Here is a 72,089-nt window from a genome sequence, read left to right on the forward strand (position 1 = left end):
CTCCGTATGGGCCCGTACGTCAGAACCACACAACCACTAAAAATCAGAGGGAAATCAACAGAGAACAAAGGTCGAACAGAGATCGATACCAACCGTACGACACAGATCGGATGAACAACGGTTCAGCACGTGATGCGGTTCGGAACAACCGAAGGACTGATCGGGGACAAAATTCTTGGGAACTTATGAGCAAGAGCGGCTTTGATAAATATGTCGATCCTATAGAAGTCCCTCGATTATCGGAGTATAACTTTAACATTGGTACATCCGCCATCGTATCGGCCATCGGACTCATCAAAGACACCAGATGGCCTCGACCCATGCAGACTGATCCTGCCCAAAGGAATCCTAATCAAATGTGCGAATATCACGGCACCCATGGCCACAGAACGGAAGATTGCAGGCAACTAAGAGAGGAAGTGGCCCGCTTATTTAACAAAGGACACCTTTGGGAATTTCTGAGTGATAGGGCGAAAATCCATTTTAGGAACAAGGAATTCGGCAAGCAAAACGAGCCAGAAGAACCGCAACACGTCATTCACATGATCATCGGAGGCGTCGATGCCCCTCAGGGACCGATGCTTAAACGCACTAAAACATCGATTGTGAGGGAAAAACGATCTCGAACTCAAGATTATACACCCATAGGGACTTTGTCCTTCAGTGATGAAGATACAGAGGGAATCATCCAACCCCATAATGATGCACTGGTAATATCCGTATTCATGAATAAAACTAAGATTAAGCGTGTGTTAATTGATCCAGGTAGCTCGGCCATCATCAAATCGAGGGTCGTAGAACAGCTCGGCCTGCAAGATCAGGTCGTACCCGCAACTCTGGTTCTGAACGGATTCAATATTGGCATGTGAAACCACCAAAGGCGAGATTACCCTACCAATAAATGTGGCCGGAACCATCCAGGAAACAAATTTTCACGTGATCGAAGGTGATATGAGATATAACGCCCTTTTTGGAAGGCCGTGGATCCACAGCATGAGAGCCGTACCCTCGACCCTACACCAGGTCCTCAAATTCCCAACATCGGGAGGTATCAAAATAGTGTACGGAGAACAACCGGCCGCAAAGGAAATGTTCACCGTCGAAGAAGCAAAATCAATATCATCGTCTTCGCCGATAAAAGGATCGGGTTCATAAGGAGACACAATCGGAGAGCAGAGCGCCAAATAGCAATCACAGACATCGGCTTCGACCCAGCCAGGTAAGCAGAACATTAAAGAAGATGATGACGACCGATGGATCCCTCGATCCTTCGTAACCCCCGATGATTTCGATGCCACCAAATCAACAATTGAGGAACTGGAGCAAATCATACTGATCGAACACTGGCCCGAACGAAAGGTATACCTGGGAACAGGTTTGAGTCCCGAACTCAGGAAGAAACTCATTCAATTTCTTATCAATAACATCGACTGTTTTGCCTGGTCCCATTTAGATATAACAGGGATCCCGCCGGACATAACAGCGCACCAGCTAAGCTTGAACCCTAGGTTCAGACCGGTGAAGCAAAAAAGAAGGCCCCAGTCCGAGGAAAAGCACGCATTCATAAAGGACGAGGTAACCAAACTTCTCAAGATAGGGTCCATTCGGGAGGTAAAATACCCCGAATGGTTAGCCAATGTAGTTGTAGTACCTAAAAAAGGAAACAAACTTAGAATGTGTGTGGACTATAAGGATTTGAACAAAACATGCCCCAAAGATTCCTTTCCACTGCCCAACATCGATCGCATGATCGATGCCACGGCCGGCCACGAGATCCTCACCTTTCTCGACGCCTATTCCGGGTATAATCAAATTCAGATGAACCCGGACGACCGGGAAAAGACTTCATTTGTGACCCGACATGGAACATATTGTTATAACGTAATGCCCTTCGGGCTAAAAAATGCAGGAGCTACTTATCAACGCCTAGTAAACAGAATGTTCGAAGAACAAATAGGTAAAACAATGGAAGTCTATATTGATGACATGCTAGTTAAGTCCCTGTGCGCAGAGGGCCATTTGGCCCATTTGCAGGAAACGTTCGAGATTCTGCGGAAATACAACATGAAGCTCAACCCCGAAAAATGTGCTTTCGGGGTCAGTTCGGGCAAGTTCCTTGGCTTCATAGTGTCAAATCGGGGAATTGAGATCAACCCCGACAAAATCAAAGCCATCACCATCGTGGACAGCGTGAAAGCTGTACAAAGGTTAACGGGAAGAATTGCAGCCTTAGGCCGGTTCATTTCAAGATCATCAGATCGAAGTCACAAATTTTTCTCCCTGCTCAAAAAGAAGACCGACTTCGCCTGGACACCGAAATGCCAACAAGCGTTATAGGATTTGAAACGATATCTATCGAGCCCACCACTGCTTCACACTCCAAAAATCGACGAAAAACTATACTTGTACTTGGCGGTATCGGAAGTCATCGTAAGCAGTGTCCTAGTTCGAGAAGATCAAGCTACACAATTTCCCGTTTATTACGTAAGTCGGACCTTAGGAGAAGCGAAAACTAGGTATCCGTACTTAGAAAAATTGGCACTTGCGCTGGTAAGCGCATCTAGAAAGTTAAGGTCGTACTTTCAATGTCACCCCATAAGTGTATTAACCACCTGTCCACTCCATAATATTTTACATAGGCCCGAACTATCGGGCCGATTGGCCAAATGGGCCATCGAACTCAGTGGGTACGATATCGAATATCAACCCCGTACGGCCATCAAGTCTCAAATTTTGGCAGACTTCGTGGCCGACTTCACGCCAACCCTCATACCCGAAGTCGAAAAGGAACTCCTTTTGAAATCAGGTATATCGTCCGGGGTATGGATCCTTTTTTACGGACGGTGCTTCGAATATAAAGGGGTTCGGGTTAGGAATAGTTTTGAAACCCCCAACGGGTAACACTATTAGGAAAGCTATTAAAACTATCAGATTGACTAACAACAAGGTCGAGTATGAAGCCATGATTGCAGGTCTCGAACTAGCTAGAAACTTGGGAGCAGAAATCATTGAGGCGCATTGTTACTCTTTGCTGGTGGTGAGTCAAGTAAACAAAACCTTCGAAGTCCGAGAAGGTAGGATGCAAAGGTATTTGGACAAACTGCTTATCACTTTACAGCATTTCAAACAATGGACCCTACGGCATGTTCTACGAGAACGGAATAATGAGGCCGATGCTCTTGAAAATTTGGGATCGTCAGTCGAGGTAGATGATTTGAGCTCGGGGACTGTCGTTCAACTTTCAAGATAGGTAATTGAAGATGGGCACGCCGAAATAAATTCTACTAGCTTAACCTGGGATTGGAGAAACAAGTATATTGAATACTTAAGAAACAAATAGCTCCCTTCAGACCCTAAAGATTCCAGGGCCCTACGGACTAAAGCTGCTCGATTCACGTTGGCTGCGGACGGAACACTATATCGAAGAACATTCGATGGACCGATGGAGGTATGCGTGGGTCCGGGAGATACCAATTACATCCTTCGGGAAGTACACGAGGGCACTTGTGGCAATCACTCCGGTACCGACACATTAGTTCGAAAAGTGATCAGAGCGGGGGTATTATTGGATCGATATGGGCAAGGATGCGAAAGAATTTGTTCGTAAATGTGACAAATGTCAAAGGTTTGCGCCAATGATCCATCAACCCGGAGAGCAACTTCACTTGGTCCTATCCCCATGGCCATTCATGAAATGGGGAATGGACATCGTCGGCCCTCTGCCATCGACCCCAAGTAAAGCCAAATTTATTTTATTTATGACTGACTATTTTTCTAAATGGGTTGAAGCGCAAATGTTTGAGAAAATAAGAGAGAAAGACGTTATAGACTTTATTTGGGATCATATCATATGCCGATTCGGGATACCCACCGAAATAGTGTGCGACAATGGGAAGCAATTCGTTGGCAGCAAAATCACAAAATTCTTCGAAGATCACAAAATAAGGAGGATATTATCAACACCATACCACCCCAATGGGAACGGTCAGGCCGAATCAACGAATAAGACTATTCTTCAAAACCTGAAGAAGAGATTGAACGACGCAAAGGGAAAATGGAAAGAAATCCTGCCCAAAGTCCTTTGGGCGTACCGAACAATGTCAAAATCCAGTACGGGGGCGACCCCATTCTCCTTAGTATATGGTTCTGAAGCATTAATACCAGTCGAAGTCGGTGAACCTAGTCCCAGATTTTGATTCATGATGGAAGAATCAAATAACGAGGCTATGAACACCAGCCTTGAATTATCGGACAAAGGACGAGAAGCTGCCCTCATCTGATTGGCCGCCCAAAAGAAACGAATTGAAGGTATTATAATCGAAGAACTAAACTTCGCCATTTCAAGCCCGGGGACCTAGTATTAAGAAAAGTCACTGTCAATACTCGTAATCCAAACGAAGGAAAATTAGGACCAAATTGGGAAGGACCATACCAGGTGCTCGAGAGCGTGGGAAAAGGATCATACAGGCTCGGCATCATAAACGGCAAATAACTATCAAGCAGTTGGAATGTATCACATCTAAAACGGTACTACTGCTAAGGTACGACCTTTCCATATTTATCTAACTGACCCATGCAGAAGTCCGAACAAGAGCTGAAGAAGATCTTTCGCTTAAAAGCACGCGTTGCACTCTTTTTCCCTTAGACCGGTTTTCTCCCAAATGGGTTTTTCGTCAAGGTTTTTAATGAGGCAACCATCGATCGTGCTGCACTTTTGACAATATCCGAGGCCTCTTTCCAACCGACCTCGAATACCGGGGGGGGCATCAGGGCCCTCAAATACATCGAGTTCAGATGCAAGAAAGTCATCTCACAACAATAGGGTTCCAACAGGAAAAATTGTAAGAGCCAAATGGTCAAAATGAACCATGCTCATATAGATTGGCCCAAACATAAATAGATGTGCAATGACTTGAGATTTATTGTGCAACCAGAATTGAGCCTACGGGCTACTTTCATTCCGAGTTCTAAATAATCACTCGAATATTAAGCCTACGGGCTACTTACATTACTTCGAGTTCGAATCATTCACTCGACTATTAAGCCTATGGGCTATCTTTATTTCGAATTCGAGCAAACACTCACTTGACCATTGCGCCTACGGGCCACATTATCTCGAGTTCGAAACATTCACTCGACCATTACGCCTACGGGCTACTTACATTATCTCGAGTTCGAAACATTCACTCGACCATTACGCCTACGGGCTACTTACATTACTTCGAGTTTGAATCATTCACTCGACTATTAAGCCTACGGGATACTGTTATTTCTAGTTCGAGCAAACACTCACTCGACCGTTGCGCCTACGGGCCACATTACTTCGAGTTCGAATCATTCACTCGACTAAGCCTACAGGCTATCTTTATTTCGAGTTCGAGCAAACACTCACTCGACCATTGCGCCTACGGGCCACACTATCTCGAGTTCGAAATATTCACTCGACTATTAAGCCTATGGGCTACTGTCATTCTGAGTTCGAACAAGCACCCACCCGACCATTACGCCTACGGGCTACAATATTTCAAGTTCAAAACATTCACTCAACGGCTAATAAGCTACTCTTACTCAGAGTTTACATTAACTCAACCTGTGCATTACACCTACAGATTATGTTCCTTCAAAGTTTGAATCATCGACTCAACAAGAAAACCCCGGGGATACAAATCTGATCGATCAGAGAGATTACAAGGTCAACATTCGATCAAAAGTCTTCACAAAACAAAAACAAGTCGACCTCGTTATACATATATATACAAAAATTGCCTACGTGATTAAATTGCAAACATGAAGAATTAGAAATTAAGCTTCCTGGTCGAGCTCTTCCCCGTCCTCAGATCCGCTTTTGCTACCATCATCATCATCATCATTAGAGGCCAAGGATTCGACTTCCGCTTCGAGCTCTTTTGCCTTTTTTACATCTTCGGTAAGGTCGAAACCTCGAGCGTGTATCTCTTCGAGGGTCTCCCTCCGAGACCTACACTTCTCAAGTTCGGCAACCCAATGAGCTCGAGTATCGGCGGTCTTCGCCGCTTCCCGGGCCTCCATCTGAGTAGCCTCAGCATCAGCCCGATATACAGCAATGGATTTATCCGCCAAGACTTTCGATGACTCAACCTCCGCCTTAGCCTCAGCAAGTCGTGTTTCAAGCTCCTCGATCTTCTTAGCTTGAACCGACCCCTTTTGCTTGGCACTTCGAAGTTGAACGTCGGCCGATAATAATTTTGTTAAGATGGTTTCTTTTTCCGCTGCCAGGCGGTCGAGGGTCTCCTTCCACCGATTGCATTTAGCTCAGATTTGATCGACTTCTTCTCGAAGTAACCCGATCTTTTCGATCTTTTGCTGCAACTGAGACAACGAAGGGCTAACTCCCACGGTTGAGTCAGACCCATACTTTAACAGAACGAGGCTCACCTGCTTATCGAGCTCGACCCCTTCTTCACGGACCTTAGCCAAATCCACTTGGAGGTCCTTTATGGCCTCGTCCTTTTGGCTACAAAGAAGCCGCAGGGCATCTCTCTCACCTGAGACCTTCCGTAGCTCGGCCTCACACTGGCTAAGATCGGCTCGAAACCTACTAATGGCCTGCACAGTAAGAAACCTGAGTCAAGTATGGAAAAGAACAAAGAAACCAAGTATGGAAGAATCATTACCCGAGTAATGAAACGATGAGCCTCCTCTAATAAAAGAGAAGCGTCACCAATATCGGAACCACCGTCGACTCCAGTAAAACAATCCCTAAAAGGATCCCCTGCACCAGAGCCTTCGCCGATATCAGGAGCCTTCAACTCTCGAGCTTCCTTCAACGCCTCCTCAGAAAAAGATGGAAGAGAAGGCGAATGACCCATTGTCATAGCCCCGAGAAAATCACTCGGAGTACTCCGGTCGAGACTCAGGTTTTCGGAAACAACCCCGGCAGCCACAGCCGCCATCGGCTCGGGAGCTCTGGCAACCTCGATGGCCTCCGTAGATCGGACTACCAAAGCCGCGGAGCTATTTTCTTCTTCTTCTTCTTATCTCAGTCGATGGACCGAGTCAATCGAAAGGGCAATTACTTTTCTCCTCACCCTTCGAGTTTTGGGCTTGGGGTCCTCTGACCAGGAGGAAGCTCTTCGCTTCTTATCTTCCCCCTGTTTAGGGACTTGGGACTTGTTTCCTTCTTCACCGCTCGAAGGCCTCAAGGCGGCATCCCTGTTACGCCTGCACAAAAGGAAATCAGTAACGCAAAGAATACTTCGAAGGAAACAAAAAGCAAACCTCACCATGGTTCTTGGCCTCCCATCTGCCTTTTGCCAAATCGCGCCAAGCGCGCTCAGCGTAAGAGGAGGTCGAGGCTAACTTTCGAACCCAGTCCTCGAGGTCAGGCACCGCTTGTGGAATCCAAGGGGTAGATGAACATCAGGGAAGGACATCAGAAAAAATCAGAAAGGGACATGAAAAGTGAACAAAAATCACTTACGGTCAAAATTCCATTCTTCAGGGAACGACATCTGCTCCTCCGGAATGATATCACGGGACCTCACTCGAATATAATGACCCATCCAACCCCGATCCTTGTCTTCATCGATGCTCGACATCAAAGCCTTCGATACCCGACGATGGAGTCTGATTAGTCCTCGAAAGATCTGAGGCCGATACAGTCGTATGAGGTGGTTCAGAAAAAAATCCAACCCCCCGGCTTTGATAGAGAAGAAACGCAACAAGATCACTATACGCCATAGAGGGGGATGAATTTGGCCAAGGGTGACTTGATACCTTTTGCAAAAATCAATAATCACCGGGTCAACGGGTCCCAATGTGAATGGATAAGTATAAACACTTAAAAACCCCTCCACGTAAGTGGTAACACTCTCTTCGGAAGATGGAATTTGCAGCACGACCTCAGAACCCCAGTTGCAGTCTTTTCGGACGGCCTCGAGGTGATCCTCCGTTATGGAGCACGTATACATCGATACGTGTTCACATCGACCCGGAACGGAGGAAGGATTCTCCACCTTAAAATCAGTCTTCAAAGTGCACGGGCCAGGAACATAGTCATGAACTAACGGCTCCACCGGCGCTTTATCATCAGACGGCCGTGAGGAAGAAGCTTTCTCCTTCTGAGGTACGGTTTTGGAAGTTTTCGCCATTGATATGAAAGGAAAGAGTGCAAAGGAAGGTGAAGAAATAGACAGCACCAAAATTCTGGTATGGACGGCCCCGTAATAGCGAAATAGAGAGGATAGATAAGAACGTTTGGAAGAAGAGAAGGCGCAAAAGTGGTAAAGGTTATATGGAAAGACTATTTATAGACTAAGGCATGACGGTTCTGTATCAGCGGTGGCCGACCACCATCTGGCACACATTAAATGCTTCGGTAAAATCGAGTCGATGGGACAACTATCACATACGTCAAGATCGGGTTCTATAGAAACGTCAGCATAAATTTGATCGAGCCACAGGGAACTCATATCGTTCCTCGCCACATCCTTTTCGAGAAATGAGGGGACTATCTGTATACGGTCAAAACCGATTCTCAGTCATAATGGCCGGTCGAGACAATGACGTTTCAATCGAAGGGTATCCACATGACAAGCTCGGACGAATTCCGAAGTAGGGACGTCGAGCTTCGCGCTATAAACGGCAAAACTCGATATCATTATCGAGCCCGTGTTCGAATCAAACTACGGGGCAACGCCGATCGATACGGGCCCCGAATATCGATGCCCCAAGGTAGAACCAAGCTCGAACCAAGACTGGGGGTTCGACCTAACACCGAGCTCGAGCCAGTGCCAAGCTCGCAGACAAGAGCTGTTACAACCGCACCGAGGGAGAGAATCTTGAAGAGAATCAAGGAAGAGACAAACCATCATGGGTCCTCCACTATATGTATTATTTTATTATGTTGTTATAGATAAAGCAGTTATCCTCTACTATAAAAAGGGGGATAGACTGCAATAGAGGCAAAAATACCTGTATTGTCATTTTGTATCAAAGGGATTCGCTTACCCTTAAAACCATATCTAAATTTAACATTATCTGATTTTTCGGGTAAACAAGAGCTAAACCCATGCATCTCATGTAGTGTTATTTTAGTTACCCCGAAAAGCTGGATCTTTGCGTGTTTGGTATTGAAAATCCTTGTGTGTTCAGGAAAGTTTATCTCAGAACTCGACTTACGATCAATAAGCGCTCGGAACACATCCCTTCTCTTCGATACTCTTGTCAAGGAGTTGTCCTATTTATAGATTTTAAGTGGGACTCTACTTATTATGTTTTGAACCCGCTAACACAAGAGGAAGTAACAGTACGACATACACTTCACCCAGGCTGCTTATGTGCTCTTTATTTTTGTCCATTAACAAGACAATTCAAGCTTCTTTATGCACAAGAGCGAGGCAGTTGCTTTCAATATTTAGTATACATATTCAAGACGAGGACTTGGAGAAAAATTCCTTCATCCACTTTCAACTTGTTGCCACATTACTTTCCAGTAGATGTTAATGGAGCATTGCATTGGATCACGCACCTTGATTCAGAGGAAAAAGGTAGTCCTCTTTGTGCAAATGCAATCATGGTGTTTAGAATGGATAAGGAGGAACTCTCTTCTATGCCTCATCCTGGAAGTGTGTGCAACTCAGAGCAATTAGGCCATCATAGTATGACTGTCTTAGCGAAGGAGGATCGTTTGGCTTTGTGTCACTTGCATATTTATCGGTATGCAGTGGATATATGGATCTTGGAGGACTATGAAATGAGGAGATGGAGAAAAAGATACAAGGTTAATCTCATTCATGAGACAATTTTCCCGTTTCGTTTCCCTTTCAACGAAATACGATGGCTTAGGGAGCTGTATTTGTGGATAAATCTTTTGAGCATCCAAGATGGTGAACTCCTACTTTACATATACGGCAAGGGGTAACTTTTTGTATAATTTAGATTATAATACCATAAAGAGTATCGAAGGGCCGCAAGGGGAAATGTTTTCACAGAGACTCAATTGTAGTAGGCCTTATATAAAGAGCCTCCTCACTATTGCCTGACTTTGCGCTCTTTTAATCTTATGCATTAATTTCATTTCTAATCATTGTGATGTTGTTTTCAATTATCAAATGGTGTTTTTAACATAGTTGGTACACTTGGTAGTATTGTGCATATTTTAGAGGTGGGATGCAGCTTATTCCATTTGCCTCAAACGCTGAAATACTACTCTAGAGGAGATGGCAAATCTTATGACCTAAATAAACAAGCTGGTGGGGCATGCATGCATGATTATCTTAAAGGATTTTGATTGTCAAATTGACTAGACTTTTCTCTAAACTCGCCTATACATTATACTTTGTGATAAAGTAAGGTGCTTTCAGTTTGGTTCAGTCTTGTTCCAACCCATCCAAATTTGTGTTTCGAGGCACATAAATACATGTAACACGGTTATGTCAATGTCAGTTAGAGTAGAGGTTCCATGTGTTTGTGGTTTAATTTCTTGCATATGGGAATTGAAAAGGAAGAACTCAAAGAGAGAGCATCGAACTATGACTCTCTTACTGAAAGGCATGTTTTTATGTATGCATGCAGTGGATATATGGATTTTGGAGGACTATGAAAAGCGGAAAAAGGAGCAAAAGCTGCAGGGTTAATCTCTTAATTGGATGAGAACAATTAATATTCCCTTGTTGATTGCCTTACAGCCAAATGGATAAAGGGAAATGTTTGTGGAAATAAACTGATATTTTACTTGTCTGACAGAGGGTATTCCCTTATATAAAGAGTCTCCTGCCCATAGCCTAATTACTCCTCTCGCTCTTTATCTTTCTAATTTCTTTTGTTGCTTTTAATTATCAAATGGTACTTTTAGCTGAATTGGTAGTATTGTGCATAATGTATGTTTAAGCGTCGATCCAGCTTATAATTATTCCTTTCGCCCCCAAATGCTGAAATATAATTCTAAAGGGTCGTTTGGGGTAAAAACAAGTTATACTAATACATGGATTAATAATGCAGGAATTAGTAATACGCAGATTAATAATACTTTCAAAACTGATATACTTTGCGATTTCATGACTCACTTTGCATGCTTTAATCTAGTTTTACCATCTAGACGACCATAACTCAAGCCCCATCGTTTTTTCTAGCCAATTACATAGACAACCCTTTAAAGTTGATGCTAATTTTTACTTTAACACATCAATTTACATTTGTACTTATTGAACACTTAATTTATTATTAAAGCTTGCCTATTGAACACAAAACATTGATATGGCACAAAGAATGACTAACTTATATTTGGGCGCGCGAGCACTTTCTACTATACTTTCATGGCTAAAGAAAATACCATCATCCTTTATCTCTAACACCTTCTTGTTCCTCCATCTCCCTCCTCCTTTCCTCCTATCTCAATAATGTGGAGGTGAGAAGGGAGGTAGGGAAGACAAAGGTGGCGACAGTGTGGCCAAGGGAGGTAAGAGGGGGGTGATGAGGTAGTGTGATAGGCTATATGTATATCCCTTTTATGTTTTGATGATCTAAAAAACTTACTGTTAAGAACGAGATAAGGAATCTGTTACACATTCTCAAGACCTTAAGATCAAAAGGTTCCAGCTTGGGATATGGTTCAACTCTTCAGAGTCAAAGGAACAACATAGGGAACAAATAGCTACCGTTTCCCGAGGAAACTGCACAAGTCAACTGCCACAGCTGTAAAGTTGCTGCCTACACATGCTACAGTGCAACAGTCAACTTTATGGGGAGTATTTTTTACCTACCTTGCTTACATCATCCTAGTGATGTCACAAATGCATTATTAACATCAAGGAAGGTAAAAACAAATGACTTGAACACTTAGAGAATTTATTCAAGCACACTCACTGTGATTGATCATCAAGAAAACGATTCTCAAGTGCATCAAGAACAAAGAACAACACTACTACGGACCAGTTCCCCATATCAAGTTATTGTATGTCCTTAGTTGAGTTGTAACTTTGTAATAGTTCTTCAATTGTAATTCCTACTTAGCTTGTTTAGAAGCATTGCGTAGGAAACCCTTTGTAAATCCTAAACCCTTGTGTTTGTATCTTGGCTAGAGTTAGTCGAGTTTTAAAGTCTTTGTAATAGAGTTATTACAAAGTGGCTTGTAATCGAGTGTTACAAGTTAGTGAGGGATTAAGAGGTTAATTCCTAGGTTACATAGGTTGTATCTGAAAGTTGCTTAGTAGTGAAGTTGAAATCCTACAAGGGTAGGTCGTGGTTTTTAATCCCGTTGAGTTGGGAATTTTCCACGTAAAATTCCTCCTGTCATTTACTCACTGCAGTGTGCGTGGTTTCTGTGGGAACTTATAGAGAACCTGGTTCTCTATATAGTTTGGTGGACCCTTAAATTCTACCACAGTGGGTCTAATCTAAAGAGTAAAGGAGGAGTATTCTTTTTATTGATATGGCTTTCTTTGATTGGTTATATAGCCACACAGGGGCGGAGCTAGTAGAGACCTTCCTATCTGGCCCACACTTCAAATGGCCTCTTCTCCACTAGTTCTGTCTACAAACTCATTGTCCCTAGTGACACCAATTATCAATGGATTTGGGACCTTTATACGCTAAACAAAATTAAAGTTTTCCTTTGGCAATGCTTCCGTGGGTGCCTTCTTACTAATAATTTGTACCACATGCTTTGTCTGTAATCGTAGAGATAAATCCATCCACCACATCTTCCTAGAGTGCATCATTGCAAAGCATTTTTGGGCAGATATTAAAGTCACTATTCCTCCACAATCATACCATAATCACTGGCTACTCATACTGAAGGATCTCCGGAGTCCTCTAACCAATCCCCTCTTACCGTCTTACGTTGGGACGTTTTCTTCCCCTTTGTATTATGGCACCTATAGCTTAATAGGAATATATCTTCAATAATTTAGCCAACACACTCAATCTGGGACTTGTCATCATGCGATCCTTAGAGTTCCAGACCAGTCCGATTTGAGGGGTAGGGTAAAGGGTACTCATAGTGTACCTAAAAAAGTACCCTTAGAACCGATCTGAACCGGTACCCTTAGAACTATTTAATTTTTAAGAAATAGCTGGCCGTTTTGTACCATTAGTAAACATCTATTTATTAAAAGATAGCCATTGGCAACAACAAAAAAAAGGCTATTTTTACCTTCGTGCCCTCTAACACCCCCAACCCTTAAATTTATTTTTAAACCATAAATTTATTAAATTACACATTGGTCCTATTTTAAAACTATAAATGCCTCTTTTCATTCATTCATTTTTCACACAAAACTCTCTTATATATCTCTATCTCTCTCTTGTTCTAAATGCAATTTACATTCTATCACTCTATTATTTTGCTCTAATTCTGTAATATTTTTTCCTTGACACTACACCACTATTTCTTCCATCAACATCAATTATACGTCAGCATCTGATACACTTTTTCCAATTTTAATTCGCTATCGCATTTATTTTTGTTATACCGGTATTGCTATTTGTTCTAAGAAAAATGGCTCCTAGAGATGTAAGAAAAATATTTAGTAAATTGACTAAGGGTAATGCTAGTTCTAGTAATCCTAATCCTATTGTTGACTTCACTCACGTAGATGGAACACCTTTATATTAGTATTAATTATCAATCACTTGTATACGAAGCGCTAGAAACACAATATTGCGATTTTGAGAATTTGAGTGAGGATGAAGGAGAAAGAATGATAACTTAGATGAAACACCCACTAGTCGGCCAACTTCAACTTAGAGTCAATTCCATTTTGGAGTTGGTGGTCCTTTACCTCCTACTAGACAACCAGTTGAGCATAAAAAAAATTGAAAATGGTTTATTCAGGATAAAGCTAATGAAAAGGCTATTTGTGCTTTTATAAATAACTGTTATCTTTTAAAGATAAAGTAGGTCATGGCGGGCTGGTGGTTTAAAAAAGAATATGAAAATTCATCATAAAGAGGTTTGGCTTGTTGGGAAGGGCGTCCGCGTTGCGAATCAATTCCCACCCAGTCCAGACATGGTTCTCATACTGTGCAATCGCAAATTAACCATGTGACTGTAGGTAACCAAAACACTAGAGTTGTGTAAAAATATTACCAAATATTAATTATCACTGTAGCGCCAACTACTTCTACCTATTCATCATCATCGCAACCTCTTGAAAAAAATGCAGCACAGAGATCTTTTAGTGTTATTCGACAAATGATTAGTCAATCTCAATCTTCACAAATTAACGAGCTTGATGTTTATATAATGCAAGAAATTATTGATATTTGTGATGATGAAGAAAATAAAAACTTACTAAAATATTGGAGAATCGACGAACAAACATTTTTGATTATTTCAAGAATGACAAGAGATGTGTTAACTATTCCAGCTTCATCAATAGCTTCTGAAAGCACTTTCAGTGCAACACGATTTTAAATTGGAGACCACAGATATTCGATGGCAGAAGATACCTTAGAGAATAACGCCTTATTTAAAGATCAGATTAAGGCAGAGAGAAGAAACTTTGGCCTTCCAAAAAAAAATTCAAGAAGATGATGCTGCTTATAATGAAATAGTTGTATAGGGTAAAATTGGTTAGCGATCGATAGTTGGACGAATACCGAGATGACACGTAAAACTGAAGACAGTTAAGAAGTGAATCAAATAATAGTTGGCACCGCATACAAGCATGTGACCGGTGCTGAGTGAATTCCAAAGGAATTAAAATCGAGAACAAAGATTTAAAAGGAAGATGTCTGTTGGGAAAGACAGCATTCAATGAACGTCTGTTACAAAGAATCTTATATTAATGACCAACAATTATGCAGTCTTTCAATAGCGGTTTTATTCTCATTCAAGAGGAGCTTGATTTGCGGGCCTTGTCTCCCTAAATAGAGCTATAAATAGGAGAATTATAATCCATTGTAAGACACAAAAAAATCATTTGTACTCAAAGGCTATATTTTGCTCTCATATTATAAAATTATTTGCTTTCTTTTGTTCTCAAAATTGTTCATATTATTGCTTCCGGGGAGGCTCATCATATAATCAGGCTTGTATTTCTTTTATAATCTTTACTTTATCTTTATTTATCTCATATTTTTGGATCAAAATTATTCACTTACCTATAAACCACGTTACAAATTTAACTGTATCGTTTTATGGGTAAACAGTTTGGCACCCACCATTGGGCCTAGACAATTGTAATTGCTTTGATCCATTCATCTGTTACTAATAAATTTTGATCCGTTTCTTAGCAAAAGAAAAAATTCAGATGTGACTGTGAACAATTCCTATAATGTTGGAGTACACAACGAACGTGAGTATGTGTTCCAACGTAATGATTCAGCTAGCGAAACCCGCAATGAAGGAGATGAAATAACTCCAGTTCGTGAAGGGTCAAAATCCTTGGGACGTGAGGAACCCAACTCCTGATGATGCGGATGATGAACACATTGTGAAAACGGTCAAAATCTTGAGAGATCAACAAAGGGAAATTATGAATCACCTCTCAAGGTAAGACCACATGATGACGGAGTTGAAGCATGCGCTCTCGGTTGTTTCCAATAATTCTAATGGAGGAGTTTGAATTCCTCACAGCGTCCCTGCAAATCAAAAAGTTCAAAGAACCGGTAATGACGCTCCAAGGGAGGAGTTCGATTTTAACGAGGCAGTAGGTACCGGTAGTGGATTTTGGAACGACAACAATGCTAATGGCCCTTTTAAAACCGAGCTTATGAGATTCATGAGAAAAATGAATGAACGAATGGACCAAAATGCTAAAAAAAAATCCATGCTCTGATGGATCATATCTCTTGAGCGTCGTCGGTGCTAAAGGGACCGGATTCCAAGAAGTATACACAATTGCCGTTCAAACCAAGTGCAACCTTAGAGTTGATTCCAAAAAGGTTTAAGATGCCGGATATTCCGAAGTATGATGGGACTTCGGATTCACAGGAACATAACACGACCTACTTTATGGCTATAAAGGGAAATGACTTGTCCCAGCACGAGATAAAATCTGTCTTGTTGAAGAAATTTGGCGAAACCCTGACGAAGGTTGCTTTAACTTGGTATTCCCTTTTACCTGAGCATTGTTATACCCCATTTTAACACGTGTCAAAACTAAGTATAACATATTGGCATATCCAAGGTTTAATTAATTAATAGAGTCGTCACCTAATTATTTTAACGGTGAATTAGGACACCAATTTTAGCTAAATAATGCTTAAAGTTAACTCAATTTTATGGTTTGCTTAAACTTAAAAATTCTAGATAAGGGTTCTAATTAATCCTATAGGGAAGGTTATTAAGGCACCCTATATGATCCACTAATTACGGTTAACCGGTCAAACTTTAGGTTGTTAATTAATAAGTAAAAATAGAAAGCTATCAAAATCTGATTAAAGAAAACTTATCGTTTTACGAAGCGGTGAGAACTTGTTTTCAAAGAAAAGTTTTATGAAAAAAAGGTTTTGTTTCTTTTAAATAATATTTGACTCAAATTTTGTATTAAGAAATCTGACTGTTAAGTGATAAAGGAACTTGGTTTAAGACTGATTTACAAATTGATGCCTCCTAAATCTAATGTCTTGTATAAAAAATTAGTATAGCAAATTATTTTAAATCTCTTGACTTTAAAATCTTTAAAGTAGAAGTTGTATAAAAATAAGTATTTTACTAATAATTAGTCTGGAGATACTATGTGATTTAATAAGGCATAGCTATTTAATTCTATGTTAATATAAGCTCCAACAAAAATCTCAAAATAGGGATAAACCTCAAAACACAAAAATAAAAAGTAAGATACAATGAAATGGGAAAAGAAATAAAAGAAGGACGCCATAGACGGCTAGACGCCCCGAGCGTTTCGCTTGTTTTCTTGCTATCTGGTGCACTCTATGGAAGACGATATGGGATGCGATGACTCCATGCTCGGGCACTGTTGAGTCTCGAGTGAGACTCCGGTTTTGCTCCAAGTGCATATGCAAAGAAAAGAAAATTAGAGAAGAAAACTTAATTCTTAATACATGTGACGATGAAACATACAAGTCAAGAATGACAATTATCTCCTTAAATCTGAAATATTCCACGAACTAGAACGAAACAGTAGTATACTACATACAAGCAATTCTACTTTAAAACAGCACTCTAAGTGCCTTTTTGAAGTTTTTCCTTTTAGATCAACCTAACAAACAAAGTGGGATTTACACTTCCTTAAGGCCATTAACAACAGTTAAACTTGACTCTTAAAGGTACATAGGAGATGACAGCAGCAAAAACCGTACTTTGTTCAACAAACACATGCTAACAGGTTTCACTTTTACCATTAATACTTAAGATATCATATATACATGCTATCATGATTACTAACTTATTATTTAACAATCATATGATCCTTAAGTGCAGGCAGAATTGATATCAATTCCTGAAGGGGGTGTTTAGCACATAGCCCTGCACTCACACTTAACTTTAACTAGTTATTAGGGATGTCATGTGAACCATGTTATAATGAAGAAACAATAATATTTCTTAAGGTATACTAGTAGGTTCCTATTTTGTTTATGAATTTGATTTCATTACAGTGAAGGAGCACAAATAGATTTTTTTTTTAAAGAATTCAGGTTCTTTGTCATCAACAGATTGTCTCAAACTGAAGTATTACTATGCTAATGGATAATGACCATACTTTCTATGGCAACAAATCCATAAGTCATGACTTCTGGTTAACAACTTATATTTTAGAAAAAAATAAGATTTCTACAGCATACAATGCTTCACATAGTCTAATAACTTAATCCAGAATAATATTATAAAGAAATCTTAGTCCGCGTTCACTTGTTCACAAACAACATGAAACATTGAATGGAAGCATGATAAATCTTTATTTCCTAGTTTCTAATCAAAGATCAGAAAAGAGAACTCACACTTATTTTTACTAAAGAACTCAAATATTACTTGGAGCAGATAAAGGAAGATCACTGACCTTTTTGCGGGCAGTGAACTAGGAGCGTCGTCGATCAACTATCGCACTTCGACCTCAGACTCGCTACCTCGGCTGAGCAAAAGAAAAAGCCCCTCTGTTTTGAAATTGAAAACCAAAAAGAGAAAGAGTTGGTCGAGCTAGGATTTTAGAAAATTAGTGAGTTTCAGAGAAGGAGGCGGCGGCTCCCCGGTGGATCGAAAATGAGTTCCAAAGCAGATATTTAAAGATAGAAGTTAAGGTTCTTCTAGGTTAGTTTGGGCGAGCAACTTTTGAGTGGGGTTATGGTTCAAAAATTGAACGTTGAGATCCGAACGTTACCATTTTTGAAGAGCTCAGCAGAAATCAAAAGAAAACATGAGATTCCTTGGTCAAAATCCTAAGCTTTCAGGGATTTGCTTCAGATCTTTTACCCAAATGGTAAGATATGCTCTGTTATGGAAAGAGTGAAGGTCAAGACTTAGCCAAAATTGGAGGAAAATTCCAAGAGAAAGCTCTGCCATGGCAGAGAATGAAAGAGACGATGGAGAGAAAGGGTAAACGGGAAAAAGAGGAGCGAAAATCAGAAGAAAACTTTAATTCTTTTTTAGATTTGAATAGATAGGTGCCGTTGGATTGAATAGAATTATCAAAACGATGCCGTTTGTTGTTTTGCCGCTGTTCTAGAGGGTTCCTAGAGTTGGGCTAGCGGGTCGTTTGAGGATTTTGGGCTACTGGTTGGGTGGATTTGGGCCGACCTTGGGTTTGGGGACAACTGATTTGAGAAGGTAATATTTGGACTTTTAGACTCCTTTCTTCTTGAGACAATTTCGCTTTTAGCCGTTCTGCTGAAACTTTTGACAAACTCTAGCCCAAAAATCTATTATGCAATTTGAAGCCAAAATCTTAAAGGTCGGCATCTTTACCATTCATCGCTTATATCTGGAAGTCTAGCCCTTCCCAAAATCGAGAACGACGTTGAGTACTTAACTAATAAGTTAGTGGCAGAAATTAACTAAGATAGTGTTAACATTCCCGAGTTCAACACCAAATACAGAACCTGCATGAATTATTAACTCGGTTTGCAACGAAGATGTAGAAATCAATTTTGCCATATATGTTGATAAACACAAAGCTAAATCTTTCTTTTAACCACTCAAGATCCAATTTGCAAGTGGTATCGCTTCTTGCTACTTTTGTTTGCTGAGAGATGTTAAACAGAATAAGTGTAAGGTTTTTTCCTTTGTCAATCAAAACATGTCGTTAATTACCTTCATAGCCGCCACATGATATGAACAAAAGAAATTCAAAGAAGCACCATCTGGACATGTTTTAATCATATAATGGCATAATAATTAAAAATCACTATAAGATGTATCACATCAATTATATAATGAATGGTTTTACAAATGTGTAGTCATTCAATATACAAAAAAGACTGTCACTATATACAAAAATATACAAATAAACTGCCACTATACAAAAACATATACAAAATAGACTATCACTATACAATTTATATACTAAATAGACTGTCATTATACAAAAAATATACAAAACAGATGTCACTATACAAAATATATACAAGCAATATACAAAATAGATGTCACAATATAAAATATATACAAAAAGGACTGTCACTTTACAATTTATATACAATAGACTTTTACTATATAAAAAATATATTAAATAGACTGTCAATATATAAAATATATACAAAATAGACTATCATTATACAAAACATATGCAAAATAGACTGTTACTATACAAAATAGACATTTCGGGATATTAGATGTAATATGTTTGGGCCGAAGAGCCATTTCGTGTAAGTGAGAAAAAATATGGGCTATTAAAATTTTGAGGGGCTATAGAGGGTAGTTTTCTATTTCTTCTTGGGTATTTCTTTGGGCTTCTACTTCTTATTATAATCTCTTAATTAATCACTAAAATTGTTCGACTCTTCTTATCAAAACTTATATAATTTGCTAGCATTAATTTTTTAAAATAACTATTACATTAATTGTGAAATAAAGAGTAAATATTGTAAAGTACAAAATTAAAATAAATACTACCATTTGATTAAATGAACGAAAGTAATACACTTTTTGCAAAAGATGATGATGATAATAATAATAATAATAATAATAATAATAATAATAATAATAATAATAATAATAATAATAATAATAATAATAGTAATAACAACAACAACAACAACAACAACAACAACAACAACAATAGTAGTAGTAGTATCTAATGCTAATAATAGAGATAATAACAATAATAAAAATAATGATACTTATTATGTCTATTTTGGGATAAGAATTGAAAAATAATTATTCTTAAATTATTAGTAATATTAGAAGCTTAAACAAACAGTTTAGAAGAAAAGAGGGACAAAATTGGATGTCAACAAGCATTCCATTGATTCTTTGAAATGCTTGCTGATTTTTTTTAATTAAAGCTCATGTTGGAGCAAGAAAGGTCCAACCAAGAAAGCCGGATATATTCAAAATATCCCAAGGAGAATCTAAACTATTATGAGAGTTCATAATCAGGTTTCAGAAGGAAAGAATGTTGTTGCCGGCAGTACCGGATGAGTGGGCAGCGGAAGCTTTCAAAAAGGGTCTCAGCCCATTGAGCTCTGATGCCTCCAGGAAACTGAAAGAAATCTTGTTAGAGGTTCATACAACCACTTAGGCAAATATCCATAATCGTTACGAGTCAAAGATTAGAATAGAATATGATCAACTGAGCTCCTCGGTGTCGTCCAAAGGGTGTAATTGTGATCGAAATCAGGAAAGGTTTAAAGGTGATGTTGATACAGATCGGAGATCTTCTAAAGGTCGCGTTCAGCCTTACGAAAGGGTCGATGGGCGAGGAAATAAAGGTTCAGTCATCAGATAGGTTTACTTCCGATAGAAGAATGGATCGTGGTCGGAGTAGCAGAACTTTACATGAGAAAGAAGCATCGGGGTCCAAAAATTCAATGTATTCCCGGTTATCAGACTACAACTTTAACATGAGTTTAGTGTAGTTGGTGTCGACTTTGAGAAACATTAAGGGAGTCTAGGTTTCCAAAACTAATTCAATAAGATCCTAGTCAGAGAGATCCTAATTTATGGTGTGAGTTCCATAGAACACATGCTCACAGGATTGGAGACTGCTGACACCTTCGTAAAGAGGTGGCAGCATTGTTGATGAATAGTCACCTCAGAGAATTTCTAAGTGATCAGGCCACGAATAATTATGGGAAAAATCGTAACGCTGGGGAGCCAGCCAAACCCGCTGCAGAATCACGTCGTATGACAAGAAACATGATTTTTGGTGGTGACGAGGTAAATAGGGTGACATTTTCAGCAACAAAGAAGACGAAGATATCAAAGAGGATGACATCACCTTTACAGAAGAGGATAATGATGGACTTCTTCTACCGCACAATGATGCTCTAGTAATTTCTCGTAATGTTTTAGATTTTATAATTAAACGTGTGTTGGTTGATCCAAGAAGTTCAGCCAATATCATACAATGGAAAGTTTTAGTGCAAACAAAGTTAACCGAAAACATAGTTCCAACAATAAAGCTTCTGGCCGGGTTTAACTTAACGAGTGTAACGACCCCGGGAGAGATCTTACTGCCAACACATTCCGAAGGCGTAACGAAGACCACTCTATTCGAAGTTGTAGATAGTGACATGGGATACAATGTGATCCTTGAAAGGACATGTATATATGAAATGAAGGTTGTGCCTTCAACTTATTGTCAATTACTGAAATTTCCCACACTGGAGGGAATCAAGCAAATCTGAGGAGGTCAACCGGCTGCAAGAGAGATGAACGTAGTTACCTTGTCTAGTAGCAAGAGAAAGAGATAAGCAAATAGCAACTACAAGAGCTGGTGCCCTCTTCCACCCCAGTTGAAGATAATGAAGAAGAGGAGTCATTTGATTCTTATCAGGTACCGAGGTCTTTTGAGGTACCAGAGGAAACAGATGCGACCAAATCGATCGCTGAAGAGCTTGAACAAGTGGCCTTGTTCATGGAGTTCTTAGAAAGAAAATTTCACTTAGGAACGGGGTTGAATCCCGAACTCAGATTAAAAGTTATTGATTTTCTAGAAGCTAACGTCATTGTTTTGCATGGCCGCATTCAGATATGACAGGTATTTTATTAAAAGTGGCTATCCACAAGTTGAGTTTGGATCCTAACTTCACTCTGGTAAGACAAGAAACGACCAAAAGCAGAGGTCAAAAACAAGTTTGTCAACGAATAGGTAACCTGGTTAGTAAATATAGGTTCAATTCGAGAGGTAAATTACCCCGATTGGTTAGCTAACATAGTGGTAGTACCAAAGAATAATAATAAATTTAGAATGTGTGTAAATTATAAAGATTTAAATAAGGCATGTCCTAGAATGTGTGCAATCGCAATCTTCCTTCATGACGGGAAGATTAGCAAGACGAATGGAAGAGGGGTACCTGCAAATAGGCCAGTGTCTGTCATTTTTGGGGTTAATAGGTTCTTTTTGGACTTGAAGGTCAGATTGAGTGTTAAGTTGAAGGAGTATGATAGAGTTCAAGGTAGGAGGTTCATATTTGACATCAACTTCTTTTGATTTGTTCTTTTTAGGGCCACCTACGAAGAGAAAGTCGGTATTTCCGAGGACAACAGTGTTAGAATACATGATGGTAAGAAACATGAGAAGGGAGATTTTACTAAGAAAGATAAATTTTGCAGTAGGGTTCTAAGAGAATTCGAAGAAGAAGAAGAGTTTGTAAAAGTGAAAAGTAAAATTGAAGAGAAGGAGAGAATTTTATAAGCGGCATAATTCGTGGTCATGATTACCTTGGAAACTGGCAAAACTATTAGCCAAATCTCGGGGTAACACGTGTTCGGGTCATTAAATGCGAGAAGATATACGTCCTTTCAAGTGTCAGAAATCGTTCAGAAACTTTTCCGCCAAGAAAAGGGATCTTATCTACTTTCCGGTAACACAAAGTTTTGTCATCGGAAAGTAGGGGGACTATCTGTATAGGGTAAAATTGGTTAGCAACAAGTGGACGAATGACGAGATGACACATGAAACTGAAGATAGGTAAGATGTGAATTAGTAAATAGTTGGCATTGGATACAAGCATGTGATCAGTGTTGAGTGAATTCCGAAGGCATTTAAACCGAGAACAAAGATTTGAAAGGAAGACGTCGGTTGGGAAAGACAGCATTCAATGAGCTGCCGTTACAAAGAATCTCTGTATTTATAGCCAACCGTTATACAAACTTCAATGGCAGTTTTATTCTCATTCAAGAGGAGTTTGATTTAGGGACCTTATCTCCCTAAATAGAGATATAAATAGGAGAATTAGTGTCCATAGTAGGACATAAAAAAATCATATGTACTCAAAGACTATATTTTTTTCTCATATATAAAATTACTTGCTTTCTTTTGTTCTCAAGATTGTTCATATTATTGCTTCTGGGGAGGCTCATCATACAATCTAACTTGTATTTCTTTTATAATCTTGACTTTATCTTTATTTATCTCATACTTTTGGATCAAAATAATTTACGTGTATATAAACCACGTTACAAATTCAACTGTACCGTTTTATGCATATACAATAGTATCTACTAGAGATGGCAGTGACACAGATGAACAAGTATTACCAATTCAAAGCGAAGAACCTCGAAAAGTTATTAAAAGATTACATAAATAATTAAAAAGAAATATGTAATTTTATTTTTACAAGTATCGAATATTGCATTAAATAAAATAAAAGGCACTTCATTACCTTAAATTATTTTCATCCCTTATAGTTTGTGTGTACTTAAATATAGTTTTTTTTAAAATCACATTTAAATAATAAAATACCCCAAAGTACACTTACCACACTCTTAAGTACCCCTCCCCATATGACTAGTAGTGGTACCGGTAAGGTACCATAAAAAAAATATGTTTACCCTGTATCCTTAATTACCCTTAATCTCAGTGTCCCTAAGGAACCCCCTCTTACCGGTGCTACCCTCATACTCATTCCCCTTAAGTACCACTACCCAGAACCCTCCTTTTAGACATCCCTAGGTACACATAGGCCAGCTGTTTAGAAACTCACAGGGCGATTGCATCATAGGCTTTTCCACACAACTTTATGGCTACACTCATACTTACATGGAACTCATGACTCTCAAGCATGGGCTATAGCAATGGACCACGAGCTGCTCCCAATAGAAATCGAAACTGATTCCACGGAAGTCATATACTTACGTAAAAAAAAAATTATTCTACTTACATCTCCTTATTTGAATGCAGGTACCTACCTATTAAAACGTTTGGGAATCTATTAATGCGACATTTCTTCCGTGAAAGTAATAAGGCAACACACTTTTTGGCACAACTAGAAATCCAAGGAGTTATTCCTAATTATCAGTCCATATTAAGCATCCCTCCGAACGATGCCACACATCTGATTCAGGCAGATAAAGCAGTATCTAGTACTACTAACAAAATATCTACTACTGTTTGTAATAGTTTAGCAAGTCTAGGCAATCTAAGTGTTAAGTGACACCACTAGTGAGGGTCACTCTACTACTGTTATCAATTCTAGTAACCATACTGTCACTGGTCACCTATCTAAGGTGTATTTCCCCTTAACCAAAAAAAAAAAATAAAGCTAAATAACACTTGCAATTTAGTTCCTATGGTGGGTATACTTCAAACCGAGGTGTTATCGATCTTAGTGACATTCTTAATACTATACCCAAGTAGACATTTTCTACTCAGGGACAGAGCTAGCCTTCGACATAGGGGTTTAGCATAACCCAATATCCTTGGCTCAAATTCAGTAGTTGTATTGAAAATACAGTCATACACGCAGCATGTTAAGTATTCAAGGAAAAAAACTATACTTCAAACTCCAAAAGAAAGTTTAATTGCACTGACATTATTCAGAGAATAGGAACAAATTTGTAGAATATAATTATGAAACAGTATACGGTCAAAATCGGTTTTCGACCTTCAAATGATTAGTCAAGATTGGAATGTAATAGACCGAAGGTCGTATTCATAATATCGAAATAAGATCTGAAGCCAGGTTACCAAACTCAAGTTTCACGGACCAATTAAGTACCGAGCTCGATTCCAAATCAAACTATGATGTGAGGCGGTGTTATCGAGCTTAAAATCCAGAGACCGACCAATGCCAAGCCAAAGTCAATATCGGCCCCCGAGATAATATCGAGCTCGAGCCAATATCGAGCTCTAAACCTAAAAATCGATCAATACCAAGTCCGATCAAGATCGAGCCAGGAGACAAGAGCCGTTACAGCCGCACTAAGGGAGAGAATCTCGGCGGAAATTAGGGAAAAGCTAATCTATTGTCACGACCTAAAATCCCACCACAGGAGTCATGATGGCACCTAGTCTCTAAGAATAGGTAAACTGATTTCAATTACATTTTGAAGCCATTGTTTTTTTTTTTGAATAAGAGATAAACAGGTAATCATAAACAACAGCAGAACAAATATGAATATACAACCTCTCAGAACTGGTAGTACTGAGTCGCGAACTCTAACTGAATACATGGAATGATTACGAGGACCGGATATACAATATTGTTTGATTAAAAATTAACAGTACAATGAAATAAAAAGACTCCAAGGGACTGCGACGACCAAGCAACTTGTCACGACCCAATTTCTCCCACCGTGAACCGTCATGATGGCACCTAGTCTCTACGACTAGGTAAGCCTAACACTTTGCGGAAATGAAACAAAATACGAACATTAACTACTAACAGTAATAAGTATCTAATAAGCAACTGAATGCCACTCGACATATACAATTATCACCTCTGAAAATGTACAAAACAATTCCCAAAACCTGGAATACCGTAAGTCACAAGCGAAGAAGTCTTAACCGTTCTATACATCATTTCTACAGAAAGAAAGCAAAATGAACATAGAGGATAGAGGGGGACTCCGAGGATCTGCGGGTGCGAGCAGATGTACCTTGAAGTCTCCAATAAGCAGCAGCGACTGCAACTAGTGATGAGGCTGGTAAGATGAATCTGGATCTATACACGAAAAACATATCCAGGAAAGGGCGTGAGTACACCACAATGGTACCCAGTAAGTGCCAAGCCTAACCTCGGTCGAGTAGTGACGAGATCAGGTTAGGGCCCTACAGGTATAAATATAATGAAATAGGACAGAATAAAATATAACAGTAAAAATAAATACGGAAATCTAACAGGAATAAAATCAATGAAAGACAACAGCTCAGAACACAGTGATAACAACAGGGGATCTCCCGAGATACCGTCTCGTAGTCCCAAACGTAAATGTGCAGGGGGATCCCCCAGAAATACCGTTCCGTAGTCCCAAAATAAATATGCAAAACATGGGGATCTCCCGAAATACCGTTCCGTAGTCCCAAAGTAAATATGCAATACAGGGGGATCTCCCAAAATACCGTTCTGTAGTCCCAAAGTAAATATGCAGCGCAACCAACCGAAATAACAATTACATCAAGAAATCCTACAGTTTAGACTAAGTTCAAGTCAAGGAAAGCAGGAAATTTCACTAAACATGCTGCACAGAGTTCAAATAGGCAGTTAAACAAGTAGGCATGCTATTCTAGTTTAAACATGATAGTTACATATGCTAGTGTGGTTCAAATAAGGAGAAAACAAGTTATGACTTAGTGAAAAATGGAGTTTTACAACAAATAACTCGTGTACGTACTCGTCACCTCACGTACACGACGCTCACATATCAACAGCACCAAATCCTAAGGGGAGTTCCCCCACACAAGGTTAGGCAAGCCACTTACCTCGAACCAAGCTCAAATCAATCCGTTAAAATGCTCTTTCCATGAATATCCGACTCCGAATGGCTCAAATCTAGCCAAAACCAATTACATAACATAAATATAGCTACAAGAAACTAATATATCTAACGAAATCAAAGTTAAGGCAAGAAATTAGAAAAATGCCCAAAAAACCTCCCCGGGCCCACGTCTCGGAATTGGGTAAAAGTTACAAAATATGAACACACATTCATTCACGAGTCTAACCATACCAAATTCACTCAAATCCGATACCAAAATCTCGATTAACACCCCAAAATTTGGCCTAAGAACTTTTCTCAATATTTTCCAATTTTTCACCCCAAATCCGAAATTAAATGATAAAATTAATTATAGATTAGTGGGTTATAAACATAAAGGAGTTAGAAATCATTACCCAATGACTCCCTCTGAAAATCTCTCGAAATTTCGTCTTCTACCGAGCTCCCAATTCAATTTTGTGATATGAACTCAAAACCCTCGTTTTTGAACTTTAAATTCTGCCCAGTGGTTCCTTAATCGCGATAGCGGAAAAGGCCTCGCGATCGCGAAGAACAACTTCGCTCCCTCAGAAATTTACTCTACGCGAACGCGATGCACTAGCTGCTCACACCTACACGATTGTAATAGTCCTTACGCGATCGCGAAGAGTAACACTCAAACTCCACTGCCGCCTCACTTCTTCTTCGCGAACGTAGCCCAGCCCACGCGTTCGCGGTGCACTGCCTGATAACCTTACGCGATCACGTCTTCATCTTCGCGAACGCGAAGAGAAATTTTAGCTCACCTCTTAGATGACCTACGCGATCGCGAGATCTCCCTCTCGAATGCGATGAAGAAAAATGTCTACAATAACACTAGAAAATCTGCCAACTCCCTAAGTCCAAAAATGACCCGTTGAGCATCCGAAACACGCCCGAGACCCCTGGGACCTCAACCAAGCATACCAACCAATCCTAAAACACCATACAAACTTAGTCGAGTCTTCAAATCACGTCAAACAACATTAAAAACATGGATTATGCATGTATTCAAGCCTAATGAACTTTAAAATTTCTAAATTCGACAACCGATGCCGAAACCAACCAAACCACGTCCGATTGACCCCAAATTTTGCACACAAGTCATATTCAACCTTACGGACCTGCTTTAACTTCCGGAATCAGAATCTGACCCCGATATCAAAAAGTCCACTACCGGTCAAAATCTCAAAAAATTCGACTTTCGTCATTTCAAGCCTAAATGAGCTACAGACCTCCAAAGCACAATCCGGACATGCTCCTAAGTCCAAATCACCCAACGGAGCTAACGAAATCGACGGAACTCCATTCCGAAGTCGTTTTCACATAGTTCTGACTATGGTCCAAATCCTAAGGCTTAAACCTCCATTTAGGGACTAAGTGTTCCAAAACACTCCAAAAACCAAAACGAAACCTCCCGGCAAGTCACAATAGCAGAATATAGATATGGGAGAAGCAGTAAATAGGGGATCAGGGCTATTACTCTCAAAACGACCGGCTGTGTCGTTACACAGCTCTACCTTGAATCCTTACGATCCCGCTTTAACTCTGCTCAAGTCCGATATCTCCAATACCTAGCTCTGCATAAAAATGTGCAGAAGTGTAGTATGAGTACACCAAGGTTGGTAGCCAGTAAGTATCAGGACAAACCTCAGTGGAGTAGAAACGAGGTATAGTCAAGACACTCATTAGTCTAATAGCCCGTGCAACATAATACACAAAATAATATGGAACAAATAACTATAAGGGCAACATAAAACAACCAGTGATATACACAGCAGACAATAAGAACACCATTAATATCGCTCAATAATTAATAATTACAATTACACCCAATTAAATCAAATCCTTCAAATAATTGTCTTTCACATAAAATTCTTCCAAATAACTCTCTTTCAAATATAATTTCTTCAAATCAAATAACTTCCTTTAAATAGATTTCTCTCAAATATAACTTCTTTAAATAGATATCTTTCGAATGTAATCCTTTCCAATAAACCTTTTTGCATAAAAATCCTTTCAATTAAATATTTTGAATATAATTCTTTCAATTAAAAAGTCACCATGTGACATTTCATTTCATAATTATTCGAACGGGTCTCATCCCATTTTTTTATATTTCCACGGCACTTCGTGCCCATAATTAAATCATTATATTTTCCCGGCACCTTGTTCCCTCATTTCATATCACAACTGTACGTATAATTCACGTGCCAATCTCCTCATCATCTATTCACGGCACCTCGTGCCCACATTTCATTTTATAATCCACCTGGCAATAGCCACAGGCTCCCAATTTCAACATAAATCAGATTATTATCAATTTATCAACAACAAGACAAATTGCACAAGTTATAAAAATAAACACAAGAAAAATCACAACATCACATAAAAATCACCAATGCAACCACTCTTCATCATCACATATCATCCCTGACAATATCCACCCTTATCTCTCCTATAGGCACCCTTATCCCTCCGCCCTGACAATACCAATAGCCACCCTTATCACTCCTATTGCCACCCTTATCGCTCCTATAGCCGCCCTTATCGCTCCGTCCAGATAATATTCTAACAAACACAACAACAGTGAAATGCCACCCTTATACCCACATAATATCAACGGTGAAATGCCACCCTTATCTCCTCAAAATAATAACTCACACAACACAATAATTTACACGGGAAATTATTACGGCAACATAACAAAATTAATTCATATCACAATTTGCCCAATGGCCATAATCAAAATTCCAAAGATGCAACCAAGTCAATTAATTTCACAACAAATAGCCTAAGGCTCCACACAATATTTATAACACCCCAAAAACAATCAACAGAGATAGAAATTACTCGGCATAAAGCAAAGCCTTCATTAATCCAAATTTAGATAGTTATATTAACACTTCTTTTTAAACTTGCTTAATTAATTATTTGCATAGGGAACATCCATATTGAAATTAAATTTTCAAGAAATATTTAACCAATAATACTCACGAAATTACATAAAATTTTAAGTAACAATCACATCAAATTGTCATATAAAAATAAATTCAACAATAAGGATTTATACATGGTAAGTAGATGATTTAATAAATACTAACAATTATCCAAATTACTACACGATTTGCCCAAGACTTTAAATCAATGAATTTTACACATATAATCCTGAGTACGTACTCGTCACCTCGCGTACACGGCTTTTTACATTTCACAAATGACACATAAAACTCAATGCCTAATGGGTAATTCCCCCACTCGAGGTTAAGTAAGACACTTACCTTTTTGAAGTTAGGCCGATATTCCAAAATAGCCTTCTTGCTTGAATTGACCTCCAGATAGCTCAAATCTATCCAAATTTATTATATATCTTCATTAAAATTCATCGGAAACAATTCCGGATAATAATACGTCGACTTAAAAATTTATTCTAAAAAGTCAACAAAAGTCAACGCGGGACTCGCCTCTCGGAACCCGACATAATTTTTATAAAATCCGAACACTCGTTCCGATACGAGTAAACCATAGCAATTTTATCTAATTCTAATAACAACTCGACCTCCAAATCTTAATTTTTTATTTTTGAAAGATTTTACAAAAATCTTGATTTTCCTCCATAAAAATCCGAATTAAATGACGGATTCAAAGGCATAATCATGAAAATTAATCAAAACTGGATAAGAATAACATACCCCAAACACCCACACAAGAATCTCTCCAACAATCGACTTCTACCGAGCTCAAAATTTGATTTTGTGTTATGAACTCAAACCCCCATTTTTGGGACTTTTAATTCTGCCCAGATAAGCCTTCTTCGAATTCGCGACCATGCCTTCGCGTTCGCGAAGCAAAAATGTGCTGCCCAGCTTCCTTCTTTGCGTTTGTGATATCCACATCGCGTTCGCGATGCCTTCCGACCTCTGCCCTTCGCGTTCGCGAGACACGAACTGCGTTCGCGTAGGCTTCCCCAGTCTATTCTTCGCGTTCGCGTCCGCGTCTCCTTACTCGCGTTCGCGATGGGTAAATTCTAGCAGTCCAAATTCCTTCTTCGCGAACGGGAGAGACCCTTTGCGTTCGCGAAGAACAATACCAGATATCAGTTCCAGCAGTTGCAAAATAAGGAAAAATGATCCGAAATTATCCCGGAACTCACCCGAGGCCCCCGGGACCTCAACCAAATGTACCAACAAGTCCTAAAACATCATGCGAACTTAGTCGAACCTTCAAATCACCTCAAACAATGCTAAAACGACGAATCGCACCTCAAATTAAAATCTATGAACTTTGAACTTTCAAATTCTATATCTTGTGCCGAAACACATCAATCAATCCGGAATGACTTCAAAATTTGCACACAAGTCATAAATGACATAACGATGCTATTCAAATTTTCAGAATCGGATTCCGACCCCGATATCAAAAAGTCAACCCCCCGATCAAACTTTCCAAAAATTCATCTTTCACCATTTCAAGCTAAATTCCTCTACAGTCCTCCGGATAATTTTTCGGACACGCTCCTAAGTCTAATATCACCCAACGGAGCTAACAGAACCGACGAAACTCCATTCCGGAGTCGTCTTCACACAGTTCCGACTACGGTTAAAATCCTAAGACTTAAGTTTTCGTTTTAGGGACCAAGTGTCCCAAATTACTCAGAATCATCCGGTAACTGAATTCAACCATACACGCAAGTCAATACACGTAATACGAAGCTGCATAGGGCCTTATGCTACCAAACGAGACTTAAAATCTTGAAATGACAAGTTGGGTTGTTACATTCTCCACCTCTTAAACAAACGTTCGTCCTCGAACGTGCTAAGAATTATTCTGAGGTTACCAAATTGATGATTTTTACTTTTACACATATACTCACGGTTGATCCCACGTTACTGCATTGGAGATAAGTCCAACAATACCATCTCATTTAAGATTATTTCTTTTATCCATATTTGTAAACTTCAAGACCAATTTCTTACACTCCAAACATTTTCAAAAGGCCTGATTTCCACAACAACGCACGATATTAGTCTCAACTGGCTATAGCAACTCGTTCCTGCGCACACATAAAATTTCTTGATAGTGTGGAAGTACTTCAAAATTATTTTCTTGGGTGTTACATTCTTCCCCGCTTAGGATCATTCGCCCTCAAATACATAACATAATTTATCTCTTCTTTCGCACATATCAATCTCCCGAATTTTTCTAGCTCCCAATTTTTTCAAAACTTTTGGCAGGGTCTCCCCTGTAATTGGGCCTATCCACCTGCCAGAGTAACACCAAAATAACTCTTAACAACACATTCACAATCCAACAAAATACCACAAGGTATATATCAATAACACTAATCTCAGTATTACGAGCACTGCATTATCATAATGATATCAGGACATGAAACACATCATATGTATGCCAATCACCACATCTCTGGCCTTATAAGTTGTTCATAATTAATTCCAGCATCATCAATTAATCTCATATTAACCAACACCTCGTTTCAAATTTTCACAACACTGACGACAGAATGTGAGGCATGAAGACCTCATAACTATTTACCCGACTTAACGAGTCACATTTAACGCCACTTGGGCACTGGCCTCGTAGGCTAAAACTCAATGTTTACAGCACGAAAATGGTTGAATATGAACAAAAAATATACAAGAATTATCAAATAAGCCTAACAGGCATGACTTCCTATTAATATTATTGTACAAATTAAATTTCACACAGTGAGAATTTTAAACTCATAAATATTTCACCACAAGGACCTCGTCTTTATATAACTTCCACCACGGCTCGTAGCCCAGTTTTAATATTTTATCTTATACTAAAATGCGAGGATCTCGTCCTCAACTCCGAATCACAAGTATTTTGCACATTGTGCCAACTGAAATTTCAATTTTCTTTCTTTCTTCTTTTCAATATATTTCATAAATAGTTTTCACAACACATAATGAACCCTCATACCGGTAGGGCATATAATTCATAAAAATTGGAATCAATTATTTCAAAACACATTAAACCCACTGCAATGAATAATTAAAAAAAATTACTTTTGAACTTATAGCCCTCAATGGTGTACAAAAATAAAATTACAGACACGGGCTCACATCTTCAAATCTCCCAACAGGGATTAACATATAAGTGGGTCACAAAAATTACGAAGCTCACCCATAAGAGGAGCATAATAGGAGGACTCACCTCAATATTCAGAACCGAATCAAATTAAAGGAAAATATCCTTTTATAACAGAATCAAGATCGTATATGTAACGACACCATCTGGTATATCGGCCTCAGCCAAATCATATTGATTATATCAACGGGTCGGGCCTTCACCTCTTAGGCGCCCACTACCCGCATGTTCTCCACCTCTAACTGACTGTGCACGTGGAGTATTAACTGGAATAAAGCTTGTAGCTGGAGTGCTTTGATGAAATCCACCCCTCCCAAGTCTGGGACAATCTCTCATGATGTGCCTAGTATCACCACACTCATAACAACCCCTCTTAGGTCGCGGTTGCTCGAACTGGGTCTGTACCGGATAACTGAAATAATCATTATAGAAATCTCGTGCCGGTGGTGCATTGTAAGAACTTACTCGAGCACTCCGAGTAACCTGATGTGCGGACTGAGCTGGCCGACTGCTCGAGCCTCCGCTATAATGGGTCCTAGCTGAAGAGTAAAATCCACTGAACCCTCCAGATCTTCGAGACCTTTTGGCCTCTTTAGACTCCCTTTCCTCGCCTAAAACACCCTCAATCTTTCTCGCAATCTCCACGACTTGTTGAAATGGAGTATCGGTCTGCAATTCTCGAGCCATGCATATTTTAATATCATATTCGAGCCCCTCAATGAATCTGCGGACCCGTTCTCTAACTGTAGGGACCAAGATAGGTGCATGCGGGCTAACTCACTGAACCTGATAGCATATTCTGACACTATCATAGTATCCTGATGCAACCGTTCAAACTCTGTGTGCCACGCATCTCGGAGAGTCTGGGAACAAACTCCTTCAAGAACATTTCCGAAAATTGAGCTCAATTTGGTGGTGTTGCATCGGCTGGTCTGCCTTCTTCATAGATTTGCCACCGCCGATATGTTGCGCCTGACAGTTGAAATGTAGTAAAGGCAACTCCGCTCACTTTTGCAATTCCCATGGTGTGGAAAATACAGTGACAATTTTCTAGAAATTCTTGGGCATCCTCTGTAGCTGTGCCACTGAAAGTAGGTGGACTATACCTCTTAAACCTTTCAAGTCTCTTTTGTTCTTCTTCTGATGCCTCTGGCCTGACCTCAGGCCGAACCGGAATAACAGATTGTACCGGTATTGCACCCGGAACCTGACCAACGTGAATCTGCTGCTCTAGAGTTGTGGTAGGAGTTTGAGCTACTCCCCCAATCTGCGAAATATTCAGTGCAACAGAGATTAATCCCGCCCGAGTTAATATGCCAAACATACTCAGGAACTGTGCTAAAGTCTCCTGAAATCCGGGGATAACAACAGGTGCTTCTGGTACCTGTCCCCCAACTGGAGCTACTGGTGGCTCCTCAACTGCTGTTCTAACAGGTTCTTTAGTCGCGGTACGTGCCCTTCCTTGACCTCTACCTCGGCCTCTACCTCGGCCCTGGCCTCTTGCAGCCCTAGCAGTATGTGCGGATGCCTGTTCAGCTAACCCGGTAGCACGTGTCCTCACCATCTGTGAGAGAATAGAGATACAAAAGCTCAAATTCCAAATTTAACAAATTCCGCATGACAAAAATGAAAGAAGTGAAAATTTCCTAATAGTTTTGTAGCCTCTCGAAGATAAGTACAAACGTCTCCGTACCGATCCGCAAGACTCTACTAGATTCGTTTATGACTTGTAGAACCTATGAACCTAGAGCTCTAATACCAACTTGTCACGACCCAAAATTCCACCACAGGCGTCGTGATGGCACCTAGTCTCTAAGACTAGGTAAGCCGATTTTAATTACATTTTGAAGCCATTTTTTTTGAATAAGAGATAAATAGGAAATCATAACCAACATCGGAGCAAATATGAATATACAACCTCCCAAGACTGGTAGTACTGAGTCACGAACTCTAACTGAATACATGAAATGATCACGAGGACCGGATATACAATACTGTTTGATTAAAAATTAACAGTACAATGAAATAAAAAGACTCCAAGGGACTGCGACGACCAAGCAACTCTACCTTGAATCCTTACGATCCTGCTTTAACTCTGCTCAAGTCTGATATCTCCAATATCTGGCTCTACAAAAAAATGTGAAGAAGTGTAGTATGAGTACACCACGGTCGGTACCCAGTAAGTATTAGGACTAATCTCAGTGGAGTAGAGACGAGGTACAATCAAGACACTCACTAGTCTAATAGCATGTGCAACATAATATACAAAATAATAGGAAATAAATAACAATAAGGGCAACATAAAACAACCAATTATATGCACAACAGACAATAAGAACACCATTAATATCGCTCAATAATTAATAATTACAATTACACCCAATTAAATCAAATTCTTCAAATAATTGTCTTTCACATAAAATTCTTCCAAATAACTCTCTTTCAAATATAATTTCTTCAAATAAATATTTTTCAAATATACGTCCTTTAAATAAATTTCTCTCAAATATAATTTCTTTAAATAAATATCTTTCGAATGTAAACCTTTCCAATAAATCTTTTTTGCATAAAAATCCTTCCAATTTAATATTTTGAATATTATTCTTTCAATTAAAAAGTCACCATGTGACATTTCATTTCATAATCATCCGAACGGGTCTCAGCTCATTTTTTCATATTTCCACGGCACTTCGTGCCTATAATTAAATCATTATATTTTCCCGGCATCTCGTGCCCTAATTTCATATCACAACTGCACGAATAATTCACGTGCCAATCTCCTCATCATCTACTCACGGCACCTCGTGCCCACATTTTATTTTACAATCCGTCTGGCAATAGCCACATGCTTTCAATTTCAACATAAATTAGATTATTATCAATTTATCAACAACAAGACAAATTGCACAAGTTATAAAAATAAACACAAAAAAAATCACATCATCACATAAAAATCACAAATGCAACCACTCTTCATCATCACATACCATCCCTGACAATAGCCACCCTTATCTCTCCGCCTTGACAATACCAATAACCACCCTTATCGCTCCTATTGCCACCCTTATTGCTCCTATAGCCGCCCTTATCGCTCCGTCCAAACAATATTCCAACAAACACAACAACAGTGAAATACTACCCTTATACCCACATAATATCAACGGTGAAATTTCACCCTTATCTCCTCAAAATAATAACTCATACAATACAGCAATTTACACGAAAAATTATCACGGCAACATAACAAAATTAATTCATATCACAATTTGCCCAATGGCCATAATCAAAATTTTAAAGATACAACCAAGTCAATTAATTTCACAATAAATAGCCTAAGGCTCCACACAATGTGTATAACACCCCAAAAACAATCAACATAGATAGAAATTACTCGGCATAAAGCAAAGCCTTCATTAATCCAAATTTAAATAATTATATTAACACTTCTTTTTAAACTTGCTTAATTAATTATTTGCATAGGGAACATCCATATTGAAATTAATTTTTCAAGAAATATTAATCTAACAATACTCACGAATTTACATAAATTTTCAAGTAACAATCACATCAAATTGTCATAAAAAAATAAATTCAACAACAAGAATTTAGACATGGTAAGTAGATGATTTAATAAATACTAACAATTATCCAAATTACTACACGATTTGCCCAAGACTTTAAATCAGTGAATTTTGTACATATAATCCCGAGTACGTACTCGTCACCTCGCGTACACGGCTTTTTACATTTCACAAATGGCATATAAGACTCAATGCCTAAGGGGTAATTTTTTCACTCGAGGTTAAGTAAGACACTTATCTTTTTAAAGTTAGGCTGATATTCCAAAATAGCCTTCTTGCTTGAATTGACCTCCGGATAGCTCAAATCTATCCAAATTAATTATATAACTTCATTAAAATTCATCGGAAACAATTCCGGATAATAATACATCGACTTAAAAATTTATTCCAAAAAGTCAACAAAAGTCAACGCGGGACTCGCCTCTCGGAACCCGACATAATTTTTATAAAATCCGAATACCCATTCCGATACGAGTTCAATCATACCAATTTTATCTAATTCCAATAACGACTCGACCTCCAAATCTTAAATTTTCGTTTTTGAAAGATTTTACAAAAACTTTGATTTTGCTCCATAAAAATCCTAATTAAATGATGGATTCAAAGACATAATCATGAAAATTAATCTAAACACGATAAGAATCACTTACCCCAAACACCCACACAAGAATCTCTCCAAAAATCGCCTTCTATCGAGCTCCCAATTTGATTTTGTGTTATGAACTCAAACCCCCATTTTTGGAACTTTTAATTCTGCCCAGATAGGTTTTCTTCGCGTTCGTGACCATACCTTCGCGTTCGCGAAGCACAAAAATGTGCTGCCTAGCTTCCTTCTTCGCGTTCGCGATATCCACATCCCATTCGCGATGCCTTTCGACTTCTGCCCTTCGCATTCGCGAGACATGAGCCGCGTTCGCGAAGGCTTAACGCTAGGCAGGCCCCAACTCCCTTTCCTCTTCGCGTTCGCGTCAGCCCACTCGCGTTCGCGTAGGCTTCCCCAGTCTATTTTTTGCGTTCGCGTCTCCTTGCTTGCGTTCGCGATGGGTAAATTCCAGCCGTCCAAATTCCTTCTTCGCGAACGCGAGAGACCCTTCGCGTTCGCGAAGAACAATACCAGATATCAGTTCCAGCAATTGCAAAACAAGAAAAAATGATCCGAAACCATCCCGGAACTCACCTGAGGCCTCCGGGACCTTAACCAAATGTACCAACAAGTCCTAAAACATCATGCGAACTTAGTCGAACCTTCAAATCACCTCAAACAATGCTTAAAACGATGAATCACACCTCAAATCAAAATCTATGAACTTTGAACTTTTAAATTTTATATCTTGTGCCGAAACACATCAATCAATCCGGAATGACTTCAAATTTTGCGCACAAGTCATAAATGACATAACTAAACTATTCAAATTTCCAGAATTGGATTCCGGCCCCTATATCAAAAAGTCAACCACCGGTCAAACTTCCTAAAAATTCATCTTTCGCCATTTCAAGCCAAATTCCTTTACAGTCCTCCGAATAATTTTTCGGACACACTCCTAAGTCTAAAATCACCCAACGGAGCTAACAGAACCGACAGAACTCCATTCCGGAGTCGTTTTCACACAGTTTCGACTACGGTTAAAATCCTAAGACTTAAACTTTCGTTTTAGGGACTAAGTGTCCCAAATCACTCTGAATCATCCGGTAACTGAATTCAACCACGCACGCAAGTCAATACACATAATACGAAGCTGCTCAAGGCCTTATGCCGCCGAACGGGACTTACATTCTTGAAACGACAAGTCATGTCGTTACATCTATCATAGGATCCCCACTATGTATTTTTAATTATATCTAAAGTAAGATCCCCCACTATAAGAGAGATAGTTATTATTTCTGTAGGGGATGGAACATGAAGGCATTGATACACTTTCATATTATTGATATTCACAGAGAAAAATATTCTGATATTTATATTGAGATTATCCTCTTGTGAGTTATATACATTGATTCATCTTGTTTGTTCATAAAATAGCTTTCTATTTCAATTTGATTGGTATTTTATTCTTCATACAGTCAATACCCAGTATATTTCTACTTACTTTTTGATTTGTGCCAAGTTGTACCACGTATTCTTAGAACTACGTATAAATTCAATTCTATCCGTTTTTCGGGTAAACAGAAACACATCATAATAGTTTTTAATGTATTTTAGTAGGTGATAATAGTGTAATAAATTACTACATAACAACTATCCAGATGTATTTTGAATATGTAATATCATATTACAATAGTCGTAGTAACTTATTTTAGTAGGTGGAAATGGTGACTATATAAAAAATAAAAGATAAAATAATAATAATGGTGACCTTTGTGATGCGATGGATGTGATATTTTCATACGCTTAACGAGAGGTTTCGAATTCGAGCCTTAGGAAGACAAAAAAAAAAAAAAAATAGAAAAGAGAGAAATTAACATTATGGGTCAATATAGTATAATTATTTTCAAAAATCATATTAGCGTTGTTTTATTCAAAAAAATAGCATATTCGTTTACATAACTAGCAGATTTCGAATAGTATTAATATACGGTCATATAATAGAAGATTTTTATAATAAATAAAAATGCACAAATCAAGGGTAATACTTATCAATCTATCCTATAATCTCTCATCATCTTACTAACTAGTTTTTTTATCTTTAAATTCTTAGTCCTCCCTTTCTTTCATGATAAGTTTTAACCCCTCTTTTCTGTTTTGTCCGTATATAATTTTCTTCACATTAAATCACTCCAAAGTTTTACTCATATCCTCTACTCCAAAGCTCTACTTAGGGGTGTACAAACGGAATCGGAAAACGACACCAAATCAAAAAGTCAAATCAAACCAATTAAAACCCCCGATTAGGTTTGGTATTGAGTAAAAAAATTTCGAACCAAACCGACATATAAATATATAACTTTTATATATACTTTTAAAACTTTTCATATAATTTTTTTAAAAAGTCTAGAAATATTTGCGATTCTCTTATGAAATGTAATATTTAGTTAAATATGAAATGCTCTATTTTTATTAACTTTAAATAATGGGTTGTATGATTACTTTCTTATCAAGTGTTAGTGAAATGCGTCAATTTCTTTGTTCTTCTATATTCATATGTCAGGATCTATTAAATTCTTATATCATTTATCGAATTTGACGTGGTATTTCGATAATTTAAAATTAAATAGAAGATATCATTATATAGATATCATATGCATTTTTATGTTTAATTATTAAATTCAGTTAACCTTGAAAGTGTACATTAACGAATGTTACGCGACTAAAAAAATAAGTATCATATGTTATTAAGAAAATTCTCCCATAAGAATATGTTAATATATCATGTATTTGTCATTCTTTTTAATTTTTACTAATCATATATTTACTTATAAAAATTTAACAAAGTAAGATTGAAATAATATTCATGTAACAAAATAACCCGAAAAATCCGACAAAACTGAACCAATCCAAACCGATATAGTTGGTTTGGTTTGGTTTTGATAAAAATCGAACCAACCCGGTCCATGTACACCCCTAGCTCTACTCATACCCAAGATATAGTAAAATAAATATGTCAATCTAATATACTAGAATACCATTATAATTTATACATTATTAAATATCATCATTATATTATATATATATAATTACATACTATTTTATATATATTTATTCCACGTATATATTTTATTATTCCCTATTATTAACATTAATACACAACCTATATACAGTGGCCGAAGAATTTATGATAAAATATAACACTAATACATACATGGTTTATACTTGTTATATTATTTGGTGTAATTTATATATAGGTTGTGTCGTTTATAATTATCTTTTATAATGTGTACATTTGTTGTAAGATATACATAATTTATACAGTATATATATTATTATAATTATGGGTAAGTTTAGTGTTAATAAGAGGGAGATATTTTTGGTTGGAAGTTATCCTCCTCTCCTAAAAATAAGCATAACTGAATGGAGAGATTGGGAGGATTTATGGATTAACTAATTCCTATTTTAATGGGATCATGTTTCTTGGATAAGTTACTGTTAATAGAATATAAATTGCAGCTGCCACTTTTCTTATTTGGGTGATGCTGCTACAAATATGTATTATATTTTAAAATCTTGTCTAATTATGAAAGTTGCCCAATGCAAGAAATTATGCCGGTAAGGAACCCTTCCTGTGTAATAGCCCTTACACGCCGCAAATCCGGCTTATTCGGGCTTCAACGCTGATCATCGGATACAGTGGAAAGAAACAAAAAAAGTAATCTTTACACAAATAGTTAGTCGATTCATTGTTTACCTTTTTTTAGCATTATTTACCCTTAAAATCGGATAACAATTAAATTTGTAAGTGATTTTAAGGATATGTGATTTCACTTAGCATAAGCTGAGAAATATGAGAATTGAAGTTAGAAATTAACTGTAAAATGAAGCAAATCAATGTAACGCACAACTTTGATCCTCGAGCTAGGTCGCCCTCGAACCAACTGAGTATATTATTGAAAAGTAAGAACTGAACAACTCAATAATAGAGCTTAAGAGAGAAAACATGATATATTGCTTTGTTATGCGTGAATGTGTCCCTACAAAATGATTGGAACCCCCTTTATATAGTAGATGAGTTCTACATATGGTACAATTTTAAATACAGAAGAAAATCTCCTGACTGGCTAATCAACCGGTCTTGACTTGATACATGCCGCGATCGCTGCCACAATCCTCGCCCGGTCACGGATTCCTCGGCTTTCTGTTATTCGACTTAGCAGGCTTCCTTTGATCTCGCCAGATCCCTATCCTTCTCGGTCTCGACCTTAGCTGGTCTCGATCTCGATCGATCCCTGAATCACGAGCTAGGCAATATTTATTTATGTAACGATCTAATATAACTTGGGATTGAACCTCAGTCTGCCACCCCGGTCTCGATTAACCATACAAAATCCGGCAAGCCCGATTTTGACCGTATACAAGCATGTATATGACTATTTTCGTTTAAGCGGTTGAGTGAACATTGATGCTAAAAAGAGAGAGAAGATAATGTTGAAGTAAATTAATAACTATCCATAAGTATGGCGAATAGGTAATACGCAACAGTCATGCATAATATACATTAGATGGTGATAATGGTGTAAATTAATAACTAACCATAGTTATTACTTATATCTAAATATGAAACAATCACAAAGTAATCCAGTCCATGAGGAATCTATTAATATTGTTTGTTAAGTTTGGCATGGATCAATCTTATAAATATGGTACACCCCATAAACAAAATAGACTCATTCGGATCACTGTCTATTCTACCTTAAAATAGAAACTGTGGGAATTATGGCTTCAAAATTGTTTCCTTTTCTTCTCATTATCGTGGTGATTGGTAAGTCTTCGTCCTATAAACGTTTTCTTCTAATTTCCGAATGGGCTGCTTGAAAATAATTAGCATCTCTTTAAAGGAGAAAGGGGAAGTGCAAATATAAATCGATTTTGGGGGCGACATTGAAATGATACCTATAGGGTATAAAAATTTGTAAGCTTACCTGCTTTAAGATCAACTTTGACAAACTGGTCTGAAGTTGGAAAAATCCACATATGAAGTTACAAAATTCAAACATAAAACGGGTATGAACTTAGCCTTACCAAAGTTTCACTCCATAAAATAAATGCCCTAAGTTTTGGCTTGAGAAAAGCTGTGTCTAAAGTTTGACTTGACAGAAGCAAACTTCACATACTTTTTTTTCTGAAGTTTGGCTTGTAACTTCAGATATTTTTGTCTAAGTTTGGCTTGTTTCTTCATTCGTTTTACTCATGGTACCTCAATTTAATTTGTTCCTTTCTAGTTTGAGATTAGTCCAAAAATAAATAGAAATCTACAGGGATTTACATTACAATAAGTCATAGAATCATATTTCACTAACACCGAGCGAACCGGGAGAAGAAGAAGAAAAAGCGGAGAAGAAGCATTGTTGTCTGAAGTTATACTTAAATTGGGTATCAGTTAAACTTTTTGAAAAAATTAAATGTTAAATGGCGTTGACCAAATAAGGTATGTCTCGTAGAAATTTTATGGAGAAATGAAGCTTTTGCAAAAAGTTGAACCTTTGATCACGGTCTAAAGATCCTTGAATAAGTTAAATTTTTTATGAGAAAACGTTAAAGTCCACTGTTTAAAATTTTGTAAGTTATTGCAAATTTTAGATTACAATGTAATATTTTGTGATCAAACTAAAACATATATGAACAAACATTATACACAAGTCTAATGTCGTCCGGAAGAAATAATTTTTGAAGGGCTATATTTACACAACTTTTTTAAATAAGAAAAGTTTTAAACAGTGGCTTAAAACAAGGACATTTCCGTAAATCTACACGAATTGGTAACGGATTAGATCTAGACTACTTGTTTAGTCCCACACTCCCACTGAGTTAAATCAGTCATAGATCCTAGAAAACATTGAACGAATTATATCAGGGATCTTCATACAAATAGCCGGTCAGTTTCATTATTTATTTTTTCTAGTCGCTATACATAAATTATAAATTGATTATATATAGTTATACACATATTACACATTAATTCCGTCTTATTCTTTATATCATTATCTATTTATTAATATAACCCCGTTTTAATTGTCAAAATTTTCATCTAACCTTTACATTGATTTTGACAGGTATGTTGAGGAAGGCTGAAGCCCAAAAACAGTGTTGCTTTCCATGCGAGACAGATGCAGACTGCGACAGGCAATGTGGAACTTTTATTATGTTCCGTTGTTTCCTTAACCAATGTTCCTTATGTCCCAGATTTAGCCGTTCTTCACATCCTGGATTTACTACTGCTTATAAGAAACTTTCTCCACATTAAGGCCACAGCCTCATCTCTTTCATATCTGTATAGGAGGTTTCGGTTCTTTGATTTACTGTAAATCCTTTCAACAGACCTCCAAATAGCAATACTTGAAATATTAATATCAAATTTTTAGTCGTTTCATTGTTCTTGTCTTGTGTATCATCATCTTTTGATTTTCAACCGGTGACTAATTTGCTCTTGGCCCATTGCGCTCCGTGCTAAGATTTTTCAAAAGGCTAATCGAAGCACCGAGAGTGTGTAAGTGACATGCTTAATATAATTGGTTTGTCACATTTTCAAATTGATCCAATGAATCAAGTGAGCCAACCAGATTAACATGGAGAAAAAGTTGTATTTCTTCACATGATTCATAGTCATTTTATCATAAAAGAAATAGAGAAAGAGGGAGAGAAATGAGGAGAAAGACTTGTATATTGACAAAGCAATTGGAACAAGAAAGATCCACAAAATTGAGGGCGGAGAAATCGACCCTTTGACTGAGGAAAGCATAGAAAAAACAATTTAAAATATAGAAATAAAAACAGGGGGGGGGGGGGGGGTAAGGGCCACCATATTACCATAAATATACAAGCACTATATTCCACAACTCAAGTCCCTCTTCTATTTTACTACTCTGTGTAAAGAATTATGACATGTGAAGCACCATTTTGCCTTCACCTAAGAGCATTCACAAAAGCCAGTAAGGAATCTACATCCCTCTTTTCTGATGGGTACTTAATAGGCTGTGAAGAGTGCTTAGGAAAGAATAGTATTGTGGGGAAGCTGCCAAGCTGCAACTCTTGTTGTGCAAATGTTTTCTGCTCACCATCTGCCCTGAACTTCCCCACCTTCACACCAGAACCCCCCAACTTCTCTGCCAATTCCACATATGATCCTTCCATTGCCTGCAGAATATGAAAAAGAAACATCATCAAGCTAATTCCACAAAGCATTCTTGAAAAGATTTCCGTTTGCCTAAACTTTAGTCAACAAAGTTGTGCAGAAACAGTGCTAGTGGGAGTTAGCAGATATACACGATAAAATTAGATGATGAATTACCTGGCAGAAGCGGCACCAAGGAGCATAAAGAACAACAAGCCAAGGCTCTCTCCGGTCTTCCAATTTCAATAGGTTCTCAATTCCAGGTCTACTCAAGGTAACAATGTCCTTGGTGTCAAAAATATCAGCAACATTGGCACTACCATTTGCTTGCACAACACTGTTACCATTACCATTTACACTTTCGTCTTTAATGTTTCCTTTGTGCAATCCACATTCCTTGGCCTTGGCGTCCTCCCACCACCACCTTCCTTCTCTCTCGTGTTGTCCGGGCAGGACTGGCCTTGTGCAAGGTTCGCATCCAATGGAGACATAACCTTTTGAATGCAAAGAATTCACAGGCACATTCATCGCACGTAAGAAGTTCCATACATCCTTGCCGTCCACATTAGCCACCGGGTTCCACTTCACTAAGCTTCCAATTCCACCATCCAACCCCTCGAAAACGGGGTCTACTTGGACAACCGGAATTTCAGATCGAGTTCCAGGGGACTGATCTTTTCGTTGCCCCGTGATCCAGGCACGCAAGCCTTTGAGGGCTCTTCTCAGGGGCCTAACTTTCCTAACACGGCAGCATTCTTGGTGGCCATCTTCATAGAATGAGAAAAGACCTTTGCTCCTCACTAAGGTCTGAACTTCTACAGCATCAGGAAACATGTATTCAATGCGAATGCCATAGTGCTTCTCGACAGCATCAAAGAGTTGGTAGGTCTCTGGATTCAACCTCCCGGTATCAAGGCTGAACACTCTAAATGGTCGACCGGTTATATGAGCATACTCAATCAAAGCGACATCTTCAGCACCACTGCAAGAAAATGTAATGTTATGAGATGCACCTTACTGGAAATCACCATAAAATAAATATCAGATAAGATTCTGGTATTTAGTTAAAACTGCTCATATATCACGATTCACGACTCTGAACTTAATTCCATATCTGGTATATGGCCAAAAAATCAATTGGCAGAAAGGACCTCTATAGCAAAATTTTAGAGGGAACGCAGACTGGTATATAGATAAAACCAGCAAATTGTAGAGCAAAACGAGACCCTTTAGGCAGAAGCAGTGATTTGAAAGGCGTTTTCGGGGCAAGCCTTGGGGCGAGGCTCACCAAAAATACCCCCGGGCGATGGTGTGGGGCGAAAGTCTCAAGAGTCGTACGCCCGGACGTTCGAGGCGAGTTTTTTTAGTGAGGCGTAAGCCCCAAAGTTTTTTCAAATTAAAACAAAATTTGTTGAATAAATCCTTCATATAATACCCAAATTTTCAAAATTCAGCTTGGTAATTACTCAAAAGTTTTAAAAGGGAACTGAAATGTATTAATTTTAAAAGCCAATTCCTTTTTTATTGATTGAAGTCCCAATTCATGGTCTTTCCCAATTCTTTATCTTGTTCGCTAGTCTGCTAATATCTCCCAAAAACAACGAATATTTAATTTTTTTCTTACAAATACAAAGAGAACTCCATTCTCCTTCATAGCAGCAAGTTCAAAGTTCAAATTTAAGTTTAGTCATCCTTTTTGTTCTTGCATGTAGAAACTTTATTCTTTTCAACTGAAGTTACTTGAGCTTCTAAGTAGCGTATAATATATTGTTTTGACTAGTTTTTTGTGGGGATGAAGCGCGCGCGCGCACACACACATATATATATATATATATATTTCACATATTTATAGTTTTTTTCATTTTTTATGCAATTTTACCTGTTTATAAATATTTACTGTAATTATATTATTTTATAAAATATTAAAAATTAAATACCTATTGGGCTTACGCCCCGCCCCGTGCCTCGGGGCTTACGCCTCGCTGAGGCATATGTAAAACGTATCGCCTTACGCCCACGCCTTTTAAAACACTGGGCATAAGAAATCAATACAAAATCAATCACATTGATTGGAAACTTTCATGTTGGAACTATGATCAACTTCTGCAGATAATTCACATGTGAAATAACATACAACAAGAAAACTTTGCACTAGCTTCACATACACAGATTTAATAATCCAGCATACAAGAATGCATTTCATTCAAGAACATTCCTTACCCATGGTATTCCGAATAGAAATTTTTAAACACACAAAAGCTAAAACAATTTACACGAATAACCTATCCATTTACATGAATCATGAAGTTAGCTCTTTCTTTTACTTTTTTATAAGGGTCGTGTCTAAACCATCTTACATGCACCTCAACTAAATTCACCGGGTACCTACTACCTCCCACCAGCACAAGTATCGGGTAACTCTGTCCACAAAGGCATAGATAGATGGGAAGAAATAACCTAGTGTTTTTAGCTCCTTCAAATTGCTATAATCCCTTTTCAATCTTAAACTTCTTGTATTTTACTTTCATGGGGTTCTCATCTATTCCTAATTTTCAACTTAGCATGCACATTAACTGGAAGCATAAGCACAATTAAGCATTATATATGACAACTATTTGGACCAAATGCAACCAAGAACAGAGCATCACTAGTACAGGCAAGGAACAAGATATACCTGAAAGCAATGGCAATATCATTTCCAAATTTCTCAAGGGCCTTATCCATAATTTCAAGAGGTGAAGCATTTTCAAGCTCCTTAGCCAGTTTCTCATAGTCCGCTGCCTCTACTTTCTCTTCCACCTCTGCCATATTCACCACAAAACAAAAACAAAAACAAGTCGATCAGTTTCTTAACAAGAGAATTATAAATCCTCTCAATTACAACCACAAAGTCATGAAAATTCAACATACCAGGTAGAGGAGCAGCAATTGTTGTTGCTGATGGAACTATCGACTCATTCCTTTTAGGCTCAGCGTTTAATGGCTTCACCAAACAACGCCTCTGAGAAAAATTCAATGCTTTCAAAGGGATTTGTGGCTGATCCAATAGCTGAAAGTTGCCCAATTGGGATACTGCAAAGATAAAATAAACCGGATAATGTAAGGAAAAGAAATAGAAGAACGGAAAAATAATTGAACCCCAGATGATAAAATTATCATTTTAAGGGTAAAAATTGAAACTTGGAAAGGATACAGAAATGGGTACCTTTCGGTTGTTCATAAGAAGATGAAGAAAGAGAGGTATGAATTGCAGTTGAAGAAGTGAAAGCCAGAGCCATTTCTCGAACAGATCTTATAAAACAAAGATTTTTCCAAATGGAAGAGAGTAATCTTTCAGCAACGAAAGCTTAATTCGTTGCAGAATTCTCTGAGTTACAATGAAATTGCTGTACTTTTGGCAGGGTATTTCAAGATTTACAGGGAGAGAACATTGGGTGAGGATTATAAAGGGACCAGAACAAAGGGCGAGGTCTTAGGTTCATTGAACCTGGACGTGTTTTGGAATTCGAATGCAAAGTCTGATGTGGCATTAGTTTATGGTCAGCGTGTGATGTGTCCATCAGCGCTTCCGTCATGCAGCTAGTTCGGAGGGGGTGGGGTGGAGGATAAGAAAGAGGACGAAATGCATTTTATAATTTTCCAAACAGTTCCAAATTTGATAATATATTACGTAATAGAAATTGCTCAATTTTGTATTCTATTATACTTTGCTTCCACAATTTTATACCTTAGTCATCAGCAAATCATCTTATATTAGTGAGGAGGGCTTGACATAATTGGGGGCTAAAGCGTAGTTCCTATTAGAGGCCCAAATTTTATAATCGATTTTTAGTAATTATTTTTCAATTGATAATATAGCTAATCGATTTAATCACTCTTGAAACGTTGATCTTATGTATTTTTATTTTGAAAAACTTATTTTTGTTGAGGCAACTATTAGACATTTAAAATTGAATCAAATCTTCTTATGTAATTAAATATATCGATTAGAGTATTATCTTCTAGTTGTACTAATTCTTTTAATAATTTTAACTCAAAATATAAGTCTAAGCCATCAACATTAGAGTGGTTATTATGCTTTAAAGATCATCAAAGGTTAATACAATATTTTTTCCCTTTCAAATTCTCATCATTTAGCAATCTCAATTTTTTTTTAAAATACTTATAGGTTTTAGTGGTCAAAATGTAACAAAAGCAAAATAAATGTTACATCAAAGTTTAAGAAAATTCTAAAGATATGTTTACTTTATCATAGGATTTTTCTATTCCTCAACAGTCACATCAACTTCACAACGACAAATTTTCACTACAAAATGCTTAAACATTTTAAAGGAAAATTAACACATAACATATTCCTTCTAAAATTGGGGCCCCTCGAATTTGGGGGCGTAAGGCATATGGCTTACTTGCCAAGCCTTTAGAGTCGGCTCTAATATTAATTTTTATACTTGTGCATTACACAAATATCTCAAGTTAAATATCACGAATTTACATAAAAAATAGTAAAACTTTAATCGCATTTTTGTTCTAACACTAACATTTGTCAAGGTAACAACTATAACTAATTAATGTATATAATAAATTAGTATTGTTAGTAAACTAATATTTGAATTCAACATGTAATTGGCCATTGCTTGTCCCTCCAAAGGATCACAACAGCTACATATAATTTGTGATTGCATTAACTTAGTTTATAAGGTGCAAATATGTTATTTAAACGTATCTTATTAATATTTTTTTATTCTTTGTGTATATTTGTAGTTACTCTTTCATTGGTATAATGTCACTCATAAGCTCTTAGATGATAAACTATTAAACCTTATATTCTATTTTTGTTATATTGTATGTTTTAGAAATTATATATCGTTCATGCATAAGTTTAAGCGACTCCATCCATTCTTAAAAAGTTTTTCTGTACCGTCACTTCAATTATTAACCGAAAGAAGATAGCATGTATATTATAAAAAATAATTTGTGAAGATAGCATACAAATCACAAAAATTAGAGTATAGTATTGACGGTCCAAAGTACTATCCAAAGTTCTACAACTTTATGCTTGACCTCACCCAAAAGGAATAATATAGCATTGGTAATTATGTTCTTCGATTTTTCACCACTGATTCCAGTTGCGGTTCATCCATTCCTTTCTCTTTCGCTATGCGAACAAGTAAGTTCTCATTTTACGATTTACACGCTATCTAATGTATTTAGTTTATCGCACTCCTTCATTGGTATCAGAGCCATAGGCTAGTTTTTCTGGTCTGAATTAAATTAGAGTTGAGTAGTTCTAGCTTTTCTGCGTGAAATAAAACTATGTTTATCTACTATAATTTTTATGTGCAATTGGACTGATCAATATGTCTAATCTTAGTATGATTAATTTTTTTAATTTAATTGCCATAATTAACTGCAGCCATTCTAGAAGTGCAAAATAAGTTTCATAAACACTAATCTAAAATAGGTTTTGGATCAGTATTTACGTTTATTGGTTGGTGTGGTAATGTTTTTTAGAAAATCAACTTTTCAAAATTGATTAATTAAGAAAAAATGAAGATTGGTGCTCCAACAATGGTGGCCGGCCATTGTGAAGGGGAGAAGAAAAAGAAGAGACCAAGGTTCTCTCTCCCAAAATAGAAGTAGAGGCTTCAATTTTGTTTGGCCACTGCCAAGAAAAAGAGAGAGAAAGTTTGGAGCTTTGTGTTCCATGGTTGGCGGCTGTAAGAACTTAAGGAAAGAACATGATGAAATTAATTTTTTTTTTCTTCCAAGAAACAGATTGTTAGAATATTTTTTGTTAATTAAAAAAAAAAAAAGAAATGAAGAAGGAAGTATGGAGTTTGGTACTCCAAATTGCTGACGGTGCAAGAATTGGAAAGAAGAATGAAGTTCTTCTCTTTTTAACTCCAAACTGATATTTGACTTTCTTGAATCACTTGTGTGTGGTCAAAATCTGTTATGAAAAGTCTTTAAAAATAAAGAGGATGGGCTAAGAAGTTGCTGGCAGCATTAACAAATTGGGTTGAAGGCCCATTTTGTTTTTAAAAAAGAAAATGCTTTAGTAGTTTATAGGTCATAGGCTAAGGGTTCTGGATTTTTTGTTTTTGGATGGAAGACTAAAACAATGGGCTAAAGGCCCACTTTCATATATCTTGTTTAATTTTATTTTGGGCTAATCAAATTAAATTAAGTTCTATTTTTTTTTTATAAATTCCAGATTTCAAAAATTAGCCATATGGACTTAATTTTCTGAATATAAATTTAGTATTTATATTCTTTTATGAAAATTATAATTATTTGTGATGACACGGCCGGTCGTTTTGAGTATTGTAGCTCCATCCCCGGCTTTATTGCCTACTTGATGTTCGTTTATTGTTATGTGACTTGCCGGGGTGGTTGGTTTGGTTCCGGAGATGTTTCGAAATGAATTGGGACACTTATAGCCTATTTGGTCAAGCTTCTAAAATCTGCTTATTTTGAGAAGTGCTTTTTTCAAAAAAGTACTTTTAATGAGAATCGATTTGTGTTTGGCTAATTAATTTGAAAAACATTTTTGAGCAGTAATTAGTATTTGGCCAAGCTTTTGAAAACTGCTTCTTAGTGTATTTTTCTCAAAATTACTTTTGGAGAGAAGCTACATTTTTCTGGTTCTCAAAAACTGCTTCTGCTTCTCCTCAAAAGCACTTTTTTCCTTCTAAAAGCTTGTCCAAACACCTCGATTTTTGGGTGCTTTTGGCCCAAAAAAGTACTTTTGACCTAAATAAAAGCTTGGCCAACCAGGTTATTAGTCCCAAGGCTGAAAGCTTAAGTTGAAAGAGTTGACCAGATATTGACTTATGTGTAGATGACTCTGGAATAGAGTTTTGATGGTTCTGATAGCTCAATATAGTAATTTTGGACTTAGGAGTGTGTCCAAATATTGATTTGGAGGTCCGTAGGTCATTTTGGCTTGAATTGGGAAAATTTAAAATGTTTGACCGAGAGTTGACTTTATTGATATCGGGTCCGGATTTTAGTTCTGAAAGTTGAAATAGGTCTGTTGTGTCAATTAAGACTTGTGTGCAAAATTTGAGGTCAATTGAAGTTGGTTTGGTATGTTTCGGCATTAGTTTTAGAAACTGGAAGTTCATGAATTCCTTTGACTTGAATCGAGGTGTGATTCATGGTTTTAGTATTGTTTGATGTGATTTGAGGCTTCGAGCGAGTTCGTATCATATTTTGGGACTTGTTAGTATGTTCGGATGGGGTCCTGGGGGCCTCGGGTGTGTTTCGGATTGAGTTCGGACAAATTATTCTTGAAATAGGATTGCTGGTTTCTGTGTTCTGGTTTCCTTCATCGCGATCGCGAGGAAAGGTCCGCGATCGCGAAGGGTCTTTGAGGACAACTGGGATTTTACTCTTCGCATTCGCGAAGTAAGGGGTGCGATTGTGAAAGTTGATGAACTTGTGCTTCGCGAACGCGTACAGTGGATCACGTTCGCGTATAAGGAAAGTGAGGCAGCTAAGGAAGCACGCAATGTTCTTCGCGTCGCGCGTCGTGGAACCCGATCGCATAAACTTGGGAAGGTTGTTCTCTGCATTCACGACTGAGCTCTCGCGATCGCGGAGGAGGTTTTGTGAGCAGGGGAGAGTTTGTTCTCCGCGATCACTATTGTTTGTTCGCGATCGCGAAAGCCAATAACTGGGCAGTAATGTTAAATTTAAAAAATGAGGGTTTTATTTTATTTTTCATATTTTGGACTTAGAGAGCTCGGTTTGTGGCGATTTTAAGAGGGATTTTCAAGGAATCGATTGGAATAAGTAATTCTAACTCGAATTTGATTATTTTACATGAACCTATCATTGTTTTTACCATTTAATTGGTGTTTTGGGTTAGAAAAGTTGGAAAATTATTAAAACTTCATAGACCATATTTTGAGGATTTGAATAATTTTAGTATGGTTGGACTCGTTATCGAATGAGTATTCGTATTTTATAAATTTTGCCGACTTTCGAGACGTGGGCCCCGAGTTGACTTTTTGGGTTGACTTTTTGACTTTGGTTAAAGATCTTAGCTTTATCATTTGGAATCAATTCCTATAGCTTTTATTGATAGTATTACGTTATTTTTGGTTAGATTCGAGCCTTTCGGAGATTGATACGGGTGGGAAGGGCTTGCTAGCGGAGTGATTTGATTTGCTTAAGGTAAGTATCTTATCTAAAATCGATTGAGGCACTAGTTGCCTAAATTATTGTGATAGATACGTGCTATTGGGTGCGCACATGCATGGGGTTGAATCCATGTGTGGACACCGGGGTCATTTATTCATGTTCGGGTTGTGCTCAGGCTCTTATAAGCCTAGAATTTGACTGTTAAACCTTAAGCTATGATGCTTTGCACGTTTGTGATATTGTTGTGAACTATTTGAGCCAAATTTGAGGCTACATAAGGGCTTAATCCCTGAATGAATTGATAAATATAATTCTTTGATGAAATTGCCGGTTTGAGTTATAATAGTACACTTGCACATGCCTACACTTTAGCATGTCGTTTATACCAGTCCAGGAGCATGAGATTTGTTATTCACTCATTTCATACATGTATACTTGTTTATTTGCTCATATATGATACGATCAGAATGGGTGTCTGTGACCACGCCGGGTGGATTGTATTGTTGTGCATGTGACCATACTAGGCAGATTATGCTTGTTGGCACGTGAGTTGTCCGTGCGGATCCAGATATTGATGTTATTAGCAAGTGAGTTCTCTGTGCAGTACGTGAATTGTCCGTACGGATTCTATTATTAGCACGTGAGTTGTTCGTGCAGTGTGTGGATACGGATCCATCCCCCTAGGGTCACCCTCTCTTGTTTATCTCATGATGGTGCACACGCGGTTATTGAGGAACTGATTAGTTGTTTGGTACGGATATGGAAAAGTTGAGAAAATCTGACCAGTGTTTTGTTGGATTTTGCATTCCATCTTTACTTGCAATTTCTTTGATCATTATCTGATTTAACTGCATATCATCTCTATATGCCAAGATATTGTCTGAGCAGGGTATTTGAGAACTTGTACACATACACACACATATATTTTCTTACTGAACTTTATGATTTTATTCCAATATTGCTCTGCACCGGTTTAAAGGATGAAACTACACAGTAATAACTAGTATCATTATTAATTTATGCTTCTCTTATCTTGCTATGTTTATTTACGGTACTTATTAAGTACATTGGGTCGGTGTTGATACCCAATTTTACCCTCATGTTTTATATGTCATACTCCCTCCGTTCTAATTTATGTGAACCTGTTTGACTGGGCACAAAGTTTAAGAAAAAATGAAGACTTTTGAAATTTGTGGTCCTAAACAAATCAAAAAGGGGCCCAGAGTATTTAAGTTAAATTGTTTCCAAATTTAGAAAGAGGTCATTCTTTTTGGAGCGGACCAAAAAGAAAATAAATTCACATAAACTGGAACAGAGGGAGTATATACTTTTAAAATAGCATTCCTGCATCATCACCAATTTACAAGGGTCATATAAGTATTTTCTATAATTTTTCATAATTTTCAAAGCTTTAAAATTAATTTTTCTTGTATTTAAATTATTCAGATATTTACTAATTATCCTATCAAACTATTTTACGATGACTCAATCATCCAAATTTATTATTTACATTCACATATATGTTTTATAATATTTTTACTTCATTTCATGTAATTATATTTGTATTTTTGAGCTATTTACATAATTTTGGAGTAATATCCTATATTCTACACATAATACATTCATTACATTATTCATGCTAAAATAGCATTTTTTATATTTTTATAATGTTAAGCTATTATTTTTAATTATTTTATTGCATACGTAATATTTTATTATTCATTGATTATTTTTTATAAATTATTTTAAACAATTTTGGTGTATTTAATTCTTATCCCTATATAGGGCTAATTTTCAAACGGGCCAAGGAAAGCCTACAATCACTTCTCAAGCCAAGGAAAACTTAGGATTTCGCCTTGAAACACATTCGGGGCAAGTTATAGACCTTTTGCACGAGTACTTGGACTAGCAACAAGCTATCTCACCCCTCACACAACTGGATTGTTAAAAAAGATAGAGTCGAGGGCCCACAACGACCACATTCAAGATTGAAAATCACTATGGTTCAATTAAACCACTCGATGGTTGTCAAAAGTCAACACAAGAGTACAAAGTCACTAACTAGAGCTATTTCTTTCAAAAACCTTGTTTCTAACCATAAGCACGTAGTTAAGTGTGTTGGTACCAAATAAAACATGTTTGACTCTTCGAGCATGACTTAATTAGGTCTTTTTGTTCATTACTACTACTATTATTACCTAAACACCAAAAACAGACTCATTCCCTTAAGAAGGTTGTCACGTCATCCATCGTTGGGACGAGTCATCCGGTTCACACAACAACTACCTTTGGAAAGAACCGTGGCATTAAGAAAACCAAAGGCTTATTGTTTATTAAAACATAGAAAGAAGCTACTAAAACAAACAAAGAAACTACTAACTCAAACTACGAACTAATAGTGGAACCAAAAAATAAAGAAGCTAATTAAGCAAAAACTACTGAATATACATAATGAGAGAAAAAACGAGAATATATACATAATTAGAAAGAGAAAGAAAATAATATCAAGTTATTACAGGCCAATTATCTCAGAATGTACCAAATATCATCAAAATAAATTCCACCCCTGAATAAAAATAAGCATTGTCCCCAATGCTAAACAAAATAAGAGTAAAAGAGGGGAAAGAGTAAAGAAAACTCCCCATGGCTCCTTGGACATCTCTGTGTCCACATCAATATCACCGCCCTCAGTCTTATTCATCTGGATCTCATCATTCTCAACTCTGGGAGTGACTGGGTTGGTGAACATCTGGCGCACTGCCTCGGCAGTAGAGTCTGGCTCCTCAGACTAGCTAGCTGGTGCCACCGGTGCTGATGGTGCTGCAAGAACTGGGTCTGAAGGGTGTGGGTCAATCAACATGTCAAAAGGGATATCTCCGGCTGCAGCAAGCTTGGTCACCTGCCTCCGGAGCTTGTCCACTGACTTCTCACTGGCCTGGGACTTTCTCATCTTCTTTACTTCTTTGTCCAGCTCTTCGATCACTGACTCGTGCTGTACCAAGCTAGCCATGATGGTGTTCTGGTTCTCTAGGAGCTTCTTCAATGTCTCCTCAACTGTCGGGGGAATCTGAGGTGCCTGAACTGAATACTATGCTACAACAGTACTGAATAGGTCAAGCAGCTTTACAGTGGCTGTCTTCATCCAGTTGTTGAGATTTGCCAATGTCTGGGAGACTCGCAGCACAGAAAGTGGAGCAGTAGGCATGGGCACCGGCTTCAAAGCCAAAGTGGAGATTGTGGCAGGAGCTGCAGAAGGGGATATGGATGATAGTAGAGGCATAACTGCGGCACTAGAAAAAGGCTCGACCGAAGTAGATGGGACATCAACTCCCTCCGTAATTACCGTCGTTGGCTCATCAGACTGGCCTGTGGTGGTAGACGGCTGACCCTTTCTCTTGGGGTTGTTTGCATCCATCAGTGAGTACCACGAGAAAGGTTTCTTCAGCCATACCTTTGTATCATAATCCCTTGGCTCCACCCGCGTATCCCTGAGATACTCTATGATGGTGTTGGGATACGGGTAGAAAGAATCATCCTGTCGGGCGATCACAGAGATGTTGGCCGACATCACAGCACCCACATTGATGGGGTACCCGACCATGATAGAAGCAACTAGAACCGCCTGAGGAATCGAGAGATAGGTCTCATTCTGGCTCGAGTCCAGTCTGCTGCAGACAAAGGTTTTCCACCCCTTTGCCTCAAAGCTCAACGTGCTCCTTTGAATAGGAACCCCTATTGTGATCTATGACAGTAGTGGCCCAGGAGCTGCTAGAATCTCTGCTAACCAAGGTCGGGCCTCATCTCCCATTACACACATCTCTAAATATTCCGTCGGCTCAACATCTTCGAAACCCAAGTACATGTTGAGAGTAGCTTGATCAAATCTCACTTTCAGGTTACGCACTTTGGTTACCTTTGTCCCCTTCTTGATATGTGCCATATTGGCATTGAATTCCCGAACAAGATACTCCTTGGCAGCCACCACACTCTGGGTGAACCACATCCACCCCTTGTGTTCCTTGATCTGTCTCAGCACTACCGGGTTATACTTCTCTAGATCCTTCAACTGAAACTGCCTCTCAAGAGTGAGTGACCTTACTGGACACCATTGACGGAAGCTAGTGAAGGTGGCTAAGCTTACAAACCGGTCCTCCCAAACCTCTTTCTTCTTCGTCCTTTCAAGGCCGGTAATTGTAACATCTCCCCCTCTACCATCATCGGGGGTGTCCTGAACTGATGTCTCTGGTACCTCAGGGGCAGGTGTAGTAGATGGCTCAGAAGCCTGACTAGCACTTTCTGAATCCTCGAAAGTGCTGTGGGATGATGATGGCTCGTCCCTCAGTTGGTATCCCTGACGGCATGAACTGTACTGCTGGCTGTTCTTGAATGGATGCTGAGTTACCCTCTGATACATCCCTAGATGCCCATATGAACTTGTCTCAGAGTGATCTGCACCGCTCCCTCTCCTGGTTGCTGTCTTTTTTCTGATTTCATGTTGTTGGCACTAGGTAAGGGTCTCTTGCCTCATCCCCGAGAAGGTTCACCCCTTTCTTTCGAAGTGTCGCCTCTACCTCTAGATCGAACCATTTTCTGTACCAAGCAAAGGCGATCGTTGTTGCAATTCAAGTTTATACATACAATGAGATATGTAAGGACACACCAGAAGGCACAGTGAGGAACACAGTTGAAACATGCTTGCAGGATAGGGATCTGCGGTCCGCACATTTTTTCTTAAGGCCGCATATTGGGCCTTGCGGACCGCACAATTCTCTCTTGCGGCCGTAGATACGAAGTACAGTCCGCACATTTTTCATTGCGTCCGCAACTCATAAACCAAAGATATTCCAACTCTCTGATGATAGAGAATTGGCTGATGTGCGGCCGCAACATTTTTTTGCGGATCGCACATTGAATCACAAATATGCACACTTCTCTAAAGATAGTGAAATAGCTATTTTGCAGTCGCAATGGAAATTCTACGGCCCGCACAATTTTCCTTGTGGCCGCAGACCCATTCGTTACTAAGGTTGCCCTAGACTCAACTTCTGCGGACCGCACAATTTTCTTGCGGGCGCAGATTTCAGATAATTACGAATATGCCAGTATGACTAACTAGGTTTTGCAATGGTTTTGAGAAATTTTTGACATGAAAACACGTTTGCCTAGTCCCCAATAAGCAAGTATTAGATAACCCACTACAGATTTACCCCCACATGGTTGTACAATTGAATTCTACAGATAAATGGCCTAAAATTTGACTAAAAATTAAAAGAAAAAGTTAACAAGATTGTGAAACATACCAAATGAATGAGTGTGATGAGTGATTGATCAAAGATGTTATATGAATGCACAGGTAGACTCAGCAAGAACTTTAGAAGATTACTGTGATTTTGCTCAAAGAGGGAAATGAGTAACAATAGCCCTTGCTCTCTATTTATACTTATCGATTCTCTAAGGGAAAGAAGAGCGAGTGCGACCGCAGAATTTCAATTGCGGACTGCACTTTGTTACCTGGTAATCTTAAACATCATTTTGTCTGCGGTCTGCAATTTTTTGTGTGCGACCGTAGATCCCTTGTTGCGGGCCATAGATTTTGTGTTGCGGCCGTAGATCGACCATTTTTCTGACAGACCAACTTCAGAGAGCTGTTATTTTCCATCTTCCATTTGTGCAGTCCGCAAGTTAATTGTGCGGCCGCATAGCACCTTTTTGCTGGGGCAACCAAAATTGTGCGGTCCGCACAATGCAACTGCGGTCCGCAATTCTTTCAACACTTCACCTGATTTTTGTCTAGAATTCCTGTAAGGCATACTCATCCCTGTAGCACACTTCAAATCAAGTTAGCAGAAAAATAGCACCTAACTACAAAAGAAGAAAATAAAAGAGAGAGAAATATGGGTTGCATCCCAAGAAGCGCCTGATTTAACGTCGCGGCACGACGCAGAATACCATCAGTTGAAATGAATCATCTCCATGACGTGGCCATCTCAAACTTTTCCCAAATAGTGCTTCACCCGGTAACCATTGACTCGGAATACGTCATTATTTTTGTTCTTCAAGTCCAATGCACTAAAAGGCGTCACACCCACAATTTCAAACGGACCACTCCATTTAGACTTTAACTTTCAGGGAAACATCCTCAACCTCGAGTTGAACAACAATACGAGATCGCCCACCTTGAACGCTTTGTTCCAAATGTATTTGTCATGAAGATATTTCATCTTTTCTTTGTACAAGGATGAACTTGTATAAGCATGATACCAGAACTCATCCAATTCATTCGAATGTGCAACCCTCAAGTTAGCGACTACATCCCAATCAAGATTCACCTTCTTTAGAGCCCAAATGGCTTTGTGCTCAAGTTCCACCGAAAGATGACAAGATTTGCCGAACACTAACCGGTATGGCGACATTCCGATAGGTGTTTTGTAAGCCGTCTGATAAGCCCATAATGTTTCATCAAGCTTCTTGGACCAATCCGTCCGGTTAGCATTCACTGCTTTGGACAAAATACTCTTTATCTCCCGGTTGGAGACTTTCACTTGACCGCTAGCTTGTGGATGATAGGGAGTCGTGATTTATGAGTAACACTGTACTTTCTAAGTAAAGTGTCGAAAGCTTTGTTGCAAAAATGCGACCCCCCGTCGCTTATGATAGCCCGCGGAGTACCAAACCTTGTGAAGATATTATTCTTCAAGAATGCCACCACACTTCTCGCCTCATTATTGTGTAGAGCAACGGCCTCAACTATTTAGACACATAATCAACCACGACCAAGATGTAGGTGTTTACCCATGAAGTCAATACCCCACACATCAAAGATATCAATCTCCAAAATGATAGTGAGAGGCATTTCATTTTTCTTCGAGATTCCACCAGCTAGTTGACATTCATCACATCTTTTCACTACATCACTTGCATCCTTGTAAAGAGTGGGCCAATAGAAACCATAACTTATCACTTTGGTTGCCGTTCTTGCTCCACCATGTTGACCACCATATAGCGAAGAATAACAAGCCCCAAGAATTTCACCTTGTTCTTTTTCCGGTACGCATCTTCTAATTACCCCATCCGTGCAAATTCGGAAAAGGTATGGTTCATCCCATTAATAATCTTGACAATCCCGTTTGAGATTCTTTCTTTGGTTTGAAGAGAACTCATCCGGAATGATTTCACACACAAGAAAATTTGCTAGATCCGCGAACCATGACACATCCTTCATTGAAAGAGCCAAGAGTTGCTCATCGGGGAAGGAGTCATTGATTTCAAGGTCATCATACAGCCTCCCCTCCTCCTCCAAATGAGACAAGTAGTCCGCCACTTGGTTTTCACTTCCTTTTCTATCTTGGATGTCAATATCAAACTCTTACAACAACAATACCCATCTCATCAACCGAGCTTTGGAATCTTTCTTTCCCATAAGATAACTAAGTGTCGTATGATCCATTTGGACAATAACTTTTGCACCCATCAAGTACGGACGAAACTTCTCAATTGCAAACACAATGGCAAGAAGCTCTTTCTCCGTAACAGTATAATTAACTTGGGCACCATTCATGGTCTTACTAGCATAGTAAACTGGATAAAAAATCTTGTTGATGCGTTGCCCCAAAACATACCCAACCACTACGTCTCTAGCATCACACATGAGCCCAAAAGGGACACTCCAATTTGGAGCGGTGATAATGGAAGTGGTTGTCAACTTGAACATTAACAATACAAAGGCTCTCATGCAATCATCATTGAAGTTAAACTTAGCATCTTTCTCAATAAGCTTGCACAAGGGGTTCACCATCTTAGAGAAATCTTTGATGAAATGCCAGTAAAACCCCGCGTGGCCTAAGAAACTCAGCACACCTTTCACCGAAGTTGGAGGTAGAAGTTTAGAAATCACCTCAATCTTTGCCTTGTCAACTTCAATTCCATTATTTGAAATCTTGTGGCCAAGGACAATGCCTTCCTCGACCATGAAATGACACTTCTCCCAATTGAGCACCAAATTCGTTTCTTTACATCTTGCCAACACTTTATCTAGATTTGCAAGACAATCATCAAAGGAATCCCTTACCACCAAGAAGTCATCCATGAAAACTTCAAGATAATCCTCCACCATGTCCATGAAGATAGCCATCATACACCTTTGAAAAGTCGCCGGTGCATTACACATACCAAATGGCATTCGCTTGAAGGTGAAAGTACCATAGGGACATGTAAATGTTGTTTTCTCTTGATCCCCCGGAGCAATAAGGATTTGGTTGTAGCACAAATACCCATCAAGAAAGCAATAGAAAGCACGGACGGCCAACATATCAAACATTTGGTCTAGGAAGGGAAGTGTAAAATGATCCTTCCTTGTGACTTTATTGAGATTGTGATAGTCCATACACACTCTTCAACCAGTCACCGTTCTTGTAGGAATCAACTCATTCTTGTCATTGCTGATCACCATCATGCCTCCCATCTTTGGGACACATTGAACTGGAGAAATCCACGAACTATCAGAAATGGGGTAAATAACCCCGGCATCCAACCACTTGATAATATCCTTTTTGATAACTTCTTGCATAGCCTCATTGAGTCTCCTTTGATGTTCAATATATGATTTGGTGCCTTCCTTCAAGTTGATCTTATGCATGTAAATTGCGGGGCTTATCCCTCGAATATCCGTCAATGTCTACCCAATAGCCTTCTTTCTCTTATGTAGCACCGCCAATATAGAATCTACCTGCACGTTAGTCAAACAAGAGGAAAGAATAACCGGTAAAGTAGAAAAAGGGCCAAGAAATTCATACCGAAGATGTGGACGCAATGTCTTCAACTCCAAGGTAGGAGGCTCTTCAATGGAAGGCTTTGTAAGAGGAGTTTTCCTATTTTCAATATCCAAGGATAGTATCCTGGATGCATAATTGTACGACCCCATTCCTTGCAAAGAATTCACATATTCCATGAAGCCATCCATCTCGTCATCATCAAAGTTGAGCAAGACGGCCTCCAACATATCACCAACATCGATTGTGGCACTTGTATCATCAACAACAACATCAGTCACCAAGTCCACAAAAGAACACACCTCATTGCTATTTGGTTGCCGCATGGATTTACACACATGGAAAACCATTTTTTGATCACCCACTCGGAAGGTGAGTTCTCCGGCTTCAACATCATAAAGAGCCTTCCCCATAGCAAAGAAAGATCTTCCAAGAATAATCGACACCTCGTAATCAACTTCACAATCTAGAATGACAAAATCCACCGGAAGAATAAATTTATCAACACGAACCAAGACATCTTCAATCACTCCCAAAGGTGTCTTCATGGTACGATCGTCCATTTGCAATCTCATAGATGTGGGTCTCGATTGCCGAATTCCCAAAGTCTTGAAAACCGAATAGATCATCAAATTGATACTTTCCCCAAGATCACAAACAACTTTAGCAAACTCGGCACTTCCAATTATGAAAGCACCAGGATCTTCCAATTTCGGAGCCATTGAATGCACAATTGCACTCACTTGATGAGTGACTTTGATAGTTTCAAAGTTCATTGACCGTTTTTTTGTCATAAGATCCTCCATAAACTTTGCATAACTGGGCATTTTTTTCAAAGCTTCAACTAATGGCACATTGATTGAAAGACTCTTCATCATTTGAATGAACTTTTTGAATTGATTCTCGCCATTTTGTTTGGCAAGCCTTTGAGGGTATGGAGGTGGAGGCTTAGGCAATGGTGCCTTAGACTTTTGCACTACCGGCTCCGGTATGTCAATAATGTGATCCCTAGACGGGTTCACATCCTCTTGAGTCTCTTCTACATTATCATCAATATTAATACGAACTTCATCATTTGATTGCATCACATTGTTCAGGACTTCTTCTTTTTGTACCACTTGCTCATCATCCACAAGTTGCCTTTGACTTGAGGTGGGTGCATTCCCACCTCTTCGTCTTCTTGTAGAAATGTCCATGGCATGCCCCATGTTGTTCCCACCCTTTTGGTTCACCACCGTGTCACTTGGTAGTGCCCCCTTAGGACGAGAATTTAGAGCTTGAGAGATTTGGCCCATTTGAAATTCTAAGTTGCGGATCGATGTGTTGTGTGAGGCAAGTTGGGCGTCTGAATCGGTATTCTTTTCCATCATTTGCTTGAACATGTTATCAATATGCCCCATCTCATTGGTTGAAGAACTAGGACCATGGGAAGGATAAGGAGGTGAGTTGTTCGGTTGTTGATACATCGGGGGCCTTTGAAAACCTGACCCCGATTGCCTTGATTATTGTTCCATTCGCCTTGATTGTTACCCCCCCCCCCCCAATTTCCTTGATTGTTGTTATTCTAATTCCCTTGATTGTTTCCACCATTTTAATTTCCTTGGTTGTTAGAATTTCAATTGTCTTGATTGTTTTGAGGTCGCCATTGTTGTTGGTTTGTGCCTTGGAAATTATTTCGTTGCCCTTGAAAGTTGTTCACATATTGCACCTCCTCTTCTTGGTCATTGTAAGAATCATCTTGATCAAAACCACTATCATCGTGCACAAAATTCTCCACTCGATGTTTCACTTGTGGACCCTTTGTTCTTCTTTTGTTCATCATCATGTTCACTCCCTCCATGGCATTGACTTGCTTAGGATTTTGAACTTGTTAAAGTTGAGCCTTTGCTAGTTGATTCATGATGGTAGTCAATTCGTCTATGGCTTGCCCATGGTCATGCAACTCTTTGTAAAGGTGGATCATGCTGGGATCACCTTGTGGAACATTAGCCCGGGATTGCCATGCCGATGATGTTTCCACCATTACATCTAAAATATCACATGCCTCTGCATAAGGCATAGTCATAAAGTTCCAACCGATAAGTTGATTCACCACACATTGGTTGGTTGTGTTGACCCCACGATAGAAAGTTTGTTGAATCATGTTCTCCGTTATATCATTGTTGGGACATTCCTTAACCATTGTTTGATAGCGTTCCCATATCTCGTCCACTTGGTCATCCTCAACGTCCACATCCCCCAAAGTAATATTTCCGAGCTCATTGTTCGCCATGGTTGTACCTACGATTTCTCAAACACGTTAGTAACACGAAAGGAAAAGAAGATACTCCAAAAACACACCCAAATATATAGCTAACACCGTTTTTATCTCCCCAGCAACGACGCCAAAAATTGATCATGTCCAAATGCACACCTCAGAAGAGGTATGAAACGGTCGTTTGCAATTATAGAAACCCAACTAAGAGTCGGGGTCAAATTCATATGGAGCTAAGATGGGAGTTAGAGGTATATATTTCAATGTGCGTGATTGAATTATAGAGATTACACTTCCACAAAAAGATTGATTTTCTACTTCTAATTTTACTCTATTGATTACAAAATAAAGAACGAAGACTAGAGATAATTGTTTTTGGGGGTTTTCTAAATTGATAAAAAGCCTAGGGCTGTGACCATTACCTAGGTATTTGCCTAATGGGATAAAGACATTAATGCTTGTTCTGTTGACTGGGGTGTATTATAGCTATCAACTCTAAATTACCCACTCAATACCTTTTGGTCAGAGAGTGGTTTTGCCTAATTTGGCTTTCTTAAGACCAAATGGGTATCACATAAAACAATTGATGAAAGCTCAAGTCGGGTTATTACTATATATAGGTTGAACCATTTAATTGGGTAAATCATTCTCTTAATTGATCCAATTCCTTGTTAGCCAAGTTATCTTAGACTAGGTCTCTCTTTCTCAAGGAGAAACTAAGTCAAATGGGCATGAACTAATATTTGCAACCATTAATTCCTCAAATTAAAGCATGAACTAAGCTAAATAATAAACATTCAATCATAAATAAGCACTAAATTAAATACACATAAGGTTTACATAGCAGGGTTGGGTCACAACCCTAGTAAAAATCTAGTTACTCATACTTGGGTTTGAAGAAAATGAAGAAGAAAGACTAATTAAACTCATAATGAAAGATTAAAATGACTAAAACTATTGTAAAATACACCAAAGCAAAGTAAGCTTCTAAAAATGGCAAATAAAAACGGCTACAGTAATTGCTGATGTTCAAATTTGACCTAATTTTGTGAAACTTGTCTATTTATACATGGCTGAAAATCTCGAACAAAATACCTCTCGGGAGGTTCTGCGGCCGCACAATTCCATGTGCGGTCCGCAGATTTCTTCATCTGACAGGAGCAGGAGTTCTGCGGCCGCACAATTCTGGACTGTGGCCATAAAGTAGCTTTTCTACGATACGTAGATTTAGAACTGCGGCCGCAAGACAATCTTCTGCGGTACGCAATGTTAGGGTTGTGGCTGCAAGGCTATCTTCTGCGGCCGCACAAATATTATGCGGTCTACAATTCACTGAGGTCCTGGACTTGGAAATTTGCATACTCTCTGATCTTGAATGCTAGCCCAGTTTTTGCGGCCGCACAATTCATGTGTGGTCCGCAATTTGCATAATTGTCTCCAGATTTTTCCCTCTTTGGTTGCGGCCGCAGATGGAATTCTGCGGTTCGCAATTTCTTCTGCGGCCGCAGAATTCCTTTTGCGGACCACACATTTTGTGCTTCTGTGCCCCTTTATTACCTTGTGCTTAGACTATTCTTTATTGAGTCAGATTTCATCTCGGGAGCCCAACTTCCTGCATTCCTGCAATTTTGTACAATTACATTAATTCCGGGAGCACAATTCAATGCTTTTAGACTAAAACAAAAGTTAAAAGGCGCTAATAAGTAGTCAAAATCCCCACTTATCATTCTCTACCTTTACAACTCAAATCACTTCCCTCCTATATGATGGTGTCTATGTGAATTGTGTGTGCCACTATTGTTTGACACAGTTTCCCGTTGTTTATGAATTCCTAATGTTGTATGATTATCACGTGTTCTACTGATTGTTAGTCTCGATGATGTTTCTTTTACAATTATGTGTTTTCTGATATTACCTAAGTCCAAAGCTTCTAGAGGGGTAGCTTGTTCTTTTCTAGGTGCAGCTGGTTGGAATAAAGTTCTGGCCCTCTTAAGTATTACTTGACTTTCATCTATCATGAGTCCCAGTATCACCTTAGATTTCTTAAACCTTCTTGAGATGATTGATGTTTGCCTAGAATTCGAATGTGTTAAGTCTCTCATATTTGAACTAAGTGGGTGTTTGTAAGTCGATTTGGACTATGCCTACTAGTCTGCCTGCTTTTAAGAAGTCTTATTTGATTACCAATTAGCTGTGACCATGCCTTCTTTACATCTCACACTTGGTGCAATCATGAACAAGTTGATAACTTTCCTTAGAATTAATCCATGATCGTATGAGTTCTTGCATGCCAATACTGTTTAAAGCTTTCAGACCAAGCATGACTTATGTTTATACTTTTAGTGAACCCCAACAAAGTTTTAATTGTTCTATGTTACTGTAATTCTGTTATCATGATGAAATCCTATCATGCTAGTGTTAAATTTTCTAGAGTCTAATGCCTTTGGGTAATCCCCGACGCATAACTAAACTTGTCATACATGATCAACCTGCAGAATCTCTAGTTTCTTTAGAATTAAATGAATACCTGCTAGTTACTATGTCACCCCCATGGAACTGTGTCTATATGATTGTTTTGTAGGACTAGTTTCAAGCATGTCTTTAGACCCTCATGGTAAACCTTCTATATGTGAACTCCTATTGAATGCGTTCCGTAGCATGTTTGTCTGTTGAAATCTCTTTGAGAGTTTTTAATCTATTCTTATTCATATGCTTCTTTACCTCTGGGATATCATGTTTAACAAGTCCAGTTTCTTCATTAGCTATAACACCTAAGTATCCCCCTGTGTATCTATATCTGACGTTATTTGAGTAATTAGTTTGCGTGTCCTGTTACTTGTGGCATTTGTTATGGTTACTGAGTAAGCAAGACAATTGTCTTCGCGTTTGGGCCTGGTTGGATGGGCCATATGTGTTGTTGGACCTGGGTACTGGATTCAGGTGCATTCTAGTTGTCCTTGTGAGCTTGGGATTTGGTCCAGTTGGTGGTCCGGAGAGCAAGACTGTTGAAGGCCCAGAAAGTCAGAGGATTCCTTTGTGTTGGGCTTTTAGCTATCCTAATGGGCTTATGACTGTTTTTTTATGTTTACATTATTTATTTGGCCTTTAATAACTTGTAATAATAAATAATGGGGGGATTGGTAAATGGGGGTTGAGGTATTCTAATGCTAGCATGAAAGGGTAGAAAACATGCCTATAGGGTCTATGTGTTCTATTTGCTATTACGTCTATCATGCCTTACTTGCTATTTTGTTTAGCGTATGTTGCACTAATAGGAACCCTGCCTATAGGAATCACGCACAAACACTTTACTTAACTTGTCAAAATATGTCGACTCAAATAATTGCTACGCTGTTTCCATGTTTACTATGGAACGCTTTAGATAATATGCCTAAAGGATACAATAATGCAATGCTTTCGCCAATCTAGATATCATGACTATAAGGTTTAATAATTGATCAACTGCTTCATGCTGCTTTTGTACTACCTCATTTGGATAGCATGCCTATAGGGATAAAGTGTTATACGACCAAGTCTAATTGTCAATTGTTATAAATCCTGCCTATAAGATACGATTATACGCCTAGAAAGCCTGTCTATAAATCAAGCGCTATTAATTCTGAGCTTTCGAACAGTTTTACTGGCTCATTACAAAAAAAATTTAGAGATCATGCCTATAGGGTTTGTAATACCTATAATCTGTGAATTCATTAGTCTGAAACAACAAAGCTGCTTGTACGATACTGGAATTCAGAATCACCTAGAGGCCATGCCTATAGGACTTAATGACTCTAAGTCTTAATTCTGAAATTGTTTATTGCCTAATATAAGAATATGATCGCGTGCTTTTGTGCTTATGTGTGGAGGTCAACTTGAGCCTTTCATTGCAATTGTGTGCAGTCCTATCTGTTTGGAATGTCGCCTAGTTTTATCGTTTTGACCGACCTAAGTAAAGTCTAGAACCACCTAATAGTAGGTCCAAAGCATCCTGGACCATAGGTAGTGCACGTATTTGGAAAGTATTATTTATGTTGCACGGGGTGATCCTTTAGGCTAAAAAACTTAGGACCTCCTATCCTTTTATATACTGGCTGCTCACACTTAGTCATAGATCGACGCAAGTGTACTCGTGGTTTTTTAAGACTTGTATCAATTAGTCATATAGTTAATTCTTATGTTATAATAGAGTTTCCAGCTTCTACATCTTTCTTTGCTTATTTGATCACCTAGCTTAATTATCTAATCCACATAGTGTAAACTTCGGCGGGGACCCACAGTTGTGGACCTCGAAGAGTACCTAACACCTTCTCTTTGAGATAATTTGAGTCCTTACCCGATCTTTGGTGGTGTTGACTAGTCAAACAAAGTTATTTGCAAATAGGTTTCCTAACGCACCTTAAAAATTGTTAGGTGGTGACTCTTCTCTTTTAATACCCTCAAAGAGTTGTCACATGTCGAAACCCACTTTCGCGAGAAAATGAGGCGCGACAGCATGGCGATTCTGCTGGGGACATACTTAGGCTCTTACCGTAACGAATTTGACTTATGTGGATTATTTCTCTTATTTCCCTTTATTTGTCTAAATTTCTATGACATGCACATCCCTTCCCTTATTTTTCTTTATTTCTCTAAATTGCTATGACATGCACATCCCTTCCCTTATTTTCCTTTATTGCTATGACATGTATGCCCTCTCCCGCTTCTTTCATCTTGTCTAAGACTGCTATATCATGACTCTCCCGTCCCTATTTTCCTATTTTCTTCATTATGTTCTCGCACATTTTCATGAGTTAAACTGACTTCTCTCTTTTTTCTTTCTTTTCTTTTCTCTTCTTTTTCATCTTTACCGTGTTATTTACTATTTTTATGCACTTTTATCATGCAAATACTTGCCAACGTATTACTATTTTTGCATAAAGCATGCTCCACATCATACTCCACTCGTGCTCATTATCAACATAGCGGCGCTTGATGAGTGTCCGCGCTTTCATGAAATCACCATTTTAAATCGAAAAGGCTTATTTGCGGTAGACTAGTTGATCAGCAGTGCAGTCGACGGTCCCGTGCCTTTCCCTCTCAAGTTGCCCACTTGAGAGTACCGGTCTAGACCCTTCTAGAATCCCACTCTAACTTGAAATCTACATGCATCATGCTAAACCTAGTACGGATTGAGGCATCATTGACGTAACAACCCACTTAGATAAACCTTGTCCAAAGTCCGACGAGATTTCATAATCCCAAAGGACACTATCATGTTATGTACATTATTTGGAGAAAATATGCCAACATGTTGATCATTATTACGTAAGTAGTTGAATATGGAGGGGGAAAGGCTAACCTTTGTTTGTTTGCAGATAATGAAGCATGAAATCCCCAGGTTCGGCATGGTCCAAAATATCCCGCCTTTGCTAATTGACTGGTGGAAAGACCTTGCACCTTGTGATAAAAATCATGTGAGGAGAGTACTTGGTGACTTTCCATCTTTGCTGAATATTCGACCAAATAGAAAACTGATCGAGGCCGCTACTATGTTCTGGGACGATAAAAAAAGCTGTTTATCGATTTGGCAATATAGAAATGACTCCTCTCCTAGAAGAAATAGGGGTTTCTCCAAGTTACCATGGGATAGTCCGGGACTACTGGTGCCAGAAAATCACACTCCCCGTGGTTTTCTAAAAATGTTGGGCTTTAAGAAGAATGATGAACTGCTCTGTCTAAAGAAATTATACATCCCTTTTGAGTTTCTCTACGAGCGTTATGGACATAACAAATCATATCGCCTTCATCATGACTAATTAGCCATTACCTCTTTGGGATGGGTGCACCACTAGGTTTATATTTTCATTGTCTGCTTCTTGGGATTGTTGATCTTTCCAATACAAGGAAGAAGGATTCATGCCCGCTTAGCCATGGTCGCCGGGACCTTAATGGATGACATTGAAGGACAGACTTACACTATCATCCCCATGATCTTAGCTGAGATGTACCATGCTCTGGATCGGTGCAAGCAGGGGTTCAGACACTTTGAGGGTTGTAATCTATTTCTATAAGTTTGGCTGCTGGAACACTTTCAGAAGGGAGAGTATTGTCAAGAGCTTTTGGGAAGGCCACTGAATGACTACATAGCAACCATCACCCAAAGAAAATGACATTCATTGTAGACAAATTTGCAAAGCCTGGAAATGCTGTAGGCTGGGTGTATTTCTTCAGCAATCTGATAGACAAGCAAGTGCATTGGATGTTTCAATGGTTTCCTAGTAGTGAGTTCATCATCAGATCAAAAGGAACTACTCACTTGGTACTGATTGGGCTGCGAGGCATCTACCCTTACGCTCCTATAAGGGTAATGAGGCAAGTTGGAAGAAAATAAATCATACCTCGGGTTTCCAACATGGTTCAATACAAGGCAAATTTCAAGGGAGATGTCATCCCATTTAAGTTCGAAGCGCAACACATATGGTACCAAAAGATCATCATGGAAGGAGAAACTATTGAGCCAGACAGGTATCACGCCGGCCATATGTACTACTATCTATCCTGGTTAGAAGACGATATAGTTGGGGACATCAAACAAGGAATCAATCTGAAGGATATGATCATAGATGAAGTGGCGGAGGCACAACTGAAGTACACGAGGCTATGCAAAAAGGTGTTCGAATCTGAAGCTAAGCATCTGGAGCAACATAAAGTAAACATGGAGGCGATAAGTGAATGGAAAGAGATTGCCACTAAGTCGACGGAGAGATTAGAATACTTGGAGCAATGACTGATGGAGCTAGAAGGGAAGATGAGAAAGAGACTTTGGGATTGTCAAGGCATGGACGGCGATGAAGGAGGAAAGCTGGAAAAGGCTTACTTATTGCTAGGCATGCGCGATCTGGGAAACATGATTGATGGGTTCAAGAGAGCCAAGCATGGAGAAGGTCCTGTAGGGACCAAATAGATTAGGAGATGATGTTCTTTACTGCTTTTTAGCTTAGATTAGATTTCGATGTAATACGGCTTAATGCCATTAGTGACTTTATTGTCGATTTAGTGAAAGATTGTTTTGGCTTATTTTCACATTAATGAGATGAGGCAAACGCTAGAATCAATTTTCTCCAAGTCTATGTGTCGCTTAGGCCTACCTCAGGCACAATGAGGTCCCCTAAATTAGGATGCGAATTATTGCATGACTTTTTTGAAATATGTTTAAATATTGCAAACACTCTTTTATTTCACATTACTGACTTGGTTACCTTTTGTTTTTTCCTTTATTTATTCCTATTCCCAAAGGTTGGTTCGTGCATACTGGCATCATCAACATACTACACTAGATCCAGAGGTCTTCTACCTCCTCCTTTACCTAGCGACCCGAGAAACAAAGGCAAGGGCAAATGGAAGATGCACGATTTAAGTGGTATCCCGAAAGATAATGCTATTGTGGATGAAAATGTTGAAACTTCAGATGGTAGAAGCACCCCATGGCAGAATGAGTTGGTCTTACGTTTGGAGCAGAAAATCCTAGAACTATAGGGTGAGCTTGAACAAGTCCAAAATCTGGCAAACCTTTCCCTTACTCTCAGTGTTCCCGACATCAACCTGCAAAAACCATAATCCACCACCCATAGCTTCGAATCCTCCCGCACCGCACTAGTATCATAATTCCGCACCTCCTCTAAATCTTAACCCACCGCCAGTGCAAACCCCTCAACAATACCACCATCACCCAACTCAATACCCGCAAATCACTACTTATCACACTCCCCAAAATGCACCTCAACCTACCCCCGATACCCCTCAAACCTTAATCAATGATCACCCATATACCCAAGTTCCAGGAACTCATCAAAGCAATCCGATAAATGTGAAAACCTTACCCCATACCATCATAACAAACCATACCTGAGCCGACTGAGAAGGACCTGCTCATTCGAAACATGGTAGAGGAACTCAAGAAACTTACAGGGAGAGTCTAAAGTGTTGAAGATGGGAAAGGCGTTGAAGGTTTAAACTATGAAGATTTGTGCATTCAGCCAGATGTAGAACTGCCGGAGGGTTACAAACCTCCCAAGTTCAAAATGTTCGATGGAACCGGTGATTCAAAGATACATCTAAGAAACTACTGTGACAAGCTTGTAGGAGTGGGAAAGAATGAACAAATCTGCATGAAACTATTCATGAAGTGTTACAGGAGATGCCTTATCTTGGTATATCAGTCAAAACCCGAAGAAGTGGGCAAATTAGGTAGGTATGGCATTAGATTTCATGGACAGATTCAGGTTCAACACAGAGAACGCGCCAGACATTTTCTATATCCAAAACCTCAAGAAGAAGAAGACAGAAACTTTCCATGAGTATGCTACTCGTTGGAGATCAGAGGCCGCAAAGGTAAGGCCAACACTTGAAGAAGAATAAGTGAACAAGTTCTTTGTTAGAGATCAAGATCCGCTGTATTATGAAAGGTTGATGGTCATCGAGAATCACAAGTTCTCAGACATTATTAAGTTAGGAGAGAGGATAGAAGAAGGAATTAAGAGTGGGATGGTGACTAATTTCGAGGCGCTGCAAGCCACAAATAAAGCCTTGCAATCAGGAGGTATCTCAAAGAAGAAAAAAGTGGGTGCTGTGATGGTAAGCCACGACCCTAAGTCTCCCCTCACATACCATGTACCTCCACCCACT

The 72,089-nt window shown here is 38.6% G+C and overlaps 1 protein-coding gene across 1 annotated transcript; it reads right to left on the reverse strand.

Annotated features, from left to right (window-relative positions):
- Positions 1-43,787: 43,787 nt before the first annotated feature.
- On the reverse strand, positions 43,788-47,673 carry LOC104106256 (5'-adenylylsulfate reductase 3, chloroplastic-like). The gene is made up of 5 exons (XM_009614755.4): positions 47,461-47,673; positions 47,166-47,327; positions 46,930-47,056; positions 44,433-45,237; positions 43,788-44,278 (listed from the first exon to the last, which is right to left on the reverse strand). Exons 1-5 carry the CDS (start codon positions 47,531-47,533, stop codon positions 44,048-44,050), a joined length of 1,398 nt encoding a protein of 465 aa, XP_009613050.1. The 5' UTR covers positions 47,534-47,673; the 3' UTR covers positions 43,788-44,047.
- Between the last annotated feature and the right edge of the window lie 24,416 nt (positions 47,674-72,089).

This window comes from Nicotiana tomentosiformis, chromosome 2 (genome assembly GCF_000390325.3).
Source record: "Nicotiana tomentosiformis chromosome 2, ASM39032v3, whole genome shotgun sequence".
NCBI classification, from domain to species: Eukaryota; Viridiplantae; Streptophyta; class Magnoliopsida; order Solanales; family Solanaceae; genus Nicotiana; species Nicotiana tomentosiformis.

Coding starts and splice junctions, on each gene's coding strand:
- LOC104106256 (XM_009614755.4), bottom strand. CDS start 47,533: ATGGCTCTGGCTTTCACTTCTTCAACTGCAATTCATACCTCTCTTTCT. Junction 45,238..46,929: donor GATATTGCCATTGCTTTCAG/GTATATCTTGTT, acceptor ATTTTCTTGCAG/TGGTGCTGAAGATGTCGCTT. Junction 44,279..44,432: donor CTTGGTGCCGCTTCTGCCAG/GTAATTCATCAT, acceptor CATATTCTGCAG/GCAATGGAAGGATCATATGT.